The sequence below is a fragment of the Dermacentor variabilis genome, chromosome 2 (assembly GCF_050947875.1).
Source record: "Dermacentor variabilis isolate Ectoservices chromosome 2, ASM5094787v1, whole genome shotgun sequence".
NCBI classification, from domain to species: Eukaryota; Metazoa; Arthropoda; class Arachnida; order Ixodida; family Ixodidae; genus Dermacentor; species Dermacentor variabilis.
In genome coordinates this window covers 154,158,349-154,209,066 of record NC_134569.1, presented here as the reverse complement: position 1 = coordinate 154,209,066, position 50,718 = coordinate 154,158,349, and the positions used below count along the sequence as shown (strand labels likewise).

The window sequence follows — 50,718 nt, the reverse complement described above, 5'->3', positions numbered from 1 at the left end:
TTGAAAGTTCCACGGTAAACACCATGCTCATACGCAATATATTTAAATATATACACAGTACAATGTTTATTATATGTTCAAAGAGAAGGAGGTAGCCAATTAACAATTATTCCTAAAGGTTATGGATAGCTTATGTATAGAGAATGAATATGTTGCTGTATGTTCACCTCAACTCGAATTGCTTTGCGTGCCTTCTTGAGCTTGAAAAAAACCAGCTGACTACAGCGACCCCTTAAGCAAAGTCTTTTATCAACGGCATGTGAAATGCACTTGAATGATATGTCTCAGTATCGCTTCTCTTTAGACTAGGCAACGCTAACAACTAATTAAAAAAAGCTATTCTAATAATTTACGACATTTATTAGGGATGGAATCCAGCAATGGGTACACGTCTCTTTTGTTATCTTGTTACGGTGGCAGTAGTCAACGCAGAAACGCCAAGAGTTGTCCTTTTTCTTTACCAAGACAACCGGGGATGGCCACGGATTGCTCGAAGGCTCAATAATGTCCTTGTCCATCATCTTGTCGACCTCTTTCTGTACGATGGCCCGCTCCGCTGCGGACACGCGATAAGGTCGCCTATGAATAGGGCTGGATCACTGGTGTTGATGTGATGTGCGACCTCATATCTCTGTCCGAGAGGATGGTCACCCAGGTCAAAAATATCTCTATAAGAAGAGAGAAGGCGACGAGGGGCTTTTGCTTACTCAGAAGGAAGATCAGGAGCAATCATTTTACAAACGTCTTCAGTCGGCGAAGGCGACGAAAGAGAGGATGGCAGGGACCCGCTGGTGCTGGGGAGGGCTGCTTCATTGGTCAAGAAAGAAATCTGGAATTCTTCCACAGGCGTGATATGCGCCAAGGAAATGCCCTGGGGTAGAACATGCGTTAAAAATCCAAAATTGAGGGCGGGTACGCAAGTAGAATTCTCGAGGATTCGGAATTACCAGCGGAACAGTCAATTTTGCCAGGATGTTGCGAAAAAAAGTCAAGGCCATCAATGAGGTCGTGCGAGCACTGCTCGAGGACAATAATTAAAACAACAGTGTAGAGGTCTCGAATTGTCACATGTGCCGTGCACATTCCGATGACAGGTAAAGTGCTGCCGTCGGCGACTCGTACTGTACAGGGCACGGCGGGTGTCAGAACTTTCCGGAGTCTTCGGCGAAGAGCGGCACTCATAACTGACAGCTGCGCTCCTGTGTCGACAAGAGTTGTGAGGGGAACATCATCTACGTGTCGGCAGGGACAAAAGAGTATCTGTAGGCCGGGTGGGTTGTAGTTAAAGCGTCCCGTCCGGAAACTGCTACGCCTAGTTTCCCGACGTTTAACGACCGGTTGTAGATGGGGTCGAAGAGCGGCGAACGAGAGGCGAGTAACGGGACCCACGACCTTGCGGAGACAGGAAGTGGCTGGATCTCGGCGGAACGCTGTCGGTATTTCTGAGTCGGCGTGTAAGATGAGAAACTAAGAGGATCTGCTGCATGACGGTACACAGTGCTTGAAGGTGCTTGACGGTACAATATAGACAGTAACAGTAGGAAGAAGACCAATAATGCAAACACCTTTCTTAAATGATGTCAACTACTGGCCGATAGTTGATATCAACAGCCAAGCTAAAAACGTTTAACACCTCCAATGGCCTATTCAAAGGCGTCAGATGGTAGTTCGTACCTGAACGCTTTAGTGCTTTTGGCATGCCCTATGTCCCAGAAGTCAGAAAACATGAGTCCCTCGTAGCTAACGGAATAATATTTACTGCGCGTGAACAGGTATCTTCAAAATAACCAGGCATAACGTCAAATGACTAGATGTGTTGTTAAATTCCACAAGCGGCTGCGCCAGCAATACTACATTAAATGCACATAGTTTACCCGTGCCAATCGTCCATTCTCCTCATCAGTGGCCTTTCAGCGTTGAAGCTGTGACATGCTGAAGGCGCCATCAGGCGTTTCGCTTGTAGAAGGCCAGGAATAATCTCCATGCTGAGCTTGTTCTACAGCTTGGTCTTCAGATTGCCTACATACCCGCTCAATGACGTCGTTCTCCGGCAGCAAATGCGTATTTCACGGATGGGCGCAAGGGGAACTGACCATCGCGGCTCAATCTCGCGAGAGAAATGAAGGAAAATGGGCAGGCAGCGCAGGAGGGAGGCGGGGGCGGCTTCTACTCCGCCAGCAACTGAGTACTTTGGGCGTCCGTATATTGAAGCGGTCTGCAGATGGCTCATACCTTTGTGCCGTGCTGCGTTCTCGCCGCTCAATCTGCGTTGAAGCGATGGACTGCACGAAGGTCACTTCGCTCGCTGCTGCGACCGCGTTTGCTCATGCCAGCGTTTTGAGAGCGAGTGTCCGCGGTCATCGAGTGTGATGTGTTCATGTGTGCCTGTGTGCGCTGACAGCATGCATGTTAATTCAGTTAGTAAGCGAACGTTTCCAAGTGTATACGACCGATAAAACTACTATCTTTACTTCGTGTAGCTGCCTACAAATTTGCTATTCCAATCGATGCTTCGCCTTTCGTGCGAAACTGCGACTTTATTTTCCTTTCGAATTTAGTTTGTTTCATACATTAATTTGTTTAAAGCGATTCGTCTTACGAGACCAGCGGACAGGCGGATGGACAGGTTTTCTCGTTCGGCAGACATTGAAATGCTTACACTTCTAAAAAGTCCCCGTATATCACCACACACATCCCCCGCCACTATGGAACTAGATTTGTTCACTGCGGAATGGAAAGTTTATGCGAAATATACGCTGGAATGCGGCAAAGTACGCAGCGGCCAGTTTGACAGATGCACCAAAATGTTGCAGTTTCGACCGAAAGGCCAATTGATTGCGATATAAAATTATTTGACAGCTATAACAAGTAATGTTAATAGTTTGATCAGCTGCTCCAAGTGCTCGAAACATTTATAGCTAAATTAATGACCACGTTGTCACGCGCGCACATGCAAATACGAACACATCTCACTCGACGACCGCGGACACTCGCTATCAGAACGCTGGCGTGATCAAGAGCGGCAGCAGTAGCGAGCGAATTCTAGGGTGCCTCGATGTCAGCGCCGCCTCCCGCCGTACGGAGTAGCGCGGATCGAGGCACCCTAGCGAATTCCCCTTCGCGCTACCTCTCCCTTCAATGCGAACTAGGTGCGTGAGAACACAGCACATTCGAAGCCATCACCTATCTTGCGCCACCTACCCGTCCATCCCACCGCAGATTACCTCCAAGATAGGGCCGCGCGCGGCCCCGCTCATCCGCCGCAGCCGTAGTAGAAGAGAAGATGCGCACTTACCTGCCCACTTGCCTCCCCTCGACCCTCCTAGCGTGCGGACACCTCCCCGCGACCACCCTTGCGCACACGAGAAGATACCTCCACAAAAAGCCACCGTCCTTCTCGGCTCACCCTCGCAAGCTTTCCCTCGCACCTACAGCATATGGCGCGCAATCGCGATGTTACCGCACTTAGACTTTATACGGAACATCACAAAGACGACGGTACAAGTTCGCCCGGAGTGGCCATAATAAAAAAATAAGCAAATCCAAAGCATACACTTAAATGTATGTGAAGCGAAGCTTTCATGAAGTGGTTAATGCGACTAATGGTTAATGCGGTTAATTTGCCCATCTATTCCTGGGTCTCTGGCGTAACGAAAACTGGCGCGTGCATGTTCTCTCGCGCACCTGTGCTGCGCAATGTGACAAATTTTACTTGTCTTGTATTCCGTCATTTCTTGTTACTTATTTTAAACTTACCGCCCACTTCCTGGCAATCCCCGTTGTGAGTATGTGCCATATTATATTCAAATCATCATCATTATCATCATCAATAAGCAGCAATAATCTCATATAGCTGGTGGACGTGATAGCACATAGCACATGATAGTGCTATGTGCTATCATGTGCTATATCAGGCGATATAGCACATGATAGTGGCACAATGGTTAGTGCATCGGGCTGCTCTGCTGTGGGGTCAAGGTACGATCCCAGCGTCGGGCACATAATTCAACTTTAAAGCGAAGCTTCCTTGTGTCTTCGTTCGGCTTGCAAACTACGGCTGCTGGCTGGATGTAGATGTAGATGTGGAATCTAGATGTTAGCGGCACATACTGACCCTGGGGGATTGGCCAAGAACCGGGTAGTTCCATATAGCAATAAGAAAAAAAGAAACATGACATAACGTATTTGCTGCTGCCTTGCCAATTAGCTCTACTGAAAGTAATGTCGTCGTCATGCCATTGTCATCCCTGCTAGCTGATGGCTACATCCTTGCGCCATTGGCCCGTACCGGGTGTAGTGTATACAAACACTAAATATAGTGCGAATTAAGGCAGCCCGATCGGCCGGTGCCCGACATAGTGTAAACAAACAAAGGATACAGTATGATTTAAGGCAGCCACACGGTACCGGATGTAGTGCAAACACCGGATATAGTGCGAAATAGGATGCCTCTATTGGCTGCTACAGTATATAGTGCAAACGATAACCGCATATAACTTGGATTAAGGCGGCCCTCAGTAGCAAGTGATGCATGTGAGCGTGCACGTAAGTTCCAACACACTGTTGTCGTCATTCCTTCGCTGTCATGTCATCGTTTCTTTCCGCCTTAGCCACTCTGTCACTGTCACTGCGTTGCCATATCGTCGTTACGCCACGATCTTCAAGCTGTCGTCGCCATTATTCTGTTGTCGCCATGCCAGTGTAGTCATTGCGTCGTCATCACGGGGTTGCCGGCATACCGTCGTGATCGTTCTATCCTCGTCATTTTGTCTCAGTGATTACACAGTCATCCCGTTCTCGTCACGTATTTTTCATTATCGGCGTCGTCGTCCTGTGGTTATCATGCAGTTGTCGTCACACCATGATCATCATGCTACTGTCGCCACACCAGCGTCGTCATCCCTTGGTAGGCGTGTCGTCGTCCTCACACCATCGTTGTCTTTACTGGAACGTCATCTACTCATGGCCTCCACGCCATCATCGCCACACCATCGTCCTCACAACATTGTCGTCATCGCAGCGTCGGCATACCCTGTTCATCAAGCAGTGATCATGCGCCTGAGGTGTTACATCGTGGTCCTTTTGCTGCTGTGATTTTAGCGTCGTTATTACGTCCTCGTCAGGCCTTTGCCATATTTGATCGTCGTCGCTGCATAGTCATCATTAGAGCCGGATTTATAAACACTAAAATGTGTTTTATGCGCTTAAAACAGGCACCTAAAGTCCCATTGTAGGCACCATAGGGACCGATACGGGCACTGTAAATTGATCACAAATCGGGGCTTGTTTCCTGTATTGAAGGGCCTTTTCCGATTTTCGTGATAAGAAACCTGAAGTAGCGTTCACTTGTGATCGATCTTATAGTGCAAGTCAGCGATTCCCATGGTTTGTCAGGATGACGAGGGGCCGCTTTTTTGTCAACTCGCAGACTGCAACCAATATGTTTAATACATCTGTATACTGACGCAATGAGCAGGTGGTGTATTTTTGATAGCCAAACTTTCCTGTTAAGAATCGCATCAATCAGAGCAAGCACGAAAAAATACAATATGCTAGAAAAGCCACACAATGATTAAGTAGAGAAGCTCAAATTCGTGCCAAGTGAACTGAAGTCAATAAATATTCAAGTACAAGAAGGGTTTGATACTGCATGTTTAGACACATTTTCACAGCCTATCACAGTGACACACGATTATCATGTCTAGGTTTTGAAGTTCAAGAATGTGCCGTTTTTCGCTCACAATAAGCTTGTATAGGATGAAAACAAGCGCTCATTATCGACAGAAGTGATTTGAGCATTTTTGTATTTCTCTAATTTTGAGGACATCACTCTCTCTGGCATTCTTGAGTGCTCCCCTGTGAGAACCTGTGAACTTTTGTTTTTGAGTGGCAAGAAACCCGCTTCTTGTTTAAAACAAACAGAAATTTCGCACAAACGTCTTTGATGGCTGCTACAATACATGTGATATGCATTCAACTTGCGCTATGGTGCGGTAACTGTGTCACGCACCGTGAACTATTCACAAGAACGGTTCCGTAAGCGGTTTCTGAAAAATACCACTATGCCTTTATTCTTAACAAAGTATATTGTTTTATTATCACACTTTGTAGCACAGCAGTGCGTATCGCGTTACATTCACTTATTTAAACAAAAAGAGAGACGCTGCCAGCAGCAGAGCTTACTGTTCTGGATCAACCACCATAGGCTAGTTTTCCATGTACAACCAGGAAAGAGCGGAGGCGCTGAATTAGGGTACCACGTAACTACAGTCCAGAGTGTTTCGAGTGAATTTCGCAAGGCTTCGCTTACTATACCCACAGTGAGGTCTACAGCATTATTTCCAAGCTAGAGCCAACAGTTTACACCTCTCTCAAGATACCATGCATTTCTCTCTAAAATCTCTGCCTGAGGTGTAATGGAGTTGTGTGTCACCAGTGAAGAAAGGTACCTGCTAACCAGTGTCAGGTAGATGGTAAGGCACACTCAAAAGGCCTTGTAAACGCTGCAACTCAAGCTCTTATTTGCTAGGTCACATTTCCAGGCGTGATGACTTTAGCAACAGCATTTTACAACGCTGCTAGGTCTAGTGAAGAGAAACCCGCCGTGGTTGCTCAGTGGCTATGGTGTTGGGCTGCTGAGCACGAGGTCGCGGGATCGAATCCCGGCCACGGCGGCCGCATTTCGATGGGGGCGAAATGCGAAAACACCCGTGTGCTTAGATTTAGGTGCACGTTAAAGAACCCCAGGTGGTCAAAATTTCCGGAGTCCTCCACTACGGCGTGCCTCATAATCAGAAAGTGGTTTCGGCACGTAAAACCCCAAATATTATTATTATTACTAGTGAAGAGAAGGATATGCTGTTATGATCGACCTGTCGTGCGTGAGAAGCATTCAAACGGATTTATCCATGTCAAGATAATTGTCCTCTTCTCCGGAATGGCATCACCCTTTTCCCCGAGCTGACACAAAAGGGTAGAAGAAAGACAAACCGAAGGTCAAGACGGTGTCACCCCGTTCCCCACGAGCTGACACAAAGGGTGGACGAAAGCACAAATACTTCCACAGGCTCCGGAAGAAGACGGTGACAACCACAGGACCGCCAGGAGTTATTTAAGACCATGCTGGCCCCCATGTTAGTAAGAACCGCTCGAGACTCAGATAAGAGTCACATCCATGTACCAATGAAGTGAATACTATCTTTCCTACTTTTTTTTTCGTCATCACGATGCCCGGCTTCGTCATCGTTTCCTGAATCTTGCGGTGAAGACCCACCTCACCCGGTCGAGATTGTATCAACTGGTAGGCAGCAATGGGACACTTCACCCTTCGTCCTGGCTCCAACAGAATGGTGAACGCTTGACTTTCTTTAAGAATTTGCCAAGTTTTAGCTCGCGTGTTTTCTAAAACTGCAAACTAGTTCCTGTACGTGCAGGCTCCTGTTGAAAGCTTCCTCACGTCACAGCACAGTAAGAGGGTCCTCGCTCGAGATTGACCATGGATTTAAGCAAATGGAGAAAGCCATAGTTATTAATTTGTGAAGAGCTGGGAATTGAGGTCGGCAAAAGTCAGAGAAAGCCGTAGTTTGTTGAGGCGATTGAGAAGTGCGGGGCTTTTGAGGACTAAATTTGAGAAGCATGGGAAAAGATAGAGAAACTAGCTGAGAAAGTAGAAGAAAGGCAAAGAGCTGAGAAAGCTGAACAAAGAGCTGAAGAGGAAAGGCAAAGAACGGATCAAAGGGAGCTGCAGAAAGAAAAGAACAAGAGGAACAAAGAGCTCAGGAACTAACGCTAAAGGAACTAGACGTGCAGCGCGATCTGGCCATGCAATCGGCAAATAATATCTTCATAAATGAAAGACGTTCAAGTGAAGCAGAACTAAAAATAAGGGATCCCATGCTATCGTACAAGGTAAACGATGGCACGGGGTTGTTTCGTGTTACTTTTGAACGAACCTCCGAGAAAAACGGGTCGGCACGAGAAAGTTGGTCACAACAGATTCTGACTGTTCTTCCTGGCAAAGCAACCAAAATAATGGCAAGGCTAACGAGAGACGACGCATATGACTATCAGAAAGTAAAAGCTGCATTGCTAAGGACATATCGGCTCTCAGCGGATGCTTTCCGTCGTCGTTTTCGGGAGACAGCTAGAACACTGGGCGAATCTGTTCAAGATTTCAGTTATAAGTTGAAAGCTAATTTAATTTAGTGGCTAATAGGGGAAGACGCATTCGATTATCACGACAAGGTTTTGAGCTAATCTGCGTGGAGCTGCAGTTCTGTGTGTCCTTGAGCGAAGAGATGCGCCTGTGGATTATAGATAGGTCGGGCGAAAAGGACATGGAACATGCTGCAGTGCTGGCAGATGAATTCGCTGCACGTCACCAATCCGAAAAAACGCGTGTCGGGCCATTCACTAAATTCAGCAGAGACCACAAAAAGGCTCGAGGTGGGACCAAAGAAGTGCCGACCGATGATTCAGGAGAGAATAACAGCGCAGTAAAAGACGAAAGAAAAACAGAAAAAGTGTTTGAGGCTAGAAAACCGGTCGTCTGTTTCCGTTGCCAGGAGCCTGAACACCTTGCGATCACCTGTCGGAAGCCTAGAATTGTTTTTTTTTTTTCGTGAAAAGCGGCGATGTCAACTTGACCCTCTTAGAACCCTACCTTCGCGACCCAGTAGTGAATGGAATGGCATGTGAAGTACTTAGGGACTCAGCTGCGACAATGGACATTGTCCACCCTGCGTTCGTGAAACCCCAAGATTCCACCGGGAATATGCGTGGATCCGGGAGGTAGTCGAGAAGAATAGTGTTTGCTTGCCCATAGCCAGCGTAAAGATTGAAGGCCCGTTTGAACTACTACTGACTGAAGCAGTAGTATCGCCAAATCTGTCTAAACACTACCCCTACTTATTTTCAAATCACTCGGAGGTGCTCTTCCAAGCTCTAACGCGTTCAAAAGCTCAGGAGATCGCGGAAAAGATGAAACATGGCAACGAAGCCAAAAATATGCCTCGTGACAGTGGCATTCAGGAAACACAGCACATAACATAGCTAGTGAAATCAGCGAAAAAGGTGCTAGCGAGGAGGCATATGGGTCAGTGATAATACCGCAGCATTGATGGAAGAAGAGAGCGATTACGTTGTGAAAGTAGAAACAAGGACTATCCCGGAGGGCGTTCTTTGCGAAGACGAGACCAGCTTAAACAGTCCCGAAAGGTTCAAGGAGGGGTTGAAAAACTCCCTCGTACCTCCGCACTTGGGCGACTTTCCAGAATCGTCAAAAGGAGAAGAGAATGCCAGGTCGGTCCAGCAGGGCAGGAACCCAACGCTCAGGAACTTCACAGGCGCATTAGGCGATCGCCTGGCACGGCAAAAATTTGTTAAACAGCGCAAGATCAGGCAAGCCAAGTATTCTGCTCAGCAAAAGAGAGAAAGTGGCCACACCGCAGCCCGTAAGACAAGCGAACAGGCCATCACGCCGAACTTCAAAGGGCTCGTTGTGGCAGGTGAGAAAACGAAGGCGCCACCTAACAACAAATCAGAACGCGTCTCTGCGAGTAGGCGTGCGGCTGAAAGGTTCAACCAGACTGAGATATGCGTGTACGAACAGGACCAGACTGTTACTCTAGAATAGCAGCTTGGGCTTGTTGGTTTTCCATCCTGGTGTTAACGTCGCAAAACGCAGACAGTACACGAGACGAGAAGACGATACCACAAGCGCTGTTACTGCAGTAGAATGCGCCGCGAGAGTGTGGGAAAAGGGAGGCTGGCAAGTCTTGCCACATTTACGGCCTGCTTTTCGTGGACGAAAATGCAAGCCGTGGGTACACAACGTGGCAGACGACGACAGAGGGCAGCGTATGCCTGGCGCCATTAAGGTCCCTTTATAATTTATAGGCGCCCTTTGTTGCCTTCGGCGAGGCCCGAAGGCCTTCAGACAGCGATCCAATCGAGTGCACATTAATAGGTAAGAATTGTCAAATTAGGCGCATCGATAAGTTTCTTGCTTGCAAAGGGCCCGTTTTAGTTCCTTGCTTTTCTTCGAAGGTATTTTGTTTGTCCGTTTTTAATTTAGGATTGATGCTAATGTCGGGTTTCAATGCATTCTCAGTCACTCAACAAACGTGGCCCCAGGGGTTAATCTCCGTATGGCTGCCATAGGCTGTTTTTAAGCAGACGCTCTTTCGACGGTAGCGCCAAGGTCCCCTTCAGTTCTTAGAAGGAGGGCAATACTGCGGCAAAGTGGCGGCGCACGCGATTGTTTACGTTGTCATGGCAACAGGAACAGCAGCCGTGCGGCATGTTCAGATTCCGACAGCATCTGTCCACGCAGGATGTACTCCTGCTCCTCAAAGAAGACTTGCTTGATTACCTCGATCACAGACGCAAATCATCAATCCTGGCAATCGACGTAAAGGGCGCATTCGACAACGTGAGCCACGAAGCCATTCTCCGCAACCTCGAAGATACAGGCTGCGGAGCGCGGATCTATAACTATATCAGCAGCTTTTTTCACACCGAACAGCAACAGTAGGCGTCTGCAACCTCCGCAGCGATAAATTTCGGCTACCCAAAAAAGGAATCCCACAAGGATCAGTTATTTCACCCCTCCTTTTCAATATCGCAATGATCAAACTACCGAAACAACTCAACGCCATCCCAAACCTATGCCATGCCCTTTACGCCGACGACGTCACGCTCTGGACCAAAGCGCCTACTACTGGACAACAAGAACGGAATCTACAAGAAGCCGTCGATACTATCGAAAGATACCTCCGAGACTGCGGTCTCCAATGCGCACCCGAAAAGTCGGAGCTTCTCGTCCTGAGAGCACGGACACGAGGAAGACCACCTAACTATATCGAACCCGATCCTAGCGTCTCGCTCAACGGAACCAAGATCCCCACAGTCGACTCTCTTCGCGTACTCGGACTTCACATCCACAAGGACGGATCAGGGGCGGCCACTCTCCCGCGTCTCCAACGCACACTGTCACAAGTTACGCACCCCGTCAAGAGGATCACAAACCAAAGAAGCGGACTCAAGGAGCACGACACACTAAGCATAATTCAAGCTCTCCTATCACCTACGGAACTCCCTACTTGACGCTCAAGCCGGCAGAAATAAAAAAACTCAATGTTGTCATTCGAAAGGCAATCAAAGTAGCCTTGACGCTCCCACCCATGGCATCAACGGAGAAACTGCTCAAGCTCGGCGTCCACAGTACGTGGGAAGAGCTTGTCGAGGCTCATAAGATCAGCCAACTAGAGCGGCTCAAGCTCACACCCACCGGACGTGCAGTTTTGCGCTACCTCAAATACAGTGAAAGCTTCATTACAGACACAGACCAGAAAGCAAGAATCCCACCTGCAGTCCGAGACTGCATCAGCGTTGCAAGTATACCGCGCAATATGCATCCAACTTATCATAAGGAGCGTCGGCAAAGCAGAATCCGCGCACTCAGCAAGAAATACGGGAGCAACCAAGATACGAGGTACACCGATGCTGCCCGGTATATTAAACGAAACGCCTTTGCCCTAAGCGTTACGGATCACCAAGGCAAAGAACTTGCAGTAGTCACCATCCGAGCAAGAGCCCCTGAGACTGCAGAAGAAACGGCAATTGCTCTGGCAATAACAACTTGCCCTGAAGTAGCAGTAATACTAACAGACTCCCCAGGCAGCAGCTCGCAACTATCAAAAAGGCCGCGTATCAGAAACAGCACTCAAAATACTAAGAAATCACATCGCACGCGCCCCGCTCCCCGACACTTACATCAACTGGGTCCCAGGCCATCAGGGCGTGACAGGAAATGAGGCGGCACACGCCGCTGCCCGCGAGCATACCAGCCGGGCTTTCCTGCCATCCCACACTAGGCCGGCCACCAACGTTGATGACATCACCCTAAAGTACTCGGAGCTTCTGCAACACCACCGTCTCAGCAGAAGAACGTACGCTTTACCAAACAAGAATCTGAGCAAAGAGGAAGAAGTCATCCTGCGCCGCCTACAGACCAACACCTACGTGCACGGAATAATGATGCACAGACTGTATCCTACGCAGTACTCGTACATATGCCCCCATTGCGACGTTCCAGACACCCTGCAACACATGGTCCAGGATTGCCCACTGCGTGACACACCCACAGACCTTACCTCACAAGCTCCACAAGACGACTCCAAAGAAAGCCGCCCCATAGAAGCACAAAATGAGCGCCCGAACTCACCGCAGATCCATACGATAACCGAAACGTGGGAGGCCAAGCTTTCCTCCGATGACCTGGGCGACCAACGCAGTCTCGTCGCCCGGGCCAAAGAGGCAGCCCAAGCCAGAGGGTTCTTGGAATGAGGAATCCTCCCACCTAGGGTGAACCGGGTTCTGACTCGGTTTACCGTTTCGGAAAATAAAAGTTTAGTTCTCTCTCTCTCTCTACGCACGCACTCGCTACTTCGGGCATTATTTGATAACTGGCGCGTGGTGCGCCGTGGGTTCTTCATGCTTTAGCACGCACGCAGGCTTGCCCATATTTTGAGTATGCCAGCATATGCCAGAACATATATAAATTCCACTTCCAACACAACAGATCTTTGGTGTCGTTTGATTGACTTCTGTTTCCGAAAACAAATATTTTCGCATAACTTGGTATGATACATGCTCAGAAAATAAACAAATGTAAAAAAATGCATGACGCGTACATGACTACTAAACAACACAAAAGTTCACAGACTGAAATAACAAAAAAAAATCAAACAATAAAATGCGAAGGCCGTTTCATGTACACACATATAAAGGATTTTTATATAATCCCCTAAAGACCAAAGTGTAGAAGAGCTTCCGATATACTCAGTGAGATATTGCACAAAACTGGACGATGTGTGCGACATAGTCATGACAACTGAAGAAAAGGAAAATTCACTGGTAATGGCAAAAACAATCACACGCAAAGTACCTAAAATATAGAATAAAGTACTAAGATTGTTTTATTGACAGCCGTACCAAAAAAAAAAAAAAGAGCTTACTTACAAACCTGCCCAAAAGTATATGAAATGAGTGACATGTTGATTACTACTGAACAAAATGAAAAAGACATGGCACATCAAAAACAACATTGTACTAAAAAGGGAAATACCCATTATGACACTATTTTGCACTTGGCCACAATTTGAGTAACAGTGGCAAGGGGCAGTAGAAGGTAGTCAGCTTTTGCAGCAGCACATAGAAAACATTCGCAGAAAGGCCTATTCTTGAATCAGACACCAGGTGAAATAAGCCAACAACACAACTTTTCTTTCATCACGAATGCAATGCTTAGTGGCAAAATTACGTCACTTAAGGCACGAAGTCATACCTACCGGGCACTCCGTTCTGTAATAAACACGAACTGCAAAAATCAGCACATAGGGCACTTCCAATGGTCATGCTTTTCAGAAACAAAAAATTTATCATGCCTACACATGCAGGTCGTTCGCGCGGTTTTCCCATCTTCAATTAATGAGATAACACACGAAGGGTAATTTTTCAGCTATTAGTGTTTGTAGAACGGTGACACACAGAAAAAGCACTGAGGGCGGAAGGGAAAGCTGGGCGAGTTACTGAAGTTGCAGAATGAGAATTGGCACAGAAAAACAAGTCATAGACCAGGTGACAATGAGGAGGAGCATCTATTTGTCAGCTTTCTCTACCGGTACGAGGGAAGTGTAGCACAATCAAGGCGCAACGACGTCCGGAGCCTCATGGAGCACGCACGTGGACAGGGCTGTGTTCGTGTGCATGCGCCTTCCGAGGTCCTTGGGCCTGCGCGCTCACCTGTTGTACTTAGTCACCCGGAAGAACCTTGCAGGACTTGTTTTTGAGGTATTCGTGCACCACTGCACGGTGCACGAGCCGTGCGAGTCGTGAACCGGGTGAAACATCGCGGAGCACAAGCACACAGCTATCGAGGGCCACGAAGCTGCCCACGCCGGTCAACGCAAAGCAGCGCACGCTTCCCGATAACAGCAGATAACGAAACATGAAACTTCATGCAGCGGGCTAAGCTGGCGCCGGGCTGGCGGGTGCGCGCGCAGACCGTCGAAAGTGAGGGAGCTGCGAAGGAAAGCAAGGGGAGAGGAGTTGAGAGGATAGGCGAAGGAGCACGGCCTCCTGGATCGGCACGTTCCCCGCACACGCGCCGTTCTAGGGGGCCGTGCAAGGGAAGCGGAATTGCCTTCCCGCCCTCCTGATGGATGGCGCCAATTACCTCTGCCGCTGAAGCAGCGAAGTTTTGAGGCAGGACGTGGCTTTCTCAGAAAAAGGAAACACAAGAACGTTAAGCATTAGGCTGGTTAAAATACGTACTGAAATCTGGTTTTCTCTGTTGTTAGTTTTCAGAAACCTTGAGCGAGGGCTGCAGGTATGATTTAGATACGGTTTTATGTGATGAACGTGTGAACTTGGCAGTTCTTGTGGTTGGTTGGACGCTCGGCGTTGGTTGCGCATTGGGCTGGGCGTGGTTTATTTCCAGAAGGTATCAGCAGGCGAGCCTGGGAACGATCGGTGAAGCAAGAGGCATGAGGTCTACCGGTCTCTTCGAGATGCTTGGATACTGTGGGCATCCATTGCCGGCATAGGAATGGCGCAATTCGGACACTAGACTTCGTGTCCGTATGGTTGACCCCAAACCCAAGTGATGGCTGGTCTAAGGAGGGCCCCAGCGCGAAGTCTCGGGAGAGAGACGTCCTCCATCCAAGAAAGATTACAGCAAAGGGGATAGACACGCGAGGGGATGAGGGCACGCATGTGCCAGCAGGGGATAGATTTTTCGGCCAATAAGAACTGACGGGTATCATAAGAAAGGGGAAGGACTTACAGGTGTCGAGAAAGATTGAGCATTGCGGTGCGCAAGGTCATTGCTGTGGTCATGACCATGTGCATACACCCAGCGGCCAGTAATCTTCACATGTGAAGTCGTCTGAATTTTGTGAATCAGCTCACATATATACACATCTTTGTTACCTGTTTGAGCCGCTTAACTGCATTGAGGTTCTCCAGTAAATATGGGGGCTTCGTCAACGTTAGGCAACTTGAGTATGGTTTCAATCGCATCGTGTATCGCCTGCAGCTCAAATAAAAAGGGACCTGCAAAAATTCGTTGCATAGCTGCGGGTAGCTTGGATCTTAAAGGGCGTCGGACTTAAGAAAGCTATTTGTCCCACTCTTGGGATTACACGCTGCCTCCGTGTAGATCGCGCAGTGTCCACTAGGTCTGGTCATTTCAGTTGTTCAAATAGGTAGAACCCGTCATCGGAGCTTTGTTGTTTTGTTAGTGTTTATTGATGTGCAATGCCACACTGGAACATTGTACAAAGTCGTGGTCATTGCAATATCTCCACACAATTGGGAATGGAGTGCCACGACTGTCGTTATATGGTATCTTTTAAGCTTTTTCGCTTGCTGTCACTGATCAATAAGCTCAGAAATGGTATGAAGTTGCATTTGCTCTTGCAGCGTTTGTATATTTCCAATAAATGTGAGACGAGGGAGGGCTGTAACTTTTCTCATGGCAGTTCTGTTGATGACCTCGAGTTTGTCCCACTGTTGAGCAGCGAGTGGTGGTAACTCCACATTATATATAATGCGAGGCTGCAGGACAGAGCGCGTGAGGCAATGAGCTATTCAGTGCGAGCGCCACTACTCCGTGGTGCAATTCTGCGAATAAGATGAACAGCTTCAGCTGGTGTTTTGTTGATCTTCCTAATCCACTTCAAGCTAGAGCCTGACTGTTAATTTTCCGGGCCGAGAAGCTGTAGCTCTTCAGTCTCAGGAACTAATGAAGAGCCAATCTTGAGTTGAAAGTCACTATCGCAAACAACCTTCCTGGCCAGTTTGTTGTCAACGTGTAAGTAGCGAGATTTCTGCGTCGATGGCTGTAGTCCTGCGATCTGCACGTAATCGTGTAGCACATGAAGACCTTTCTGCACTTGCAGACATTGTATCTCAAGGTCCCTGTGAGTACACCACAGTGTGACGTCGTTCGCATAAATAAGAAATCTTATACCATCACCGTCTCACAGCTTTCCCGCGTGAGGCATGACGGCAATATCAAATAATAATGGTGCCAGAACGAAGCATGGTGGTACCCCACAGTTTAATGTAACAGGACCAAATTACTGTCCGCCTACACGTGCAGAAAGCGTTCCACAGCGCAAGAACGAGTGCATTACTTTTGTCACCTGAAGTAGGAAGCCAAGTGTTTCCATGTTTCACAGAATGGTCTGATCATTTACATTGTCGTATGCCTTCGTTACGGCAGTAGCCACCACAGTGTGCACCAAATGATTGTAACGTGAGACACGCACGGCTCCATCTGCCTTTATAGCTAGGCAACTGTCCATAGCCAAATACGGCCTGAATCCGATCTCAGCTGGGTGGTATTTCTTATTGTGTTCGAGTGACCACAAAAGTAGATTAGCCAGCATTCACTCAAACAATTTGCAGATTGCTGATGTCAAAGAAAGTGTCCAGAGAGCTTCCAAACTAGCAGGCAGCTTTCCTGCTTTACGTAAGGACACCACTACGGAGTGTTTCCTCTCAGTTGGGAGATATGTTCCTCGAGCCATGTTCTATTGTCACATAGTAGTGATGGTGAGGAATGACGCAGTATAAAAACTGTGAGTTACAAATTTAACTCTTTACTGGGTGAAAAATTGTGTCCAGCAATACTAGTGACACTCGAGCACGACAGCGTCAAGCAAAGTCGGTGATAGTCGAAAATCTGATCTGCAGTCAAGCGCGTCGGCTTTTATACATGACTCGTTGAAAATTCAAGGGTAATCGCTAGTGCCCACGTGCCTTCCAGAAACTACACAATTCGTGTCGTACACATGGATTATCAGAGGTTCGGCGAGAGCATACACAACAGATAGAATCACGACAACAATCGAGTAAGTTCGAAATCATGCAGGTGCGTGTTGCAGTGAGTGCCAACCTTAAATTATCAGCTAGTGAAATGCAGTCTCCAAGAAAAGCACAAATAAGCACTCGTGTCACCATTCATGACCTGGAGTAAATTGTCCGTGGCATCACCTTTCAAGTTTGTAAAAATCTCACTCGCGAAACTGTCATTTCCATGCATTGATTGCCATCACTACCTGTATCAACATCGCATGATGTTCCGGCATCCCAGGGCTCTGGCATGCATCTCATGTTTTCTATGGAAGAGCTAGAAGCTGCGCTGGCGACTTGTAGGTACTAGAAGAAAAACTTGGGCGAGTTGGTGGTGATTCATGTTTTGGAAATTAACAGTGCAGAACAGACAAGGACGAAGGAAAAGAACACGACACTGGCGCTGACTGACAACTGAAGTTTATTTTGAGGCAAGTCACATTTATATATAGAGGCCAACACAGGCCAACATGTCAACAACTAAGCGACTGCGCATGTGCATTATGAGCCATCCTGGTGACTTGTCATTACGTGCATAAAACCAGTGCACCAAAACATAAAAAAAACATAAATCCAATAGAAAACTTCCCTATCAAACTTAACAATCTACCATGAAACACATTCTTCCAAATATCTAATTTTTTTACTAAGAGTGACAGCCAGTCTACTGACACACCTTTCCCCTTCCCCTTCCCTATCAATATGAAAAGCTTTTCATATTGATCCAGTTTATGTGGTTTTTGCAGCATCATTTTAAGGCTTTTCGGAATGGCTACAAACGATCGACAGATAAAAAACTGCATGTTCATTGTGCCACAATGCAAAAGTCGCGTAATAATGCTGCGGATTTGGCAGAATGTAAAGGAATGGTCGTGTGCAGAGAGTATTTCAGGGTGTCTACCAAGTTGATATTTCCAAATTCCCAGAATTTTCCAGGTTTTCCCCGAATGCCTTTGCAAAATTCCCTGAGTGACGCAGAACTATATTTTATGTCAAGACGGGCTAAAACCATACCGCTGGAGGCTGTCACTCTCTAGTAAGCATATTAAAAAAAACGTAAAAAAAGACGACTTAGCACAATTTTAATACTAAGCAGTAGTGTTTATGTTATTCAAAGAGAGAATAGGAGGGGTTAGCAAAATGCACAGCAAATAGTCTTCGAGAAAAAAATGCAAATCGAGTCGGACATTCTCAAATATGAATAAAAAGGAGATGAATACGGAAGCAAATATTTTCAAATATGAGCTATTTCTATCAACTGATAGCAAGCTCACTGGTATGAGGCCCGAACTTTGTCACAATTGCGATTAGCTCTCAACAGCTCGTAAATCAACCTCAACTGTCCTGACATACTCTCAGCCCATGCACGACAACATCAGCCAACACTTTGTTTTGTTGAGCTCAAGCTCCTTCAAAACAACGGCAGCACGCTTCCTTTCCCGTTCATTCCTCAATGCGTCGGTCCTTTCTGTTGTTGTCCTCCTTCCGCCACTCGTTTGCCCCACGGACCGTTTGAAGCATTTTCTTGGTCAGGCGCACAGTCCACATCCGATTTTTCGAACTCTCTAGGGGCCGCGAAAACATCCGAAAAATCGGCCAGTTGGAAAAAATAAATGCATGTCATTTAGTGCCGTTAAGGGCTCAAATCGCCACAGGCACATTCAAAACGCTCTGAAGGCCTGTCGGTACACGTATTAGGCATATCGGTGCTACTACTGTGACAGGAAATACCGGGTGCATGCGAGTATAATTCAGGAATACATACTGTTTCCCGTGGCAATAGCCCCTTCCCACGCTTGTTATGCTTCACTGCAATACTTTTGAGCATGCTTCACCAAGTAACATTTCTGTAGAGAGAAGCCAAATTTCGGGAACCGGCATTATGGAACGCACCATGCTTACCAAGCTTCTAAGCCAATCGCGAGGACCACAAAGGCAGAGTCCATGCCACTGCTGACAGCAGCGAATTCTTTCAATAAAAAACACGACACCCAACGGCAAGAAGCTTCATAGCGAACGTCGAAGCAGCTAGGCCTTACGTTGCCGCAGTGGTGGCTACGGCTGCCTGCGGATCTGCATGCGAGAGCACCAGTTCGAGGCGGCGAGGTAATCAAAATGGCAGAAGTGGTGGCTTTGACTAATGCTGTTTCGGACATGGGGTCACAGCAAAACAACTGGAAAATCGGACGGCAAAGAGTTCTTGCGTCCACAATTTCAGACGTTCTGATACATTGACTCTGTGGGGTACGTGATGGTGCCGCGAAGCCTTCCAAATTATTGGGGCTCCGGAAAGTCGGACACTGACTGTGCACTGTTAACTCCTTCAGCCGATGACAGGGCATCAAGGACGATTACTTACAATTCCTGTCTGTTACTCGAGCCAGCATTACCGAGACTTTTGACCCTTTCAATAAAATTCCAGCTAACTTTCCCTGATAGAAGCACAAATTCCTCGAGTTTTCCCAGAGTTTTTCCAGACTACTCAAGATCCCTAAGAATTCCGGGTTTTCCCAGTTGGTAGACAACCTGGTATTTCCAAAACTATTTCGTCGGGGCAAATTTTAATTGGCGAGCATTTTGAATGTTGCGCTGGCATTTGGTGTTTCTACTTCCCTTATATTATTTTTTTTTCCAAGGTTATTCTGATATACTGTGAAGAATGTTCAAATCCCGGTGAATGAGGCTGAAGAGAAATTTATAATTTAGCAAAACAAAGTTTAGTAAAAGAAATGTGACCCTAAGGCCTCACCCTTCTTGCAGAATCGCCCTACAGCAGGCAACAACGCTATCCCACACACTGACAGTCAAGCCAAAGTGCCGGCAAAGCCGATCGTCTCGCATGTATCTTCTTACTTCGTACAACAGTACTAAGCTGGGCCCGTGTTAACAAAAAAGCACTTATGGTAGGTGCGTTCATACCTTCAGATTCAAGCCAGTCATCACGTAAAATGTATCTCAGCAAAGTCCGCCGTCCAACAGCAAACAGTACTTGCGAACAAAGAGTTTTGTGAATTCATTCACCGTTTCCTTGTAACTTTAAGATTCTTAGAATGTACTGCACAACTAAAGCGATGCAGTGAGACACTGCGTGAGAAAGGAGCCTGGCTGCCGCATGAAGAGTTTCTCAACATTTGCACACACCGGCACACCGTGCATTTCAGAGGCCACACACAGGCTTCGGTGGTGGCTATGCTGGTGGCGCTCAGCATTCTTAGGAAATTTAGGGAAGCACGAAGGAGGAGTCCTGCCTGCAGTACACGCCATGCCCATAACTCGTTTCGATGATGGCAGTACGTTGTGTAGGTATATTAATTCAATGCTACATGTATTACCGTCGACAGTAATCGCGAATTGCCAACTTCTTTAAGTTCTTGACTGATAAGAACTGTTCTAGAATGTCAATTTTAAAGCAACTTCCTTAGCTTTTAAATCACTAAAATGTCACCAGCTCCTCTGTCAAGTCGCTAAAGAAAGGACACCAGTCACTAAACAGAAAAATGTCACTAAATCTACATACAAGAGAGGGAGAGAAGTCATAAGGGAAAGGCAGGGAGGTTAAACAGGCCGAGCCCGGTAGGATACCCTGCAAAGGTACACACAGAATCGAGCATTCATCGCCAAGTCAGTCACAAGCGGTCATATAGGCTGGTGCATTTCAAGGAACGCAGGAGCGCTTCTGTGGCTTTGCACGTAGCAGACGCACGAGGCCACGGCCCGAAGATCTTCTGTTCTACGAAAGACCCGTCATCCAAGTGCCCCAACACTGTCCAAGGGCAATCCTCTCACCTTCGTATGTGGGGCTGTCACTCAGATTACACAGAGTGTGATCCGTAGTCGCGCGCATCACGAGTGTTGCACAATGGTGTTTCTGCGTCTTGCATATTTGCCACGCACGCACGTAATCGCTACGACGCAGCAAAATACATTACAGATGAACACTTTTATAAGCCAAGTACTTCACGAAAGTGTCGCTTCATATGGCTCCCAAAATGTGTTGTATCTGCATATTTTGTTTTTCTTTGATACCAATAGTCAAGAAAGAATATTTACTGGCCAACTGTGCTTACCACTAGTGACATCAGCACAGAACCAACAGCACTGGTGCGGACATATTGCGATGGTCTAGCAGGGCTCTTGCAGTAATGAATGGCTGTGTTCAAATTAAGGGGAGTAATGGTTTCGGCAGCAAGGTTATAGCAGAGCACAGGAGAACACTTTGGCGACTGTTCTCGTGAGCTCAACTTACGAACACTATAATCAGACCACTATGAAAGTGTGAAAAAAAATTTTTATTTCTGTATATTCTACATGTAAAAAAAAAAAACTAAATGTGACATCTTGTTCACTCGGTTCCATCAGCCTTGTACAAAGCCACAAACACTTAAGAAGCAACAGTGATTCTAACTCCTTCCAGAAGTGCACAGAAAATTCCAAAGATGTCAACCAGCTGCAAGGACATGCCATTAATGCTGTCTTAATAAAAGCCATTTTTCTCCTTACTCTATGTTACAAAGTACCTCATGAACGTCCAAGCAAATGATGCATTCATGGTGCTCTTGCACAGAGAAACAATACTTACCGAAAGCATCAGCACAGCTAGAGTAACCGTGGCAAGTCACAGTGACCACTCAAAGCCAATCTGTGCTCAGGGGCCACAGAAAAGGCACACACTGCACACAAAACCAAGACACGTTGCGTATCCCCATATCAATTCCTCACCTTTCCAGTACAGCCAATTCTCCACTGAACAAGCATACACCCATGGTCAAGCACCTACAGATCATGGTCTCGAACAAAAAGAAAAAAAAAGCACTAGCAGGTTCATGCGACCCCTTATTGAGGCCATACTAAGGACATGCGTCAGTCATGTAGGGTGGTGGCCCGTTTTGCAGCAACCTTCTTGGCATGGAGTTACTCTAGCATGACTTTCTGTACTGTAGTCATTGCTATGCACAGCCCACCTTGCAGCAATACTACCGTCACACCTACTTCGCGCGCCCACAGAGTTAGGCGAGCGAATGAGTGGACATATGACATCAAGCCAGCCAATTAAACTTTCAACATGTACTCCGCACAAAGCTGCCTGCTTCCACACAACACTCCTCCATACTTGTCATTTACAAAATTAAATCCCTTTTAACTGACCCATAGACTTTTCACAACTACCCTATAGAGAGGGCTTACCAGTGCTCTGCAATGTTTCAGGTCTGTAGCTTTTTATCTTGCTCTCGTATTGATCATTTACAAGTCAACGAAGCTTGTTTATGCACTCCTAGCGAATGCGATATACAAACCGTTTGATTTGCAGCATGCCACCCTTCTTACAACTCTCCCCAGTATCTTCCCGATCCTGTGCAATTTTCACCTCGATATCCCCTTTTCTTTCGTAGCAATCATTTACAGCCATCGTACCACCTTGGACCAGAGTAACAAATGCCCAAGAGGAACAGCTGACATGGTAAAACCAATTTCACAGCTGGTAGAAGAGAAACTATTTCTGAATGAATCCTAATCTGAGTCCGCATGGTAAGAGTCCAGCTGGGTCCCCAGTCTTGGTGCTTAGTCCATTCATCTGGACCCCTTGCTGTGCTTTTTGTGGACCAGCCAGTGGTTACAGCACACACCGTAGTACACTCAGTGGAGCGTCCAGCTCTTCTAAGTGTGGAGAAGGGAGGTGTAATGTTTTGAGCAAGTTAAAAAGTGTGGACAAGAAGCGCTCCAACGGTATCACCCAGTAAGTAGAGTGCATTGGGGTATTTGCCACATCCTGGGCATAATATTTTACCTGGCCTGTTCTCAGTGTGGCATTGGATCGCATCATTAATAAAGTAAGTGTTTGTGCCTGGCACATACGGGCAGCATCCTTTCTGGTGTTTGATAGGGATGGCAAAAAAGAATTACCAGATTCCTTAACCAATTAAGGCATTGTTTTTGGTGTTTTGCTCTGGCAACTCTAGAAGAGCTTGAATTAACGAAGGTAGCAAGGCGTTTCAGATATTGTACACCCAAATGGCTTGGGGTACCCTAAGGGAGCTTTGCACACCCTAAGTGTCATGCCTTGCTTGCTTTATTTTGCACCCTTCTTACTTTCCTTTGCACACCTTTCCATTTCTCTTGCAAACATGGCAGTCTGCATCCCAAAACCATGGATGTGCAAAATCTAACACTTCATAGTTTAAAAGCCCTACGCCAACCAAGAAATACTTGCCTGCGTTTAGGCATTCTGTGATCCTCACAACTCCTGATGAAGAACTTGATCAAAAATCGGAAAGAAACATTAGCAGGAACATTGCTTCTTTAAGATAGGCTGTGGTGTGCTATTGAGCTATACTATGAGAGTTGCACCGGATGCAGCCAACAAAAACAAGAAAAAAAAGAAGAAAGAAAACCTGCGATCCTTGTACAAGTGCACAGCTAGCAAAGTGTACTACATTGTTCATACAATCAAGTACCGGCTGCATTACCAAAGTGCAATTCTTCTATTGTACCATGGTCCGTAGACTTTTTGGTCGTGGGTGTAGCAAGTGAACTCTGAGTAGCAATCTAACAAGCAACACGAGCACAAGATAACACTTTGGTTGATGAATGCACAGCACATGTGCATGGAGATGTAAAAAAAATGCCAATGACAAGTGTGCAGCTTTTGGAAAACATGGTTTGCTTTGCAATGCAAATCCGTCACATGACTTCACACTCTGTCAAAAGCATTGTCAACTTTTGTACAGGTTCAGCAAAACATTTATGAAAACTTCGAACGAAAAAGAATGGAAATTTGTATTTACAATTGGTGCTATGTACAAATACGCTCTATGTGCACTGCTTTCACTCAACTCTTCACTACAACTTTCAGAGGTGCATTCACTTTTAAAAAGTTTTTTTTTTTTTTTGAGGACATACCTGCTGCTTAATGACGGCCGAGATTACCAAAAGGCAAAACAAAACTCTGAGTATACTACTGCTTATTTGGTGCGACACTCTAAAATGTGTGCAAGACGACCTCATGACGGGTCGCAATACCAATTGGCACTGAAAGTGGCAAGAGTACATGTATTTAGAAAGAATTGGCGGCAAGAAAGTAGGGCTGCTATACCCACCTGTGACATGCAAGAAAACTGGAAGCTTCTTGCGCTGGTTCAATAACTGAATGAGCACAGCAGAAGTGGCCGCTTTAACAACTTCGCAAGGTACTTTTGAGAATTTTGCCCGTTCCGCACCACTAAACCAAAGCACTACATAATATTTGCACCAGTGCGATGGTACAATGCTGCAGCTTGTCTATCATGCCGAATCACTGCACTCAGCGATAACTTTAGTTCTCTAAGCTACTTAACCATTCTCACCATTTTCACGCGACATAAGTTGGGTAGGAAACTGCTACTGTTGCACATAGAGGCAGTCAGCTTTTGTAAACACTGCCCAGTGACTGCAGGTAAAATGTCCACTACACAAGGCAAGGAGCAGAAAGCGTGATTGACTTGTGTGCAGTTCAAGGCCAGTGTCCAAACGAAAAGTTCGAGGTGGCTGTGAGAACGGCCATGCCTGACGACATGTTCCACCATGCTGCAGCAAGGGGCAGGCAGACCGCACATGCACACACTGGGAAGGCATCGGTTCCGCCTTAGACCGTAGGCTTCAGTGAGAAGGAGAGCTTGGGTCGCACGCGTCCCTTGTTCAGGATGACCTGCTGGTCCAGGCGCATTTTCTTTTCCTGCTCCAGCTCCAACTGCCTGCGGGCCTCATCAATCTGCCGGCGCTCGTCAACCATTGCCAGCCGCTCTTCCGCCTGCACATGCACGCACACGTCAGTCACCTAACACCATAAATTGTTCACGATCACTACAGTGATCAATTTCATCACCAGTTTATGTCTGCCGTAGGACGAAGGCCTTTCCCCTGGCAACCACATCTTGCATAGGTCAACTCTAGACTGTAGTTATTCCTGTTACTCTACTGACCACTAGTTACCTACACTGCACAATAAGCAAACTGCCGAACTCCGCTTACTCCTCCTAATCTCAACTGCTACATCAGCTACAGTAAAATGTTATTAAAGGGGCCCTGAAACACTATGGAAGTTGAGAAATGCATCTGAATTTAAAATAGACTATTTAAGAAATACTTTGCAGCAAGAAGTATTGCAAACACGTTCAGCAGAATCAGAGTTATTCGCAGTCAAAGGTCGCCTGTGATCCTCTTCGCAGTACTCCGGCTCCTTCTTCAATGCCTTGCACTGCAAAGGCTACGGCGGAGCAGGGCATGCCCGCAACGCTCCAGTTACTCAATGTCACCATGGCATGCAGTTCAAATTTGATTCCGTATGTTCATGTAGGCACCACTGCTGGGGCTTTAAGCCCTTACAACAGGCCAAACTCAAAGGCTATCCCTCAACATTTGGCTGTGTTCACGGTGTCTCCCCACATGTCCCGTCCCATAGCTGTGCTACAGTGTACTAGATAGCTCAAGGTTCGTACAGAACATTAGATACAAAATCCAAGGCCAATTCAAGGATTTCAAGGAGGAGGAAACAAACCTTACTCGTATACTTACTATGAAAAATAGTAAAATCTACTGCTCAGCTGCAATTTCTGCTCTTTATGAAGCTTTTCAAGGTTGCATTTTTCATTGTAATGGTGTCATCGCCTTCCAGCATGATGGTTAGTAGTGTCCAGCTTCAACCAATGATGCTCAACGCGTTAAAGCCATATGGCTGAAACTTATATTCTGCCACGCCTTTCTAGAAACCTAGGGTTTGAAAATGTAGCCATGATGGCTGTCGTGTGAACTAACAAAACAAAAACAGTGCTACAGCTTGGTCGGTTCACCTGGCTTCATCCAGCTCCATGATGGCTATTGCAATTTAAATGAGCCTGCCATTGGACATGAACACGCCAAATTGCATATCTTAGCAACACCAAAAAGACATATCTAGGATTTTTTCCAGATAGGTAGTGTCCACGGCTCAGCCTTGATGCAGATGTGGTCACTTTAGAGGTTCAAAAACCGCCCACCACCCTAGTTTTCAAGCAATTCATGAAACACATTTTCTTTCAAAAACATTTAAGGGCCCTTGTGTCTTTCCAAATTCAAGGGTGTTCTGGAAATTCAAGGAAGAGTACAAACCCTGCAGCTACAAGCAGCTGCGTTTCTTCGCACAAGCGGCACAAGTAGCACGTTTTTTTATTCACTTATCTCTAGAGCGATTACAGAATTTCTGAGGGTCAAACGAAACATTGTCACCATGTTCACTTGTGCAAATTTGTCAGAAGTGCGCAAATCGGCTTCATCAACATAGTCGAGCATGAAGCCAACGTGCGAGGCGCGCTGCACCTCTGAAAATTCAACCCTCCATACAGTCTAGTGCCCAGAGTAGATGTGACCAACAGCACTCGGCGCACTTCGGCACGGAAATACTATGTGTCCAATCTCACACCAGAGCAGCTAGACCAGAGTATATTGTGAACTAGCTCGGCTGGTAGGCAGCATGTTGGCTTACAGTCCGGGTGCAGTAAAATGAGTGTGCCGAGTTTGCACCTTTACCAAACATAAAAGTGCTTGCCCATTGTGCACATGTGCACTTACGTTGTAGCTGGTCACTGCTCTGCCACATACAATGCACCGAACTACAGTCGAACCCGACTATATCGAACCTGTTTACATCGAATAATTCTATATATTGAACAATTCCTGGACACGGTATAGTTACAATGAGTATATATAGCAAAAATTATGCTTACATCGAACAAAAATAACAGTGACTTCCGATATATGGAACGACAAGCGGCGGAAAAGTGCCCCCAGAGTTAGCTTTCCCTCACAGTGTGGGGAAACCCTGTGGTGCGGCTCCATCCAACCGCACTCCCTACCGTGACTGTGCTGCCTCGGACAAGCCTTTGACACCCCCCTGCAAAATATGATCCTGGCCCGCCCGCAGCGCTTGCTCAGACAGCCAATCAGAGGCTCTTGTGCAGTCATTGTGCAAGATGGCGAAAGTACCAGTTGTCTCGCTGCACTTGTGGTTCGTTCTGTGCGCGCCTTGTGGGCCTTCTCCTGCAGTGTTGCCGTGATGAAGCGGCCGAATTCGCCTTTCGCCATGAAGCTCGAAATCATAAATCGGGTCGAACGCGGTGAGAAGTCAGATGTCCCCGCAGCCTGCAAGATTCTGAGGAGCACTCTCAGCATGATCTTGAAGAATAAGGGGGAGATTAGGGCTAAAGCGGCCAAACTCGCGATCCAGTGCCCGTGGCGCCCGACATGTAAGTACGCGCACGACCGTGTACGAGTGGTTCATCCGAAATTGCTTCAGCCGTGTCGGCTTCCGTGTGCTCGGTGATGACCGTAAATTCTGATGAATGCGACGCAGCCGTTGCCGGTGTTGCCGAAGTTTGGAGCAAGCTGTTTGACTTTCCAGAAGCTGTTGACAAATCAACGGTGGAAGAGTTTGTGAGTGCAAATGATGGTGTCGAGACCGCAGGAGAGCCCGAAAACGAAGACTACATTGCCAACATCGTACCAAGCACAAGTGAAAGTGGGCACAATGAGGAAAGCAACGATGGTCGTTTGTCCACATCCTCCGAAGTGATTGTTGCGCTTGCACTGGTCCGGTGCTTCTGTGCAAATGCGGAAGGTTGTGGCCTCAGCTGCTCGATTCTCCGACTCCTTAGACAATGTGAAGAAGTGTGTGCATCGCAGGCAATGAAATTGCCCAAGCAGAAGAAAATGCTGGACTATTTCATGCGAAACTAAGCTAGTTTCATCAATAAAGTGATTTTATAAATGGTATGTATTTTTATGACATCCAATTATTTAGCAAGCTTATATCGAATTATGCACTATATCGAACTGATGGGCGTTTTCTTGCGAGTTCGATATAACCAGGTTCGACTGTATACAGGGGGCAAACCTTAGGCGATCCTAGTGTCACCGGTGAGATTAATCAGCCAGCTGCTACCTTGTACGCTGGAAACCACAACTATATCCACAACTTCAGCAATGGATGCCACCCTCCAAACTCGCGCTGAAAGGATTCCGAAGGCTACACAAGCTTCGGCCATGTTGACAACACACCTCAAAGGTGTTCCGAGAAGCAGGCGACCGGTTCCGTCAGATGACGGTGCTCGGACCGGCTCAGTCGCCCACAGAGACTAATCAGAACTCACGGTTGTGCTCAGCAAGCCACAGCAAGCACGCACTCCGCAGCGGCCACAGCACCTGCGCTACGTAGCAGGCGCAGCTACATGCCAACCGCAGTGCCTATGACAGGGCTGTATGTAATGTGCCTTCGCACTTATCTGCTCCAGTCTGGCTGTGCTAAATCATGAAAACCAGCTTCATCCTGCATCAGCTTGACGGGTGGATAGTAGCCACAACCAAACTGCGCATTTTGAAGTGCTATGAATAGCTCACTACGAAATGATGTTTGCCAAGGCATCTAGCCAGGAGCGAGCACATGCTGGCAAGCGTACGCACGGATAGTTTGACCTTCAGTTTGACGAGGTTTGAGGCAGTTGAGTGTTCGAAACTAATAGAAATTAGTGAGACACAACGGATACTCTGCCAGTAAGCACTGTGATTAAAGTTTAATTCCTACACGGGCGGGCGTGGCTGAGTAGATGAGTCAGTGTCTTCCCAAAGTATGCAATTCTTGCTGAAATCCGAAACCCAGATTTACACTTCACAGTATGCAGTCTGTTTAGTAAACTGCACAAATAAATACACACACTACCGACTACAGTTAAGCCGTGGCATAACAAACTTCAATATCACAAAATGCTCAATATAACGAAGTATTAACCTTTTCATAACCTCTTGTCCATAGGACATTATGTATTTAGAACCTCAATATAAAGAAGTGTGTTTGTACGAGATTTCAATATAACGAAATTTAACTGCCACAGCAAAGGAATGCCGAAACAGTAAATAGAAACTTCTTCAGATGCAGATAGTCAGATGATATAGTTAAAAGCGGCTGCTTGCAAACGCACCTCTCAAATCGCATGCCGCGCAAGAAGAGCGATGGCCGAAGTAAAGCTGCGTCGTGTTCCATATAAAGTCCAACTGCAATAAGGTCCTATCGTGCCCCCCGCACGGTGTGCTTTAGGTGCGAGTGAACATGTACGATGGGTGAGACGAAAAATATGGTGGCTTCACGACTTCCACACGTGCAAAGGGAAAGAGGGGGCAGAGTGGGGTCAAGTTGGTGCGCATCTCGATTTTTGGCGCACATCTTGGCAGTGGCTGAGGAGGGCTGTAAGCGTGGCTGAGCACGTATGCAGCTGCGCACCCTGCTTTAGAGGCAATCTGCCGCATGTGCAAAGAGTGGGCGTGCCGAGACAGCGTGGCACAATGTGAACTGTCTTTAGTACTGGAGGTTGTGGAATCTCGAGTTTCAGAAAACCACTGGAGTGAGAGGCAGACGAAGCATTCACTCCGCGCTGCCGGCGCTTTCCTGGTAGTGTCGTCCCAGTGCGGGCGACACTATCAGCAACGGGGGCAGAGTGAATGTGAAAGCATGGCTGGCTTTGCATAATTCGTACCGCCGAGATGTCGACGACTTGGCATGAAACCATATCATTTGTCGCCGACTCCCAAATTTATCAAAATGAATTGTTTTCCAATTGAAATTTGCTTTTTTTGATTGCTTGACAATTTGGAAAATGTTGCGGCCCCTTTCTGTATAAGAGAAATTTATCGGCGACTGTACTTATTTGCATAAACAAAGCAAATTGCCGATTTTACCAACTTCATTATATCAAGGCTTAACTGTATTTACTTTCCACATGCAAACTGAAGAGCCAAAGAACAACGATGCACACATGTTCGATGGGGAGGGCCCACCGCTGACAAGCAGCCAGAGCAGAGGCAAAGGCTTCTCTGTTACCTAGGTTGTTGCCCCCGTGTGTCTGAGGAGCTCATGTCGCATGACATACAGCATGCTTGTTATTCATTGTACGTTGGCGTTTCCTCCTCCTCTGCGTTGCCCTCATCAGTCTCTCTTCGATCAGCGCACCTCACTGAGCAGCTTGCTAGCAGCCTCTTTTGTCCGAGGGATTTCCCGACCCCAGCTGCCTTATAACAGATATTTCATCTTGCCAGGCTATACTATAAGCGGTACACAAATACACTGAGTTCTATGGCAGGGTAAACGGGAGTCAGAATAAGACAGCATTATATCCAGTCATGCACTATAAGTTGTTACACAATAACTGGCCCTGAACTGTACGTCAGTTAGCTGGCACTGTATAAAAGAAGCAATAATCCCATGCTTGTATGTTCACACTGCTCTATTGTCATGCCTATTGTAACCAAGAGTATTTCGATCCCATAAGACGTGTCGTGAAAAACTGCCTTAAGGCTTCCTGATGTTTGTCCAGATGCACCGAACATTTGTTGTAACAAAAACTAGTCCCACTAGCAAACACCATCAGCTACTGTAGTTGTAACGTGCTTGAGCGTTTGCCGATTATTATCAAATGGCTTTTTACTAGTCATGTGCAGATACCAAATAGTGGACTTCAAATCGAATATCCTACTGTTGAAAAAAAAAAGGTGAAAATCGAATCTAATATCGCATCAGAAAATTTATCACAACATTTGATGTTTACAAATTTTGGAAGGAAAACAATGGAAAAAGAATGTAGGCGGCTACAGTAACTTAGGTACGTAGAAATGAAGATATACAGTATGGTCTACTCTTATTAAAGCAAAAACCAAATTAGTATGCCAGTACTCATTACAGTTCAGTTCCAGTGTATAAAGGTGTGGAAAATATATTCTTTTTTTTATCAATAGGATGTCTGTTGAATAGAATGAAGTGGTTCTTTCCCTCTAAAGCTGAAGAAATAATAGTATGTTAGTAGTAATGAATACCAATGAGCTTCTCAGTCAATTAGTGCACCCAAGTTTACTTGCAATCGTTCATTGCATAGAAAGTTTTGCTTTCCAGTTTATCTCCAAACTACAGCACAGCTTTCCTATATTTACGGCAGGTGGGCTATCGTAAGGTCAATCTGTGCAACAGACGAAATCACGAACTCCACATCATGTGGCTCGATCACCACTCCGCACTTAGCCACAGGCGGTGCTGTGCGGTAAAGAGCAGGCACCTTTTCATTTTCAGGTTCGAAGCAATTTGTCACCTGTCAGAGTCTGAAATCAAGAAGGTTGCGGCACGTTTGCCCGGTGCTCTCGCACAGCTGCCTCACAGTGACATAGAGGCTAGGTTCACGGCCATTCAATGAAGCAGCGTTAAGTTCGTCCCCACATATCCAGCACAATCTGCATCCCTTCCAGCAGCTAATCTGCCCGGTCTACGCACTTGTGTTCGCACTTCTCGAAATACCCATTGCTCTTCTTGCCAGTCCCTCTGTCCGCGTTACGTTATTGCTTCAATCAGACCTGTTGACCTGGATGAACCTTGTATTGACAGAGGCAGCCCTGGCCGATACGGTGCCATTCTGCTAATTGCGACGTTTGGGCACTGTGTCCAATATCCGCATCGGGCCGACGTTGGGGAGCGCATGAAATAGGGCAGAAGCGCTCATAGAGACTAAGTCCACAACCACAAAATCCAGGGGTGGCCCATCCTCTACACGCTTGATGCACCTTTTGCACTAAAAACAACAAAATGTTGCCTGCATGGTATCAAACACGAGGGGCTCCATACCGAATATTTGAAAAAAATCTAATAGAAGACATTCAAACGGTCACTATTTGATTCAATGATATTTCAGTATTCTCACAGCCCTACTTTTTAGCAGTACTACTTCAATAAGAATCATTCATGACCAATGATACTACTGGTGAGTTTTGTAAAAGTACACGTACCAAGCTGCGCTGCGCTTCCTCCAACTGCTTGCTTTTTTCTGCCAGAGTTTGCTCAAGTTCTTGAAGTCGTCTTCTCTCCTCCTCCTACAGAAATCACAAGAAAATACGGTTAATGACAGCACTTAAACCAACCAATATGCTCATAGAACTGCAGCCACTCATAAAAGTTCTATGTAACCTAATGTTCTAAAGCTTACGTACAACAAAAGGATATTTACAGAAGTTATAATAACACTTGGGCCAATTCCATCAATGCCAGCACTGCGTAGCAATCACACGACTTGCACACAAGCAGTTTAGTTCTTTACAAAAGCCTTCACGCAATGATAGCGATTAAGTGAAGTTCAAATGCGACCAGTAATGGTCACATAAGCATTACTATCAATTGCTAGTAAACAAATCAATCAAGGGCTCCGTCAATGAACTCTGCAAACCTGCTCTGAAAGTGCTACCACTCATTTTTCTTTGCTATATGTCTCCTAAACTGAGAACAGTATAGGAGAGTGACAGAAGCACGATTGCTACGCGGGCTGACGCAGCCCCAATGCTGAATGGTACCGCTTCATGCTAAGAGTAGTAAAAGAAAGTTTAACGTATAAGATTAGACTAAAATAAAAAGGCTCGCCCAACCCTTATGCTAAGCCAAATTATGCGACAGCGTTAGCACTCCCAAGAATTTTAAGTCTAGAAAAGTATAACCCTACAACTCACCCAAGGACTACCACCTGAGGGGAAAGCAGCCCAGGTAATTCGCCTCTGCTGTCGGTCCCCGCAAGCACACCGCCGAACGTACTCTTGCACCACAAGGCTTTATGAAGCCTCGTGGGGCAGACAAGAGAAACGCACAGTTGACCACAGCTTCCTTAGCATTTGTTGTTTTGTCAGGCTTAACGTCAGCGAATAAAAAAAAAAGGAAAAAGCTTCCCTAGGCCCTCTATTTCATCTCCCAAAAAGTTTTGACGAAGCCCTCCCACACCCCCCCACTGCGAGAAGTGCCAAGTGAAAGAGACGCATTCATTCTCTTGCCTGTGGTTGAGTCAGCTTCCCTGCATGACAAACTGATTCCAGACACTCACGCTTGGTTTCCGGTGAGACGGCTGTGCCTAGAGAGAACTTGGAAGAGGCACTTGGCGTGCGAGGGGGAAACAAGTCTCGAATTAAACATAACACTCCACCTTGCTGCTTGTGCAGTGGCGTCCCCAAATGCTGGACCACGTACAATCTCCAAACGCACTCCAGACCATATTTTTTTCTCTGTCCCTATCTTTCCAAAAGCACACCTTCTTTCACGGAGTGCACTTCTGAGCAAGCAACAGTTCGGTGCCACCACTGTCCATGCTGCAGTTTCAAGTGGCACAGCATGTGATTTTCTGCGCACGAAAGGCTTTGAAGACAAGAAAAAAACTTATCCAATTGTTTCCTTAATACTTCCACATCTTTATATATGCCTTTGACTTAATGATTTTACAGCCTCTGCATTTTGCTAGCAATGTCTGCATAACCTCTTCCTTTCAATATGAGACCACTTACACAAACCTGCATCTGAATGAACACAAGGTGACTTCCAATACACTGCTATAAAAATTCAGTGCTTATACCAAAAATGTTTATGTTACTGTCTCAAGTTTCTCATACAAACTACCAACCAAAGCACCAGTGCTGTAAAACACCAATATCTTATTTATTTATTAAGACTCACTATTCAACATCTACCCACATTAGTATAATCTCTGCTGCGACCTCAAATCTTTCTTTCACAATTTTGATCAGCCTTTGAGTAGCAATGACAGAGGCTGTAAAACCATTACTGTCATAACTTAAGAATTTACAGATACTTATCATGTGTATGGCTTCAAAATATAAAACTTTCGGAACAGCTGCATGAAAACTGAAGTTTGGCGACACCATAATAGAAATTTCATAAATAAAAGCTCAACCTATAAGTTATATTCACCATGGTTGTGGTAAACCCAAAGAAACTACCAAATCTCCATGCACCTAGTTGTTTACAAATGACAAATCTTTTAGTGACAAAATGAATGCTATATAAATCTAATGCTTAATATGGATTACCAAACAAGCCAAAATTGCCACCTTAGCGAAAACAAATCTAAGCTCACTGCTTTATTTAAATAATCCCATCCTGTCTTTACACATCAGTACGGAGTTGTGTACAACACCACTGATGCACTCCTTGTAATATATTCCTAGCCACAATGTTTCATTTACAGGGTTGGATAACAAATTGCGCTGACTCCTGTGTATTGTATTCCTAGTAGCAGCTACAATGTTTCGTGTCATTCCCAATTGTATGCTTCACTTTGGACAACACAGCGATGTAAAGTCTGCACTCCTGTACAAGTGCCGTCACATGCAAGCTTACTATGATCAGATCAGGGGTGCAGTAAGGTTATCAGCGGGAACATTCATACCAGTCAGATAAAGGCACACCTGCCACCATGTGCCCAGAGAAATGTCGCTGCCAAAGACCAATCGGAGCATGCAGCTGTGGAAGCTTCAGAGAGGGCAAACTGCTTTGTCCCTCCACCGGCTTGGCTAGGCTTGACCATCGGATAGCAGCAAAATGCAGATTGCATCTGCTGCTTTTGGGACTCTGCTGTCTAGATAGGCAAGAGACAGTTTTTGCCGATAGTAATTACAGCTTACCGGAAATGCAAAACATTGTAAATATAAGTGAAGGCAGTATTGCACAGCAAAATTTCATACTGTAGCTGGGAAATTTTGAGAAATGTGGCCTGGTGACACTGGATCTGGTGCAAGGGAGTGTACAGTGGCATACGAAATGGCATGGAAATGTTTGATGTGCATGCTCATGGGACACAGCAGCCGCATAGGCCTGCAGGAGCGAGCTAGCTCATACATACCAGCAAGCATACGAGGAATGCGTGCCTCAATTTTGTAGTGTGCCCAAAGAAAATATGTTTACCAATGAAGCATTACTGTATTGGTGGCTGACCAGCTTTGTACGAGAGTGCAAGTGCTATTGCCATCTGCAAGAAGGTATTGCACTTATTGAAAGCAATATTCCGAAATATGTAAACATTAGTTATGACAACACAGATTATCTCCGAGATGACATTTTGACAACATTGATCCAATTTCCTGCAGCTTAATGCCAACCTCGAATAAACAAGCCATATTTAAGTTACAACTACACTGCCTTTCTTCTTGTTGGTGTTGACCTGGGCATGAGTTTTCTTGGGTCTGTGCATTCTTTTTTCTTGCAATCCCACGAGACGCATCAGCAGGCTTCTACTGTACCGCACGTGGTAACCTACCCAAGAATGAAAGCTTACAGCGGTACAGAATAAACTGTACCCTTAACATACTTCTTCAATGACAGCACACCTTTGGTTCCACGTTTAAATGTCTGCAAACCTGATGTGAATTGGCACAAAAAATTAGGAAAAACAAAGAGGGGCATAAGGACAGAGGACTGTCTTTTCACCCTTCTTTTGACACCCTTCTTTCTTCCTAATTTATTGTGCTATTTTCCATCATGGCTACACTCGAACTATCCTAGCAAAGCATCTTACTCATCTGCTAGAGATCGTCAATATGGTGCACTAAAATGCAAGTTCATCCATAACCTGGAGCTACCACTGGAAAGAATGACAATGCACAACTATGAAACAATAACAGTGACAGCGTTTTACATACATTAGAAGTCACCACATAATTAAAACTTGTTTGTGTCCAATTACCACAAGACATGTGCACAATGATTATATAAATCTGCATAACAATAAGAAAATTCTAATGCACAATTGTCCACTAGAAACAGTGAATCAGTGATGAAACACTATACATGGAAAGCAAGCACAAGCCAGCTGGATTACCAGAGCCTAGTATGCAAATCGGTAAGAGAAACTAAAATAAGCTATCCACAGAGAAACTGCTCTCACAGACGACATCACTAGGCATGCTTGTTGAATGAAACGCACTATTTGACAGTCTTCAAGAAAGGAAAAAGACTACCATAGAGAGCTTGAAAGCTTGAAAAACTGATGCCTCTCTCTGATGACCATGAATGAAATATGGGATTAACCAATTGCACTAGAAAAGCGCTAAATTAGCACAAAGGATTTATCTTTACCTCCTTACATAATCAGACTTCTAAATTACATTCCAAGTAACTCAAGAAAAGAAACTGCCTGAAAAGCATCCAAAACCCAGCCGCCTATGAAAGCAACATAATGCAAGGCATAAACAAGAAAATTTATATCACCAGGAAGACCATAGTTAGCTTGTGATGCACATACCGTACATACAAGGAAGCCTATTTTCCAATGTTACTGTGAACAATGTACTTAATCATCAGCCAAAAAAAGAAAAAGGCAGTCCCATACGCAAATGAGTACCTCAGATAGAACACACCTACCAAAATACGGAAATGCTAGTTGTACCAATCACTAGCTTGCCAGTCCAAGCAATGAAGCACCACACTTTCCAAAGCCAAGCTTGTAGCGAGCAAAAATGCACTAGACTCACTGCGGAAGAGCAAGCCCAAAACACTGGCCCCACAACCACCACTTTCATATGGAAAACTGACTAGTATAACATAGTCCAGCAGATTGCGTTCAAAACGTGAGAGCCATGACATGTCCCTGACACCTGCAACGGGTTCGCAAAAGCAATACCTTTCGAGGTTAGGTCCCATTACTCTGAGGGAGCTCAATAGCACTGAAGCATGCAACGCGTACATTGACTATATGGAGAAGCTGGCTGGTATATGTATTTCAATGCAGAGGAAAAAAAAAAAACATTGCAGTGCCCAGCACAATATGGAAAAGCTTTAAAGCGAGCAGCATCAAGGCACAAAAAGCACTGAAGAGCTCTGGCTCTCGAATGAGCAAGCGGCCAAGCGCACATCGTCTAGAAGTTGACAGTTTGTCAGAATGGCTACCGCAAGTGTGCGCCACGATCTACTGGCTACTGCCCATGGACAACCGGGCCAGCAGCAGAGTCACAAAGCAAGGAGAAGAGGGTGGTGTGCAAGAGACAGAAGGATGGGGGGCCGGCGGTGGCCTACCTCCCGCTTCTGCTGGTCGGCAACCATCTGAGCTCGGCGTTGCTCCACCTCTTGGAGCAGCTGTTTCTCCATGTTGTGTCGGGCCTCTTCGACACGACGTCGCACCTCCGTCTCCATGGCCTCTCGGCGCCGCTCCATTTCTTCAGCCACGCGGATGGTCACTGCCTCTTCGATCCGGCGTTGCATCTCTTCCTCAGATCTCTTGGAATGGTCTGCATCGCGCTGTCGCCTGCGCAAAAGATCCCATAATGACTGATCATGTATGGTAACGAACAAAAAGATAGCATGTTTCGATTTTTCGGACATACCAACTAAACCACCCAGAAAGCTGGTACTGCGTCAATCCCAGATCTCTAACCTCGGACCATATGTTACTGAACCACCACCACTTGACTATTCGCTCAACATAGCCTATCCACTGTCAGCAAAGCTTGCATAGTCCCCAAGAAGGTCTCCCAACAAAACCACAGACTGACCAGTACGTCATAAAATTCAAGAAAAAAAAGGCTATGACAACTCGAGAGGTTGGCCTAGTTACGCGTCGATGCTGCTCCAAGTCCCCCTGCCCTTCTCTGACTTATGGCTCCCTTCCTTCGATCCCCCTTTTTTTCTCACTGGCCTTCTTGCCCTATATACATGGGTCTCCACCTTCCTCTTGCCTTGCATTGTTGTCAATAAGGCTGCTGTATATCTGTCAAAGCACCTAGAAAGAATCAATCACTGCCACCTCTGTCCCTTTCGGTTTGGTGTATGTGAGAACAACCATGCTCGCAGTCTGCCGTCTTCACTATCAGTGCCAAAGCGTCTTTTTTTTTTTGTAAGCCCTGATGAAGAACAGTCTACCAGTCGAAACTGTTGAAATTAAATACTTGTGCTGTTTACCTTGCAGCATCACTCAAATTCCATATATATATATTGTGAGACAACGGTTAGGCCACAGATCTTCCTTTTATTTCAGCGAGCGAGCCACCCACTATTACGGCCCCAAGTGGTGAGGATGAGTATGTGCAGATGAGGAAGATGAAATGCACACGCAGCACTCACACTAATTTACCTCGTGCATTGATGCAGGCAGCCTGGCCGCAACTTAGACTGGCAAGAAATGCTGAACGAACGGTTCGAGACGTGAAATGTGAACAAACTCTGAACCACAGCAACTACAGTCAGAAGGCACTTAAATGAGAGTGACACGGCAGTTCTCAGGGGAGGTTTGTTCTGTAATTATGTGCATCCTAGAAAACGCGAGAGGAACTTCTCACACAAGCCCGGGGTACGAACAGTGCCCAGAGCAACACCTCATCTCCGGGACAAAAGGAAACGTCACAGTGAGAACTCTCGTAATGCTGCTTGAGGTCTTGTTAGCTGGCTTCCGTATTGAGTCGAGCATGTTGGTCTACATTTATCAAGTCTGGAGATAAAATGTTAGCACACGGAGGCCGAGGAGCTAGTAGGGACATTAAAAAAAGAGGCACCGAGTATAAACGTCGGCGAACGGCCGTAAACGAGGTAGAAAGGGGAGTACCCAGTAGTTCGCTGAACAGCAGTGTTGTTATTTCTCAGAGTGCTCTTGCTTTCATGGTCAAATTAGTTACCAAATACAATGTGGTGCTATTATGCTCTATTATTCTTCTAACTACCTAGTACCTACCATTCTTTCTTGTATAAAATTTAAGTATTTGAGCTGAAAACATCTGTCAAAATGTTTGTTTTTTTACTCTGTGTTCTTTTGAATCTATGTACAGCATAGTCAACAGATGCAGACAGTCCCCTTGACCAAACGTTGGGCCCCAGGTTGAGCTGAGGCTTCCCTTGTTAACCCATTCCCTAAAAACCTTTGTCTTGTTCACAAGTACGGGGAAATTATCGCTGGGCTTGTACTATGCACACCCGGCAATTTCTTTTCTTCCCTATGTGTGCATTGCAAATAACCTCAAGCAGCACGCGACTTTCAGCAAGATTTAAATGCAGTTGCTGCTGAATATCTAAACTGTCTTTCCAGCTGGGTTTTTTTTTTTTTTTTTTTTTTTGCAGAGAAGCAGTTGGAGTAGCTATAGGAACACTCAGAAACATTATAGGCATGTTTTGACAGTGCCCTGAAAAAAACTACATTCACCGATCTAATATTACGAGGAAATGGGAGTGAGGGACTTTAGGGGTAATGTGCAGGCAAATTTTGAAGTGTGTGGGTTAATAAGGAGCCAAATGGACTTGCTAAACCCTCACTTTCTGCCTGTTTTGGGCATTTCATGAAATGCTTACAAAGCTTCCCCAATGATGGTCGTTGCCACCCATGAAAGGTAGTAGCAATTTAATATTTAAACGGTATGGGGGCCACATTATGGGCGACACTTTGCAAAAAAATTCCTTACAGGTCCCCTGGCATCAGGCCCCATTGCAAATTTTGGTTATAAGCTGGAACTTGTAAAAAGCCGTATGAGGTGTGTCTAACTGAAATAATTCTTTAAATCGCTTCGTTATTAGAGAGAGAAGAAATTAACTGTCCTGTCACCATGCTGCCAGGAGGCAAGTTGAAGCGTCACTGCCACTGACACTGTCCATTTGCCTTAACTAGCGTCTGCAAGCGGTGTTCCTTCCTTGCCTTCTCCCATATTGGAGCTGAGGGTGTGGTCATGTGCATGTGTCGAGCCTCACCTCCTCTTTTTTTTTCTCTCCTTTTTTTTCTCCTTTCTTTGTTCCTGCGCAGCGCATTTACAGAGGCATTGGATGATTAACTGAAGCCATTTGACATAGTGAGTGATTTAGCTAGCCCCATGTTTTACATGGCCGTTTTATTTGTGCATATTACCTTGACTCGCTGGCTGGGAGCAGAGCTTCTTCGAGAGGGCGGGTGCACACAGTTTGGTATGAATTTCAGCTGTTCTCGCAATGCACAGCGCTGTTATACTTTGCAAATACAACTGTCAGCGGGTGACACATACACTGCACTTGTATATCATAAATGGTCAAACCTGGTAAGAAAGGGCTCGAAAAGCATTACACGGTTACTGTCCAATGTTCCCCACAGTCCTATGAGGAGCGATGTGTGGGGAAGTTAAATGTTCCTGGAAAGATTATGAGCTTTGGAAACAATTACTGGACACTTGTTTTTTGCCTATTTTTGCGCATTACACAAGGTTCTTAGCAGGTTCTCAGTTCAAATGAAGTACCTTGTTTGTATTTGGTGAAAATAAGGGGCAGGTTACAGGTGATGTGTAAGCGAATTGTGTGGCGACTTTTGCACTACAATGCGTATGCAAGCACTCTGGAGCGTTAAGAGAGTGCTTTCAGAATGACACAGAATTTAGCCCTCTGCATGGGCGAGAACTGTAGCTGCTACCAAGATTAGATTAAGCAAAAATGGGCCAAACATAAGGCTTATTAGCCTGCATACGAAGAGCATACGAAGATAAATCCATGTGGATAAATTACAGCTCTTGTAAAAAATTCCTTCAGAAAGTGCTAAAATCTATTACATGATCACTGTCCACTATTTTTCCAGTGGCCCGAGAGGACTCCCGCATGACACCAATTTTACGTTTCATGAAAAAAAAAATGTTAGGTGCAATATGTGGTGAAACTAACATGTCTGGCTTAAATTAGCTTTGAAAATAAATCAAATATGAAATGAATAGTGCCAGAAGCCAATTGAATTGAATGTTGAATACTCTGCAAATAATGAACACCCATTTTCACAATTATTGAAAACAACATTGACATCCCAGAATTCTTAACGTTAGGATGTATGCGTCATTACATTGCATGTTACGAAGCGTTGCTTAATGAAAACCCTATGGAGTACTAGGAATGAATAAGCACTTTGTTTGCATAGGCAGAACTCTCCACAATTGCGGGTGACCGCTGTATAACCGGTTAAACCTGGCTCCCTAAGCGATGTAGCCTACTCCACTTCGTTAAGCTCTCAGGTTTTATGCCAGTATTGTGCACACAGATTGAATTTATTATACTTTTGCTTAAGTTTTATATTTCATTGTGCATAGTTGATGCTTTTAAATATAAAAAAAATATCCGTATCTATGAATAGCGGTTGTTCAGTTCGAATACCAATTCGAACAGGACATTGTTCGATTTGTTATTTCAAATTTTCAAATATTTGTACACCCCAAATAATTGCCGAGCCCTCATATTCTGACTATTTTCATGCTTTATACAAGGTTTGTAATAGGCTCCCTGGCATCCTCAGGAAACTAAATGAGTGCATTGTTTATATTTGGTGAAAGTAAAGGAGCAGGGCCTGGGTGATATGTTAACAAAGTTTAAAGTATGTGGTGTTAGACACAGACCATTCACTAGCGTTGATCAAGGTCTCTGAACGCAGCCACTTGCCGTCACATTTTAATTGTGGTGCGCGAGTGTGCGTTGACCATGCTATCGGACCCATCCGACAGGTTGACTATCCCGGCCCCATGTGCCGCATGTGGAGCTTTTGTCTCCCCCCCTGCATGACGCTTCCCGAAAGTGCAACTGGAATTCGGCACGGTTCGAGGTAGTTGACCCTAGTGCCGGAAAATGCTGCCTGCCGCACTGGAATGTCAATCAAGATGACCTGTCCCCATCCAGCAGAGTGCCGTTTAGGCGAGGAGGCAAAGCCACAAAGAGGCAGCCATCAGAGAAAAGAGCCCATGGAGCCAAACATGACGCAACTTGCATGTTCCCTCCGACTGGATGAACATGACACCTGTACGGGCTCGACGACTGGTGAAAATGACGACACCTGCACGAGCTAAACAAATGGCTCAAAATGATGTGACCCCGCCGGACTGAAGGGGTTATAAGCCAGAGTACCAGCGGGAAGAGAGAGATGTTCTTCCTGCCACGGGCTGCAGTGTCCGATTTGCTGCCAGCCGTCAAGGACTTTTTGCTGTCATTTTGCTTTGTTCTATTCTTGTACATAATGCAAATAAACCTTCACTTCTCGAAGTCCCCTCTACGGCCAACTCCCGCACTCAACAGCAAGATCAAATAGTGGGTAAATTACAACCATTGCAGTAATGCGAAAACAAGATTTCTGGAAAATTATGCACAATTGTTACAAACAGCACAGAATTCAGCCCACTGTCCTGGGAGGATACTGCCCCCGCGATCACACTTAGTGAGATTTTTTTAAATATTACAGTTACACACAAAAAAAACAAGCATGTTTCACGTTTACGTGTACACTTTTCTTTTAATTTATTGCTACTCAGTTTGAGATATTTTCATTGTTCTGTTTATACCTGATGTTTTCTACAGTTTATTATTTATTTTTCTGTTGCCTTTGTGTTTTTTCTTTTGAGCTGATGTATGGCACTTTCACATCGCTGTTTCCCCCCCCTTATGTAATGTCCCCGAAGGGACCCTTAAGGGTATAATAAATGATGATGATGATGAATTGTTTCAACAAACGCTTGAAAGCACTATCAATGTCCTGAGAGAACTTTATGCCACACCACGTTAACATTTGGTGAAAATCGGGGGCACGTCAAAGGGACACTAAAGGCAAATATTAAGTCAAGCTAATATGATATACGAGTGCTCGGGAATCTCTAAGGCGTTAATATTATCACAAACAGAACGTTAGTAATAGAGAAATCGAGGTAAATGCAGGACATGATAAGAGACTCCTCGGGAACCTTCAAAAACTTGCCAGATTAAAGAACTTGTACAACGAAGGCACTCATTTAAATTGTCACTATTACTCAACCACTAGTTATAAAAACATCATCGTATTGCATTATAAGCCGAAAGACAGTGCCACTTGTCCAGTTCTATTTCATATTTAGAAAAACGAAATCCCTGTCCTTATCCTTGACAATGACATGGGCGCTCAACCGGTTTCGTTTTCGTTCGACTCTGCAATGCCCACGCTTTCGGGCTTCAGCAATTTTGTTATCACGTGGTGCTGCACTAGTTTTGCTGGCTCATGAAACTCGCACAAACTGCAAGTAGCAGAGAATTCCCCTTCCATGTGATGTCGTGTGATGCCCAAACGGTCCACAATACTTGACCAAAAGCAGCTGCAGCGGCTGATCCACCATTTTGTGTCGGCTCTATTTCTCTATGGCTGCATGTTTGCGTTTAGTGAAAATATATATATATATATATATATATATATATATATATATATATGTCGCTGTCTGTCGGGCACCATTTTACTCCCCAACAGCAGTGATCGGCGGTGATGACATATGCAAATAGACGGGTGGTGGGAGATTTGAATTGCGGTAAAGATAATGATGAAAGGTATTTGGACCCTTCAGATGCAATTTTCGCGTAAGCTAAGTCTTTTCTTGGCACAAAACAAGTGTTGCGAGGTTTCTGCAATGGTATTTAAGCAGTCAAAGTTGACCTAGCATTTGGCTTTAGTGTCCCTTTAAGTACAATGTATAGCTTAATTTAATGTATCTGGCCTAATTATGAGCTTTACAAATAATTCTGAAACCCTCGTTTTATCCCTACTTTCATGCGTCATACAGAAGCCAGCAGTGTCCTGGGTGAACTAAAATCATCTTGTTTATATTTCGTTGAAATAGAGTGCAAGTTGTCAATGATATGTAAGCAGAGTTCAAAGTACATGGGTTAATCACGGCCTTCACAGTAAACTGTTCGTGTTCTGCAGAGCATTATAGGAGTTTTTTAAGAAACGGCTTAGAAATTAACTAGGTGCACTGGAAGAACTATGTGGAGCTATGGAGATACAATTTGGTAAAAATGGTGAAACATTATGACCAATGTGCACATGAAGTTAAAAGATGTGCGTGGGTAAAGTACAGCCTTTGCTAAAGATTTCTTAAGTTCTCGAAATTATTATATACTGGCAACATTCTAAAGCGTGTGATTTAATTACAGGCAACTGAAATTGTTAACGCAACTGTTTGAAAGAAACAGCTTTGCTGGAAATTGGGCTGCAAAGTCACACAACTTTGTTCGACTAGTTTTTTTTTACTTTTTCTGGAAAGGATTACTTGCCAAAGAAGTATGACACTCTGCTGCTTGTCGTGTCCTTAAAGGAACACACTAAAGAGAAATATTATATTAAGTTCAAATCAAATATTTCTTAAACATTAAACTTTTTCATGTTTAATCTACTTAAACCTTGCGATTTCTCAATTTTTCTTGATTCTGTTCTCCGGTCTGGATCTGCTGAGTACTGCGCCTCAAGCACTCGTTTGACATTGGCAGACCCACATTTTTATACAAATATTGTATCTATTAATTATCATTATTACTATTATTATTACATACATGCAGACGCTGGCAAAAGCACCATCCACATGCTCTGCTGATACAAAAATTGCACCATACCAGTGCCACCTTAAGTGTCACAATCTGCTGCAGGACAGGGCACTGCTCATGAAGGGATAATAACCCACTCAGGGATGTTTGTAGGCACTTCCCCTACTCTGAATACCAAAACCTTGTATGCCACTGACAAATTCACTTTCACAATAATAAGCTTAACAGCAACTGTAGTGGTGAAACCATTTCCGTTGGTGAGAAGTCAGGCACTGCCAGGCCCTACAGCATGTGTTGGAAGCAGTACTACTACTGCTCTTTGTATGTGAGTACTGCTGCTATTAGTGCTGGTGCTCTTTGGAGCTCTTTGGTCCCAGCTGGTGCTCTTTGGAGCTCTTTGGTCCCAGCTGGTGCTCTTTGGAGCTCTTTGGTCCCAGCTGGTGCTCTTTGGAGTGCGAGCCACATATTTGCATGTTCCTTTCAGCAGCAGATTACTCTGTACCTTCATCCATAATATGGATTCAAATTTTTCTCTCACTGTGGAAGGGCCTATCGCAGCTGTCATTTGCAGCTGTCATCATGTATTCATTACACTAGGTACAAGTTGAGAATCCAGTAGCAAATGGAATGGAATGGCAAGGAATGTCAAATGTACCGACAAGAAGCTTTCTGCCAAGGAAATGCCAGTTCCCTTGAGAGCACAGGGATTCACTTGTAAGAACTACTGATCACTGCATGTTTGTCCACCTGTGGCATACGCACAAGTCTTCACATTTGTCACAGTCCAGCCTTTCTATTACTTCTTCCTTTCTTTTGTCCTTGTTACGCTTTCTTCTGCAGTTTTCTCTGTTACTGCTACTGGTGTAACGTGTTGTAATCAGAACAAAATATGCAGCAGGCTGTTTATAGCAATGCAGAGGGTGGATAAAGTGCATGGCAATGGGTCAGGCTCAGCGGGCTGCATGGGTGAAGATGGAGAGCTGTCTATAGACTGCAGGTCACATCTTGCCTAGGTCTGGTCTGAAGATCCAACAGTGCATTTTCGTGTAGAATTAAATGGGCAACTGCTTTCTCACTTCCTTTTTCTTTTTCACAACATACAAGCACAAAGGGGACTTTGACATGAAGCAACACTGTAAGGCTTGCTTCTTTTCACAGAGAATAAGCAAATGTTTGCTTAACAAAAATGTAAGTTAGTAAAATTTTTATTTGTCTAATTTGGTTATTCCTCTCTATTGACTACTGCATCTACATATGTCTCGTACTGTGCCATTATTCTAATATTTGTGGTTAAACTTCTTTATTTCTCTGGGCTGATTTAGGTTTTATCTACATACATATGTTCAATAGTGTGGAGTTCCCAAGCACTACTTTATGGGCTGCGTGGCTCATCAATCCGCCCTGAGGCAGCTTTCTGGAGTCCTGCAGATTTCCTGCAGTCCTGATGCTCCTCGATGTTTCGTGACTGCCTTACGAGGGTTATGGGCAGTCAAGCTGTTGAACCTACTTTTAGCCCATATTTCTATATAGGAAATTTTCTGGAAATAAACTTGAATTGCACTGAATCAAACTTTCTTTTTCTCTCTCTCTCTCGATTTCCTACTTCAGACAGTGTTCAAAATGCAACGAGTTCAGCAACTTGGCAACTCAGCTTCACAGCAAAGCCAGCCTCTGGAGGGAATAAAGTATGAGATTCTGTAAATTGTGAGAAAGCTGCTCCAGATAGCAAGGAGTGGTTCAATGGCACATAGGTGCAACTACAGTGAGAAATTTTATCTGGGAACTTCACATACTATATCCCGATCTTTTACAGTGATACATTACATACCTGCCAGCCGGTGAAATTTCAAGTTTGTAATATTGCATGAACACCACACCAGAGGGGACACGCAAAAATCTTTAAAAGCTTGCTTTGAGCACATGTGTTTTCAGGGATACAGATGCACTTCATTAATGATGATTCACCTTTAGATGCAGCACACGAGTAGGCACAACCTTAGCTCAGCAAATAATGACAAGTAACACGTCCTTTTTAGATCACAGTGACTTTCTTTAGCGACTCTACTGTTGCCGATTTCACCTGTTTCAGGAATATGTATAAACTCGCACAAAGCAGATGCTTGTCTTGTCTTCTTTCATCGCGAGACGGGAAGGTCTGGAGGCCAACGAGGTGGCTTTATTTGCGAACCGTATTTATTTTTCATAAAATTCACGCAAGGTTCGTGAAATTGTAAATGGAGCCTGATTTCGTATAAACTTTAAAAAAAAAAACACCCGGGACAGTTGACAGGTATGCAGTGATGTGCAGCCCAACTACACAAACATAGTTGCAGTGACGCAAGCACATCTTGAATATGGCTACAGATTGCCACGCACTTGTTTGAACATCAGTAGCAGGTGATCCTCTGTACACACACAAATGCATGTAGTCCCGCACAGATGCACACTGAGGCAATGGATTAAACATTGAGGTATACTCAAGGTTGCTTATCTACTAAGCCCATGGATAAGGCTGCATTATTTTCAATCAGTTTAAGCTCCAAGATTCGATTCCATTTTTGTTCAGCACAGTGGTTTTAACTTTGTCATACGAGTTTAAATGGAGGCAATCAAATTCTTGTTCACACTGTGGCAGTCAAAACAAATAAAACCGAACGCTACAGAAAACATTATGCTGTTGCCATAAAATTTTAAGTCATATTCTAAGTCTACAGATATTGTTGCACCATTTTGTTATGTTGAATTATAATCAAAACATGTCACTTTTCTTGCACTTTCAGAGCCATGCAAAATCCTTGTCCCATTAAACTTGCAGCACGTTAGACTCACTTATTTACATTTTAATATACACTGGATATTATTTTGAACTCACATCATTTTTCTTAGAAGTCTCTAAACCAGCTGCAATGCAGCTTTTTGGGGGGAGGAGGAAAAGAAAGTTATCTTGTACATTCAAACTTTTCTGACAGTCACTTTTGAATGCTAAGCTAGCATGGAGAAACTTACAGGGTCTGTTCTGAAAGTAGTAGGCCTGGTTTTTTCCTGGGCGAACAGGTGGACGAGAGGCGGTTTGCGCGCGCACGATCGGTGAAGAGGGATATAGGGAACGCTGGGAAAAATCAGCAGCCAGTTCTCAGTCGTTGAACAGAGCAGGTCGCTTGTACTGTGAACCCCTGTAGAAATGCCTCATCACAGAATGGAGCGTTTACCGGATCAGCGATACGCGATAAAATTTTGTGCAAAGCATGGTAAAACGGGCAAGGAGACTCACGACATGATTAAGGAGGCCTACGGTGATGCTGCCATGGGTAGACCAGGTGTTATTGAGTGGCACAAGCTGTTCCGAGAAGGTAGGGACAGAGTGGAAGACAATGACCACTCCAGACACCCTTCGACCAGTAAGACCAACGAAAATGTGTCGCGAGTGAAAAATTTACTGAAAAGTGATCGTAGGATGAGTATCAGAATGATTGCCGATTTGAGCATTCCTCAAACCCAAGTTTTTGAGATCGTGAAATAAACTTAGCCGTGAGGAAAGCGTGCGCAAAGTCGTGCCGCGAATGTTGTCAGAGGAGCAAAAGACGAACTGGAAAGCGATCTGCCAGGATCTTCATCATGTGAGTGAGGACTTCCGACTTTTTGGACAATGTAGTGACCGGTGACCAGACGTGGGTGTTTGATTACGACCTGGAGAGCAAGCAGCAGAGCTTAGAATGGCACAACCCTTCTCCACGCCCCAAGAAAGCATGAATGAGCAAATCCAAGCAAAAGTCCACACGCATTTGCCTTTTTGATCGACATGGAGTCATCCACGAAGAGTTCTTACCACCCGGATAAACAGTTAATGCAGTTTTTTATGTGGAAGTCCTCAAAAGGCTGCAAAACGCATTGTTCATGTCCACCCAGCCATCGCCAACAACTGGCGGCTGCACCATGACAACACACCCGAGCCCCACAGCGCTCCGCGTAGTGGAGTATCTTGCCCTGCACAAGGCGGCAATGCTGCCTCAGCCCCTCTACAGCTCCGACATGACCCTGCCAGACTTTTTTTTCTATCCCCGAGAATAAAACAGACGCTCAAGGGGAAGCATCGGGGATTGGTAGAGGTGGTTCAATAGGCCGTTAAGAGGTAGCTAAACAGCATTCCGGTTTAGGCATTCCTGGAGGCATACGAAAACAGGAAAACTCGTTGGCAGCTGCGTGTAGATGCGGAAGGGTGCTACTTTTAAAAATTGTAATCGTTAGTATTATTCTCATGAATAAAAAAGTGTTTTTAAAAATGAGACCTACTACTTTCAGAACAGACCCTGTATACAGAACATGCTACATATTTTTAAGCATACAAAGAGAGAGTTATCTTAACAAAAGTCCAACCGAATCCAAAAATGCATGCTGTCAAACTATCCCACAGTGCTGTTGAAAATTGTCTCTTATGATTGCCTCCAAACACTGCAACAGCATACCAGCTCTAGTGAATCTCAATTTTGTAACTGAACACACGCAATGAAGTTTCCACAGAGATCTGCAGAAAGACAAGGCATATAGGGGCACACATAAATAACATTACAAATTCACTCTGCAAGCTCTCTATAAATGCGCAGGAAGTTTTCATTTCATGACATAAAAAGCCTTTTTATGCCGAGCCCCTCAAGCCAAACTACCTTGACTAAATATCCTTTTTGATATGATGACACCTTTTTGCTAATTTCAACAGCTCTGCCAGCTAATTGTCAAATTATCCTGTTTGGGCCATTGATTGCAATCTCTTTATGAAAAAAATGCAACTGTAAAATAGGTTGAAATTTTATCATTCTAAGTACGAGGACTCATAAGGAAATGCACAAAGGGTCATTCGACCACCTTGACTTTCCACACGGTCTGGAACACCTTGATATAAGACTTTGCTGGCAGTGAATTATAATTTGTGACTGCAGGGGTTGGCACTGCATATATTGAAGATTGTGCACCAAATTTCAAAGCTCAGTTAACACAGGTGCACCCACTAAGGCACTGACCAAGAATTCTTGGAGCTGCTGCACGACACCTTCGGTTATATAACCTCCTCTTAACTGCACTCATTCATGCATCTAAGTGGACATTCAAAGCAAGTTCTACTTTCATTCCCCAATGTTCTGAGTACAGTCAAGCTTGTTACTTCTGAAGCTGCCAGGACCCTGGGACACTTCCTATAAACGAGAAACAAACTTCCTTTCTAGTCTTTCCCTTTTCTTCTGTTCGTGTTAAACTAACCTGTAATCAGTCTCAAAATGCTAGTTTGTTTTTCTTAACAGTGCCCATTCTGTGCACCAGTCACCTGCCATTTCACAAGACAAATGGCAAATTGACTGAGCACGGCGACGCGATGTGAGAGAACGAGTGTGGTTTCACTTCAGTTACCGGCAGGCTAAGGTTTCAAATGTGTTGGTCAAGGGCAGCGGTAACTCACCTTTGGCGCTCGAAGTCTGATGACGCCCTGTCGCCTTCCGACGACCTTTTCACTTTGCGCCTTGCAGAGTCCAAAAGTCCGTCGATGTCGTCGCTGCTGCTGCTGGAGATCGACGATGACCGCTTCCTTCGCCGCATGAACAGAGGGGAGACATGCCGTCAGAACGGTTGCACCGTGCAGATGCGTTAAGAAGTGAACAGTGTCGAGCTCCTACTCACAGAAAACCGTGCTGGCTTCTTACGTCCGTATGGGATACGCAACCTCTGGGCGCTTACGTTGCCATTAGCAGTTGCTCGTGTCAAATAGGAGAAAACTCGCACATTTCGACCGCGAACAATTATTATGACAACAAACGAAAGGCAAAGGTGATTAGAAAGCCAACATGTCCGGCGACCTTTCACTAGGCAGTCTCGCGGGTGAATCGCCCGCCGAGATAAAAAGAAAAAAAACAAACTAATTATCCGCATTCCCAAACTAAGAAACCGCGGCAATAGGTGAAGGGCACGAAAAAGTAGTAGCAGACATAAAGAAAGGCTCTACCTTGGTTTGCGGTCGTTGAATTTAGGCACTGCTTTGCTGACGCTGTCGCGGCTCCGTCCTCTAGAGTGCGAGCGCCTTCGCGGGCGCTTGTTTTTATGCCTCGCGAGCTTTGGAGAACGACTCCTGCTTCTGCTTCGTGATCTTCCCATCATGTAAGGCACCGAACTTGCACCGCGCGATATGCGCGAGTAAATATGTGCGACAGGACTAAGGAGACTGAACAGTTACGACGTTCTCCGACGATTACCGACAACCATCCGCCTACGGGCGATGTTAAACGAATTGACAAAATGGAGAATGCCCATGGTTGGTTGCCTAGCGAACTAGCCAATGAACTAACCGCGTGACAAAGCAGACTCAGCAGATTGTCTGAGGCTCACTACGTCATCACTGAACGTTAGTATAAGACAAAATTAGTTATATATTTTTAAAATATTGGTTTAGAAAATCTTTTAAATTTATTCACATTGCACTCAAGCCGCGAGGCGTAGCACTTAGCAAGAATGTGGCGCCAAATTTGAACAACCAATTCAGTTGCACAGTGTTATCATGCGCTCCAAATGACACAAAGATAACATGTAAACTAAGCACAGTACAATAGAAAGTACACAGTACTAAAACACTTCTATCCTCTAGTCATACGCAGGGTGAGTAGGCTCCAGTCGCAGTAGAAGGCAGGATTAAAAGAGGAAGTCGGGGA

General features: G+C 45.3%; 1 protein-coding gene across 5 annotated transcripts; it reads right to left on the bottom strand.

The window, feature by feature from the left end:
• Positions 1-23,560: 23,560 nt before the first annotated feature.
• Positions 23,561-50,336, bottom strand: LOC142572879 (uncharacterized). 5 transcript variants are annotated; one of them, XR_012826154.1, is made up of 7 exons: positions 50,019-50,336; positions 49,479-49,604; positions 36,800-37,028; positions 34,179-34,367; positions 32,458-32,565; positions 31,747-31,830; positions 24,672-24,706 (listed from the first exon to the last, which is right to left on the bottom strand). XR_012826154.1 is itself a non-coding variant. In XM_075682316.1 (5 exons), the coding sequence occupies exons 1-5, from the start codon at positions 50,168-50,170 to the stop codon at positions 24,542-24,544; spliced, it is 756 nt and encodes a 251-aa protein (XP_075538431.1). In that variant the 5' UTR covers positions 50,171-50,331; the 3' UTR covers positions 23,561-24,541. The 5 variants fall into 5 exon arrangements, 2 of the variants coding, with proteins under 2 accessions (XP_075538431.1, XP_075538432.1); XR_012826152.1 differs by having other exon boundaries at positions 24,642-24,706; positions 31,747-32,565; XR_012826153.1 differs by lacking the exon at positions 32,458-32,565 and having other exon boundaries at positions 24,663-24,706.
• Between the last annotated feature and the right edge of the window lie 382 nt (positions 50,337-50,718).

Excerpts from the sequence above, each read along its gene's own strand:
- LOC142572879 (XM_075682316.1), bottom strand. The coding sequence starts at position 50,170 with ATGATGGGAAGATCACGAAGCAGAAGCAGGAGTCGTTCTCCAAAGCTC. Across the intron at positions 49,605-50,018 it reads TTCAACGACCGCAAACCAAG|GAAGCGGTCATCGTCGATCT; the intron begins GTAGAGCCTTTC and ends CATGCGGCGAAG. Across the intron at positions 37,029-49,478 it reads TCAGACTTCGAGCGCCAAAG|GCGACAGCGCGATGCAGACC; the intron begins GTGAGTTACCGC and ends TCTTTTGCGCAG.